This window comes from Ursus arctos, unplaced genomic scaffold, assembly GCF_023065955.2.
Source record: "Ursus arctos isolate Adak ecotype North America unplaced genomic scaffold, UrsArc2.0 scaffold_28, whole genome shotgun sequence".
Classification (NCBI taxonomy): Eukaryota; Metazoa; Chordata; class Mammalia; order Carnivora; family Ursidae; genus Ursus; species Ursus arctos.
Genome location: NW_026622963.1, coordinates 23508734 through 23580822, shown reverse-complemented (window position 1 = coordinate 23580822; position 72089 = coordinate 23508734). Strand labels below are relative to the sequence as shown.

At 40.9% G+C, this 72089-nt stretch overlaps 1 long non-coding RNA gene across 1 annotated transcript; it reads right to left on the bottom strand.

The window, feature by feature from the left end:
* Positions 1-26254: 26254 nt before the first annotated feature.
* Positions 26255-42141, bottom strand: LOC123001669 (uncharacterized). Its single transcript, XR_006410787.2, has 4 exons — positions 42029-42141; positions 36709-36817; positions 32058-32172; positions 26255-28678 (listed from the first exon to the last, which is right to left on the bottom strand). It is a non-coding gene; the product is annotated as an uncharacterized LOC123001669 (long non-coding RNA).
* Positions 42142-72089: the final 29948 nt, after the last annotated feature.

The following is a 72089-nucleotide window of genomic DNA, read 5'->3' as shown; positions in this document are numbered from 1 at the left end:
ATTTATACATTAAATATATAAATATATAAAATTATCTATCTATATCTATCTATATCTATCTATCTATTTATCTATCTATCTATATACTGTATGCAGTTGAAGCAATGGTGAGATGGAGCAAAGAGGCTGGAGTGCTAAGGAAAGTCGAGGTCTGGACAGGCAGTGGGCTCAGAGCCCAGGGGTCAGATTGAGCTTCGAGAGATTCAACCATCCTTTATTCGTTCATCCACTACACATCCGTCATGAGTGAGGCACTGTGCCATGTGTTGAAGAAATGGGACAAATAATTTCAGTTTCTGCTCTGAAGAGATATACACGTTATTAGGCCAATAGATAAATTTAAAAAGAGAGAGAGAGAAAACAAAAGGAAGAAATGGAGAGGGCCATCAGCAGCCCGGAGCTGAGTCAGTGGAAGACCCAGCAGTCACAGACCTTCCAGGGACTGAGCAAGAAAAGTGAACAAGAATTTAGCCAAGAGGGGGTTTGATGAAGCTTAAAACCAAGGCAGGTATAAGCAATCGAAAACCTATCAGCTTCTGGAAGGAAGGGAGCATTTTCATTTCTTTTTATGTTTTTGCCATTTATTTAACAGGAACTCCACACCAGGCAATGTGAAGTTACAAATATAAACTCATTAAATCTTCCAAACAACACTGTGAGAGGTAGGTACTCCTATGTCCCCCCAGGCAGCCTGGTCACCATGTTCACCCCCTTAACTATTCTGCTCCCCTAAAGGAAGACTACCCTTCATGCCTGTGTCCCAGGCCCTCTTTCCAGCCCGATGCAGACCAGGCACCAAGCACCAACCTCAGGGGCCTAAGGACACATGCTAGCTTCGAGAGGGAACACTGCAAAGATTGCTGTGCTTTCTGGTGGAGCTGAAGCCAGCCTCAAGCCTGCTGCTTCAAAGCCTGCACTCTGAATCAAACAGGGGTACCTGGCAAAAATAGGTTCAGGTTCCTATGAGCTCATGGGTTCCTCATTATCCTCAATTTCAACATTCACAGCAACCTACTAAGTACCCTACTTTATTTAATAAATATTTACTCCATGACTCCTTAGTGCCAAGCGCTATTCCTCATGCCCGTCCTACAGCAGAACACAAACAGACGGGGCCTTTCCATGATAACCAAGCGATCAAGTTCATGACAGGTGCTTTCCAAGCTGCTAAGACAAGCTGGGGCATAGAGTAATGGGGGGGGGGGTTCAGTAAGTTGGAGATGCAGGTCTCCTTGAGAAGGTGGCATTTGGATGACGACTTGCAGATTAAGAAGAACCCTGTCATTCAGCGGAGCTGAGAAGGGAATGGCATTCCCAGCAAAGGGAACATCAGGTGGGAAGGCCTGGATGCAGGAAAGCCTCTGGCATGTTCCAGGAACAAGAAGGAGCAGCACACATAGAGCTTCTTGGGCAAGGGACAAGGGCCATGGGGTGCGGGTGGAGATCGGAAAGGGCCAGACCGTGAAGACCTGGTGCCCATGGCAGTGTTTGGAGATTATTCCAAGAAAAATGAGAAACCCAGGAGAGCTCAAAGTAGGGGGCCATTTATGTTAAAGAAAAAATTCTCCACAGATTCTATGAGGAAGATGGGTTGGTTAGGGCAAAAGTGGAGGCAGCAAGGGTATCGCCAGAGAATGTAGGAGAAAGAAGGCAGAAGCAAAGGGGAAGTGGCAAGAAGCTGACAGCTACTGTCAGTGCAGATAAAATTTGGGAATGCATCGTGTTTGGGGGATAAGGGAAAGGGAGGGCTCAGGGATGTCACCTGGAATGCTATTTTGAGCATCAGGGTACAAAGGGCACTCTGTGTTCCCAACCGAAATATCAAGGAAACATGGTGAAGGAGAATAAAGCAAACCCTAAAATTTTTTCAACATGTAAATGTGTTTCCCCAATGGGACCTGTCTTTCAAATCAGGGCTTGTACAAATTTAATATGACGTTAATTCTAGCCATCGATAAATATAATACAAGCGAACCTTGGAGATGTTGCAGGTTCGCTCCCAGACCACGGCAATAAAGTGGTTTATTATAAATAAATATAAATAAATATTATAAATAAAATGTCACAATAAAATAAGGCAAGTAAGTTTTTTGTCTCCCAGTGCATAGAAAAGTTATGGTTGTCCTATACCGTAGTCTCTTAAGCATACAGTAGCATTGTGCTTAAAAAACAACGTGCATGCCTTAATTAAAAATACTTTATTGCTGGAACCCCCGGGTGGCTCAGTCGGTTAAGTGTCTGCCTTCAGCTCAGGTCATGGTCTCCAGGTCCTGGAATCGAGTCTTGTGTTGGGCTGCACGCTCAGTGGGGAGTCTACTTCTCCCTCTGTGCACCCCCCTGCTCACCCACCTCTACTAGCTTTGAACCCCTTCCCCACCTCCCTCAGCCCTCACAGAACTGAAGAGAGTTAGGGCCTGGCTCTGGACTAGGCTTTGGCTTAAGGGAATATCATGGCTGGTGTGGTCTTCTATCCAGACCTCTGAAACGTTCTCCACGTCAGCAATAAGGCTGTTTTGCTTTCTGATCATTCGTGCGGTCACTGGAGAAGCACTTTTAATTTCCACCAAGAACGTTTCCTTTGCACTCACAGCTTGGCTGTCACCAGAGGCCTCGCTCTCAGCTTATCTTAGCTTTCGACTGCCTTCCTCACTAAGCTCAATCATTTCTAGCTTTTAAAGTGATTTAAAGTGAAAGACACATGGCTCTTCCTTTCACTTGAAGATTTAGAGGCCACGGTAGGGTTATTGACTGGCCTAATTTCAATACTGTTGTGTCTCAGGGAGCGGGGAGGCCCGAGGAGAGGGACAGAGACAGGGGGATAGCTGGTGAGTGGAGCAGTGAGAACACACACACATTTATCAGGTAAGTTTGCTGTCTTGTGGAAGCCGTTAGTGGCACCCCAAAACAATTACAAGAATAACATCACCAATCACAGATCATCATAACAAATATAATAATGAAAAATTTTGAAATATTGTGAGAATTAGCAAAATGTGGCACAGAGACATCAAGTGAGTAAATGTTAGTAGCAAAGCGACACTGATAGATTTGCTGCACACATGATTGCCACAAACCTTTAATCGGTAAAAAAAAATCATGCAATGTTGGGGGTGCCTGGGTGGTGCGGTCAGTTAAGCATCTGACACTTGGTTTGGCTCAGGTCACGATCCCAGGTTTGTGAGATCGAGCCCCACATCGGGCTCCACGCTCAGTGCAGAGTCGGCTTGAGATTCTCTCTCCCTCTTCCTCTGCCCCTCTTGCTCGTGCTCTCTCTCCTTCTCAAATAAATAAATAAGTCTTTAAAAAAAAATACAATGTCTGCCAAGTACAATAAAGCAAAGGGCAGTAAAATGAAATATGCCTGTATTGTAAATTAGGTATTGATAAGATGATAATAAAAATAACTCTTTTAATAAAAATGCTCTAAATATTCTGAGGTCAGGCATAGCGACTCGTCTGTACTAGGTGTTCAGGAAAGGTTTACGGAAATAAATCCAAATGAAAGCCAAGAGGTGGAAAGAACCTACGTGCGTCTTCCTAAGGTTCTTTCCACTTCCCAAAAGAGTGACTTTGGGGAATTCAAAACTCTTTGGATTTCAGTATTCTCCTGTGTGGAATAAGGATGGTAACAAGATCATAATGGTTAAATAAAATATCACAGAAAGCCAGCTACACAGAAGAGAGCCTCCAGCCCCTGAATCCCTCCTGTCTCTTCAGCTCTATTGTTCGCTCCCAAGTTTGAGTCTTATAAGCATTTTTGCACAATCTCTACATCTACTTAGATTAAATTTTGTCTTAGCATCTAAGACGGCATTGTACATAGAGAAGAAATTCAATTCCTCTTTGCTGATTAACAGATTCTTTTAATTAAATATAAACCCTTCAAAAGAGCACATTAGTAGCACAATGGACCTTGGTCTACAGGATTCGGTCGCCTATCTTTGTCCTGAAGACCCCCCCGTCTGCCCTTTTCTTATTGACAGACAGCCAAAGACCAAGAATTTGCCTTTCAATCTATTGTGAGCAAAGCAAGATGATTCTCTTCCAGCATAACAAAACCTATAGGCAGCTGTAAAATATAATTTCCTTTCAGCTTCTTGACAGACTTGATATAAATTTCAGTGTACAGGGGGAAAGAAAAGAAACAGGGGCCACTTTAAAAGATAAATTTCATCATGTATGTCTGACAATAGAGTGTATGTTCAGAGGGCCCCCTTTTTAAGAGAGGGGGTAAAAGACCATGCTTTTAAACAATCAAAGGTTAAAGTTAGCTCCGTCATTCATGTGGTTTCATTCTCTTATGCATATTGAAATACCTCAGAGAGATTTATAACCCTCGTTCATACATTCAGAGTTCCAGTAAATGAGTCCCTTTTTTGAAGGTTAAATATTTATGCTCCTATTTTCCTGGCTGATACAGACAAGAAGAGTAAACCTACGTGATCCAAGGAGCCATGGTGACAGGCCAGGTTAGGATGAAAAATGGCAACTGGCCAGACATCCAAAACATTTTCTGCTCTTCCACATTCCTAGTTTTGAGGAAAATGAATGAATGAATGGATGGATGGATTAATTAATGTTGGGTACACCCAACACTTCACCCAAATGGCAGCATCATTTATTCCAGTTGGCATTCTGAAAGCTCAGTTAGAAACATACCGATGATCTGTATAAGTCATAGTTCAACCAGAGAAGCAGAACCAGTAGGAGATATAAAGATAAGAATAAGGATAGATATAGACATAGTTATCCATAGATGCATATATAAAGGGATTCATCCAAGGAACTGGCTTGCACAGTTGGTGGGGTTGGCTAAGTAAGTTCGAAGCTCGTAGGGAAGGGAAGAGCACAAGCAGGTTTGCGGGCACAGGTTGATAGTTTTGTCCGTACGCTTCAGTCAAGAGGGAAGATCAGAAGCCGGGGCAGGTGGTCACAGAGACAGCTACTCCTCACACAGACTTCCAACCATTCCTCTTGTTTCTCATCCACTCATCCATCTCATCCTTTAAAATTTGGGGATCCTTTAGTTCCTGAGACTTTCTAGCCTTCTACAGCTCAAAGGGTTTGCTTTGGTTAAAAACCGTTTGGCTTTCATTTTTCACCAATTTCATGGAGCAGTTTCTGCTCATTGACCCCTTTACCATCTTAAGTTTCTAAGAGAGTAGATTTCAGGTGGTCTTTCCACAAAAAAAGAAAAAAAAAGCAAATTAAAAATTTAAAAAAAGGTGACTATGTGAGGAAATGGATATATTAATTAGCTTGACTACAGTAATTATTTAACTCTATATATGTATATAAAAACATCATGTAGGACACCTAATACATAATTTTGTTAAAAAAATTTTTAATTAAAAGCAACAAAATTTCTTGATGTCCCTGTTGATCTCTTCTCTTCCATTCTCCTGTTTTACTTTTTAGAAAACTTCTTTCTGGACTTTTAACTGGATTTTGGCAGATGAATGTGTGTGTGATCAACAAAAGTCAACTAGACTTCTTTGTTTCCATTTTGCAAATAAGGGAATAGAATTCCATTGAGAAATGAAGTGACATAAAGCCACACGACCAATACCTGAACTGAGCCTCCAACAGATTCCAGTGAATCACTTAATTTGGAAATGTTAAGGGCATTACGGAAGGAAACTAAGCATTTTCTATGCATGTTAAAAATATTCTTACTCTTTTTATGGCCACCAACTAAAATTGAAATGGCATTTACTGGTCACATCATGTACACATACACATCCATAAGCAGTTGATCTATTAAATTCTCAGAATGCCTTGTCGATACTTGGCTATCAATCCAAAACAAATACAAGATGAATGAATGAATGAATGAATGACTACTACAAGATTGTCCTAATCATATAGCACAAGATCCAAGTAAATAACCAATATGTAGGAATGATTCAGTCATAGTCAAAAGAACATGAAAGCAAAGATGCCACCATGCTGAATAGTTGTGCATACCTAAAAGTTCTAAATCTAAGAGTGAGATGCAGCCATCATGATAGCAAATAATAGTTTTTTACTTGATTCTAGACGTTATTTGTAAAATAACATATATATATATATATATAAAGATAAAATTAAAGTGGTCAATGCAACCCACGTGGTAGATGACAATGTCTATTTTCTTTCTTTTATATTTTTTACTGCCTTGGATGACCTCTTCTGCACTTCCTTGAATAGAAATAGAGAGAAATAAAAATACTACATTGAAAAGTCATCTGTACCCCCATGTTTATTGCAGCATTATTTACGATAACCAAGATATAGAAACAACCTAAGTGTTCCTCAGTGGCTGAAGGGATGTGGAACATGTGGCATCTATATACAATGGAATACTCTTCTGCCATAAAAAAGAAACCTTGACATTTGTGAGAACATGAAGGGCATTATGCCAAGTGAAATAAGTCAGACCGAGAAAGACCAATATTGTATGATTGCACTTGCATGTGTAATCTAAAGCAAAACAAAACATGGGCTCCATGCTCAGCAAAGAGTCTGCTTGAGATTCCTTCCCTCCTTCTCCCTGTGTCCCTCCCCTTGTGTGCTGTCTCTCTCTCTCTGTCCCCCCTCCTCTAAAAATAAATAAATAAAGGATTTTTTTTAAATGAGCTCAGAGAACAAATGGGTGGTTATCAGAGGAAGTGTGGGGATAGCCAAAATGGGTGAAGGGTTCCAAAATGTACAAGCTTCTAGTTATTAAATAAGTCATGGGAACTTAATGTGCAGCATGGTGAGTATAGTTAATAATACCGTATTGCATATTTGAAAGTTACTTAAAGAGTAGATCTTAAAAGTTCTCATCACAAGAAAAAGAAATTCTGTAACTATGGATGGGGATGGGTGTTATTAACTAGACTTATTTTGGTCATTCCACAACATATGCAAATATCCAATCTTTGTTATACACCTGAAACTAATATATGTTACATGTCAATTATACCTTAATAAAAAAAATTAGAAAGAAAACAGCATTTTTAAGTGCCAGTTAAGTGCTGAAACTGCCAAATGTTCATGAAAGTCCAATTCATATTAGGAAGAAAACATACAAATATTTAAAACAAATCAATTCTTTGGGGACACCTGGGTGGCTCAGTTGGTTAAATATCTGACTCTTGACCTTGGCTCAGGTCACGATCTTAGGTTTGTGATATTGAGTCCCACCTTGGGATCTGCACTGAGTGTGGAACCTGCTTAAGATTCTCTCTCTCCCTCTCCCTCTGCCACTCCCCCACCCCACTCATGCTCTCTCGCTCTCAAAAAATATATATATATTTTTTTTTTGAAGATAGTTGACAGACAATATTACATTTGTTTCAGGTGTACAACATAGTGATTCAACAAGTTTATGCATTGTTACATTCGTCACAAGTGTAGTTACCATCTGTCCCAATACATCACTACTACAGTATTATTAACTATATTCATTATGCTGTGCCTTTTATTCCCATGACTTATTCATTCCATAACTGGAAGCCTGTATGTCCCATTCCCCTTACCCATTTTGCCCATCCCCCCACCCCACCCCCAACAACCATCAGTTTGTTCTCTGTATTTATAGGTCTGATTCCACTTAAAACGAATCGCATTTTAGATAAAAGGACGAGCTCTTATTCAAAAAAAGGAAAAAATAGAAATAGAAAAAATAACAAAAGAGAAAATCAAAATATGGTGGAGAGGATAAACAAGCCAAAAATTGTTTACTTAAAGAAAGAAAAATAAAAAGAAAGAAAGAGAAAGAAGAAAGAAAGAAAGAAAGAAAGAAAGAAAGAAAGAAAGAAAGAAAGAAAGGAAATTATAATTCTAAGGGACATGTATAAGAATGTTCATGACACTAGTGTCATAACAGCAATAATAATAATAATAATCATTAATATATAACCATTAAAGCAATAATATTAAAATCATAATGGCAACCACTTTAATATATACAAGTAAATAGACTGAAGCATTTTAATATATGCACACAGTAAAATGCTTACGTCTATGGTAGAAAAAGTGATTTATAGCTACTCGCCTCAACAGGAATTAATTTTAGAAATATATGGTCATTATTGATTTACTCTAATCAGGATCTACAACTGATTTGGGGGAAGGGAAGATAGGTGATATCTAACAAAATCTCTGCCACCAAACATATATATATATATATGTGTGTGTGTGTATTTTTATATATAGAAAGATAGAAAAGAACTATAAATATATCTATTTATATTATATATAAATGTTTAAAGAAATATAAAAAAGAAACAGATCTATATCTGTCTATATAGATATAAATAGATATCTGCCACTGAGGAAAGGTGGGCATGGCTGCTGAATGAACAACCCATGAGAAGAGAATCACCAAATATACACATGCTAAATCTCACTTGCACAGCTGGGTGATTTACAGATTCAGAAGCTACAATAAAATAAACATGGCCCCTTGGATTTCCTTCTTCTTTATGCATTTACAAAATTACCTCTACAGATGTATGTGGTCAAGAATATCATTAGATGGTATTAGATGTATTAGATTAGTCATTAGATGTCCAAATGGTCTCCTTATATATTTTGTTCTGTCATTACTGTAAAGTATTAGGTAAGCTTGTATATTACAGTGGAGAATCCTGTTACTGCCAAATACCAACTGTGTAATCATGAAAAAAAAACATTTAAAGTCCTAAGTGTACCAACTTTGGTGTCACAAACTACACCATAGATTACTACAGTGGCAAATGAAATGTTTGACAAAATAAATATCTTGCAAATGGTGAAGCTGAAACTGTATACCAGTCTGTTTCCTTTCACATGGGAATAAAAGGCTTCTGTAATTGTATTTTTATTGAAAGACTCTAAATAATCATTGAACCAATTTGTATTTGTGTAAAGCTTTACACTTGATGAACAATTTAAAAATACGGAGTTTTCTTCAGATTTTCTCACTATCTTCATTCTATAGATAAGAAATCAGAAGCTCAGGTGTTAGTGCATTAGTTTCCTGGGATGTAGAATGTTTAAATTAAAAACTGAGACAGTCCTAAGTAAATTGAATGAGTTGTTTGCCCTGTAAAATTCAAAGATATTAATAGAAATAGAAAAATATCTAGAACTGAATAAGGAAAATTCAAAGAATCTGACATTCACAAAATTAGCAGGTAACAAAGAAGCAGGAAAATATTGCCCATATGAGGAGAAAATTAAGTCAATAAAAATAGAGCTAGAAATGACAGAGACTGTGAAATCAGTAGGCAAGGACAGAGTAAAAGTTATTATAACTGTACTCTATATATTCAAGAAGTTAACGGAAAGATCGATCATGCTGAAAAGAGACATGGAAATACAAAAAGAAACAGAACATTTGGACTTCTAAAGATGAAAAATACTGTATGAAGATGAAAAGTACAATGGATTCAGCTAACAGCAGATTAGATACCAAAAGAGAAAAGATAAGTGAATTTGAAATCATAAAATAATCCAAAATGAAACACAAAAAATAAAAAGGCTGAGTAGAGTAAACAACTTCACTGAGGTACAGGAAAACTTCAAACACTTTTGATTCAGTATACATGTAATTGCAATCCCTAAGAGAATGGAAGATGGGACCGAAAAATTATTTAAAGCAATGATGGCTGAAAATTTTCCAAATTTGATGAAAATCATAAACCCACAGATCTAAGTTCAAAGAAATCCAGGCACAAGAAATAAGACAAAAATGATACCATAATACATTATGGTCAAATATCTTTATGAAACAATAAAAAAAAAATCTTAAGAGAAGCTAGAGGCTAAAAGACATGTTACTTACAGAGAAACAAAGATTCGTCAGAAACACTGCAAGCTGGAACACAGTGAAGAAATTTCTTTCAGTGTTGAAGGGCGAATAAATTCAAACTAGAATTCTATATCCAATAAAAATATTTTTCATAAATGAAAGCAAAATAAATGATGTTTTCAGAGACACAAAAGCTGCAAAATCAGCAACAGCAGATTTGTGCTACAATAAATGTTAAAAGTTATTTGGGAAGAAGAAAAATGGTATCATAGCAAAATATAAGCCTATGCAAACTAATGAAAAGTACCAGAAATAATAACTACATGGGGAAATATTAAATAATTTTTTCTCTTTTATTTAAATACAAGGCTTGATTGTACTATTACATCTTATACGTAGAAGATAATGGTTTAAAAAAGAATGATGTGGGAGGGTGTGACCTATGTAGAAGCAAAATGTACAATAACAGAATGGCAAAGAGTAAGTAAAAGTATAACATACTAAGGTTACTGTGATGCATATTAACTGGTGTGCTATTATTGAAAGGTACACTACGATAAACCCTAAAGCAACCACTAATAAGCAATTCAAAAAGTAATAGCTAATAAACTGATGATGGAGAAAATCATTTTAAAAAATCCACCAAAGAATAAAAATTCAAAATTTAAAAAATAAAAAAATACTCCCAAAGAATGCAGAAAACAGGGAATAAGAACAAAAAAAGATTGTTCAGTATAGTCTAAGGGCCAAAGCAAAACCAGAAATTTTCATTTTGGATAAAATAGCAAGATCCAACAGGAAATAAAATATAAAGACACAAATTAGACTAAGAAAAAGAATCGGGAAAGATACACTCTGTTAAATGTAGTCAAAAGGAAGCTGGAGTGGCTATTTTCTTATTAGATAAAGTAGACTTCATTGGAAAAATATTACTACAGATAGAGGGAGGCATTTCCTGATTATAAATGGGTTAATTTAATTGACACTTACAAAAACTCTACCCAACAACATTTATTTCAAGTACACACATAATGTTTGCCAAGATGTACTATATTCTGGTCCATGAGAAAGGAAAATATATTGATAAAAGTGTGGATGAAATTTTAAAGACCAAATCATATCTATAACATAATAAAAAATTATTATAAAAAATAAAATAAAATAAAGTTCAGGAATGTAGGACTAGAAATATGGATGGGATCTGACCTATGAAATGATAAGCACCTCTAGGGATGATCACCAGTGTTCTCAGAAGGACTATTTACGTAATATATCAGATAACAGAATGTGACCTCCCTAACCTCCACGAACGGTGAGTTGGGCAAATGCTCTTAGGCATGGACACGCACAGAGCAGTCTGCAAATAAACCTTGCATTTATTTCAAAAAATAAAAACAAAATAAAAATAAAGACCAAATCATATAAAGTAAATTCTCTGACCACAAAGGAAATAAATAAAAATCACTACCAAAAAGATATTTGCATAATCCCCAATGATTTATTAACCGAATAACATACATAAAAATAACCCATCAAAAGGAAAAGTAGAAAGTATTTTGAACTGGATTAAAACAAAAACATAATATGTCAAAATCTGTTAGATGCTTCTAAAGTAATAATTACAGGGAAATTAATAGCAATTAACATCTTACAATAAGAAGAAACATATCAGATTAATTATCTCAGTTTCCACCTTTTTTTTTTTTTAAGATTTATTTATTTATTTGACAGAGAGACAGCCAGCGAGAGAGGGAACACAAGCAGGGGGAGTGGGAGAGGAAGAAGCAGGCTCCCAGCATAGGAGCCTGATGTGGGGCTCAATCCCAGAACGCCGGGATCACGCCCTGAGCCAAAGGCAGACGCTTAACGACTGTGCTACCCAGGTGCCCCTCAGTTTCCACCTTTTAAAAAAAGTAGGAAAATAAGAGCAATTGTAGGAAGAAGAAAGAAAATAATAAATCAGAGTGGAAATCAATGAAATAGATAATATAAAACAAAAGAAAATCAATGAAACCAAATTGGGTTATTTGAAAAGATCTATAAAATCAAAAAACTTCTACCTAGCCTTATCAGTAAAGAAAAAAGAGAGAAGACACAAATCATAAATATCAGCAATGTGAGGGGTGACATCATTTCAGATTCTACAGGTATTACAAAGATAATATGGAAATATTACAAACAACATTATGTCAACAAATTCAACAACATAAACGGAATTGGTCAATTATTTGAAAGACAGGACACATGAAAAGATGTTCAACATCATTATCATCAGGGAATGCAAATCACAACCACAATGAGCTATCACCTCACACCTGTCAGAATGACTAAAATCAAAACTCAAGAAGCAACAAGTGTTGACAGGGATGCGGGAAAAAAGGCACCCTAGTGCACTGGTGGGGGGAATGCAAGCTGGTGCAACCACTGTGGAAGACAGTGTGGACATTCCTCAAAAAATTGAAAATAGAATTACCCTACGATCCCGTAATCGTGCTACTGGTTCTTTACCCAGAGGATATGAGAACACTAATTCAAACACTCCTATGTTTAGTGCAGCATTATTTACAATAGTCAAACCATGGAAGGAGCTCAAGTGTCCATCAATAGATGAATGGAAAAGATGTGTGTATACACACACACACACACACAGTGAAATATTATTCAGTCATAAAAGTGAATAAAATCTTGCCATTTGCAACAACATGGATGGAGCTAGAGAGTACAACGCTAAGCAAAACAAGTCAGACAGAGAAAGACAAATACCATACGATTTCATTCATGTGGAATTTAAGAAACAAAACAAAGAAAGGAGGAAAAAGAGAGAGAGAGGGAAAGAGAGTCAGAGAGAGAGAGAGAAACTGAAAAATAAACTCTTAAGTATAGTGAACAAACAGATGGTTACCAGAGGGGAGGTGCATGGGTGAAATAGTTGAAGGAGATTAAAAGTACACTTACCTTGATGAGCACTTTCATAACATATGGACTTGTTGAATCGCTATATTGTACACCTGAAACTAATACAACACGTATGTTAGCTACACTGGAATTAATTTTTTGAAAGAGAGAGAGTAAGCAGAGAGAAGGAGGGGCAGAGGGAGAGGGAAGGGAGAGAGAGAATCTCAAGCAGACTCCATACCCAGTACAGAGCCTGAAGCGGGGCATCATCTCACAGCCCTGAAATCATGACCTGAGCCAAAATCAAGATTTGGATGCCTAACCAACTGAGCCACCCCAGCACCAGCGAAATATGAAATGAAATGAAATGAAATGAAATGAAATGAGAAGAAGGGAAGGGAAGGGAAGGGAAGGGAAGGGAAGGGAAGGGAAGGGAAGGGAAGGGAAGGGAAGGAAAGGAATATTTAAGCTCATTTAAGAAGACATGGGTAATCAGAATGGCCCTGTAAGTGTCAAAAAAATTAAATTCAGGGTTAAAACTTTTCTGCAAAGACCTAGATGACTGTATGAGTCAATATTACCAAACACTTAAGGAAGAGATAATACCAATTATTCACAAGCTCTTCTAGAGCACTGAAGAAGAAATAATATTTCCCAATGTATTTTATGAGGCCGGCATTACCTACAGATCAGATTGTGACAAATAAATTACAAGAAAAGAAAAAGAAAGAAAAATAGACTTCTTGGCTAAAGAAGCAACAATTCTAGACATTTTAGCAGATTAAGCCCAACAATTTATACAAATGGTAACACATTATGCCCAAGTGGGGTTTATTAAACGAAAGCAAGGCCGGTTTTATAATGCAAGATCCATCAGGGCCGTCCACTATATTAACTAACCAAAAATGATCGACTATAGGATCGCTTCAATACACGTAAAAATAAGCATCTAGCAGAATGATTTTCTGATGAAACATTTTTGGCCAACTAGGAATAGAAGCAAACTTCCTCAACGCGGTAATGGGCATCTACAAAAACTTGTAGCTAACACCATACTTAAGTGAAGGACTAAATGTTATTCTCCTAAGGGCAGGAGTAAGACCAGAATGTCTACTCTCAAAATCTGTATTCAACATTATATGGGTGATCTAACCATTTGAATAAGGCAAGAAAAGAATAGCCACTATCAATCAATCAGTGGTCACATGTCAAGTGAAATACCTTTGCATTCCTCCTGCCTTGGAAAAAGAACACATCTGAACTGTTGAGGACCAATGATACTGCCCCTAGATTTAGATCTCCCGTGAAGATTCTCTCCAAGCTTGACATCCCTATTCAAGTTCTCATTCTTACCTATAGACAAGAGGCTGCCTCCAGTTATAAATGGTTAAATCCTCCTGTTGTCTCCCTAAGGCCGTGGCTTTGTGCAGTGTTTCAACCACATTCGTAAGACCTCAGGGTACTCAACTTCAGAGAAGCTTCTAAGAATTTAGGGAAAAGATGACAGTATGAGAATGATCCAAACAAGAGTCTAAAGGGAAAGACCAAGCATACTCTAAAACAAGTATCTGGTTTACCTTCTCTTTCCCTAAAACATATTTTATGTTCAAAATAAACATGGGATGTTCTGTCTTAATATAGTTCTACCTCACTTCACTTAGGAAAGACTCAGATATTATCTTAAGAAAAAACAGCTCTTCATCTACCATGCAATCCATCTTTTTGTCTTACACTTCTCCTCCTTCATGATGGAGAAATCAGTTCTCCCCAGTAGAGATTTTTGGCATTCGTGGACACTAAAACTCAACCATCATCTGTCCTTTTCATGAAGCTCGCAATTGTGTTCTCCCAACCCATTTGAGCTAATGACCTCTGGAAAACCTGCAGCCAGTTAGGACCCAGAGAATCAGCACCTGTGATGGTTTTGCTACCCCAGAGAGGTTTCAAGAAATTCTCTGGAGCTTTCTGTCTATCAATGACCCTAAGTGCATCCTCTTGTATTGCTATAAAACATAATTAAGAGAAAGGAGGCATTTAATCAAATACTACACGTATCTGCTGCATTGCTTGTGAAGAATGACAGTAAGATCTGCTTAATATTTTTATATAGTGCTCAAAACTAGCCACCCTTAATTAACTTATTTTTTTTTTAGTCTGGAAATTAAGGATGAATAACGATCTCCCAATTGCCCTTCACCATCATGATTCAGCCCGAAGAGTTAATAAGCCACCTTCAATACCCCACCCCCTTCCCTGAACAGACATGTTTTCCACATGGATGAACACAAAGAAATAATCAGATAGGAGATTTTTCTTCTAAATTAGGCCTCTTGTTTGTAAACTGAAAGAGGGCTAATGCAGTTCAAACTCAGCTATGCACCACACATGCCCATTCTGCCCAGGCTTATTACAAAGAGCGGGAGAATTGAAGGTTTTGTTCTATTCTTCGGGCTCTTTCTGTGTGAGAGGCCATTCAGGCAATCGGGTACTTCTCTCTCGCTCTCTTTCTCTTTCGGCCCCTCTCTCAAACACTCCGTTTCCCTCTATAATGCCAGCATGAGAGGCAAGCTGCGGGCTGCAAGTGTACTTTGATGTCGACCTCTTGCTGCCTGCCTTGGTGGGTGAGTAGCAGAGCAATGAGGGCATGTGTGGGACGGAGCCGGATGAAAGGAGGGGCAACTGGAGCCCCTAATGTGGCTAGATTCCTGCCTGTTCACTTAGATTCTTCGGGAAGAAAAATGCCAAGCCTTGTGATTATGGAGGTTATGAATCAGCCTGACCTCAGGAATTAAAACAACACTGCCTGACATAAAGAATCAAATTATTGTTCAGGATTTGGGGGAAACAAAGAAAGAAAAGGAGGGAAGGAAGGAAAGAGGGAAGGAAGGGAGGAAGGAAGGAAGGAAGGGAGGAAAGAAAGGGAGGGAAGAAGAAAAGAAAGAAAAGAAAAGAGGAAAGAAAGAAAGAAAGAAAGAAAGAAAGAAAGAAAGAAAGAAAGAAAGAAAGAAAGAAAGAAGGAAGGAAGACACTGACAGAGCCAAAGAAATAAGGACCTTCAGATTACATTCTAAGAAGGCTGGCTAGTCAAGGGTGCGGGAACCAGCCCGCAGACAGCTCCTGAGCAACAGCCTCCGGCACGCTTGCTGCCTTCCAGCCTTGGGCAAGATTTGGATGACTTGTGCCAGATGTCAGGAATAAATCTCCGGCCCTAGTGGTAAGGTTACAGTTGTGACACAGGCAGGCAGCACATGAGAAGGCCACATGGCAGTCCACTCTGCTCTCCGTGGACCAGTATGGTAAGGGACATCCCCAAAGGGTGAGCCCCACAAGGGAACTTAGGTCCAGTTTGAATTCTTGGCATTCAAGGACTACCTGCAATTAGATTATGGCGTTTCCGTGGCTCTGCCTGGACTAACATGCTATTCATTGCTAGGGTGTCAGGACAGATCAGACCTTGTTCTCCTGTAACTGACACTTGTTTCCTCCTCCCTCAACCACCTGTTTTGTTAATCCCACCACATAAAGGAATGTGGGTCTGTCTTCCTCCTTCATTTTCCAACACATAGTCTCAACTCCAGCAGGTTTGGGACAGTGGAATGAGGCAGGGAAATTTAACACTAAATCTTTTCTCTTTTTTTCTTTTCTTATGTTCACTCCCAGAATGTGTTAGAAAACAGCAACAACAACAACAACGTGAAGCAAGAATCTACGGAGGCCCTACTCTGTGCAAGATCTGTATGAAAGAAATTTACAAATCAGAAGTTGAAAGGAAAAATCATTTTACTCTATATTCAGTCTGGAACTGTCCTTCATTACTAAAACGAGTCTCCTGATATTAAAATAATTCCTTAAAAAAAAAAAAACCTCTGATGTTCTTAGAATAAGTAAGACAAGTTCTATATTTTTCCCACCGTATCTATTCCTTGATTTTGGGTTTGCATTAAGTGCAAGTTACCTGAGATGAAATGGTTTGCACACTGGTCAGGGTAGGCATGGGAGCTGTTTGCTAGGGAACAGCACTGAATGTTGTCAGGAGCCAAATAAACAGCCTGCTGCCAATCAGAATGTCTATTTAGACAAGACCCCTTCTCCTCTGAGATGGATTGACACATAGCTTTCTTCTAAGATGCCTTCAAACTAAGCCTGCCTCTCCTTTACCCCACCATTCACAGCTTAGAGAAAAGTCCTGAGACCACTCGGCTCTTTCCTGGGTCCCTAAGGTTAAGGCAAGACGATGTCTTTGTAGGGAAGCCTCCTCTCAAAGCCAAGCCTCCTCAGGAAATGGGGGGAGATGTATTATTGTCCAAGTTACACAACCTGAGAATGAATTGGACTCATGGTTGTAGAAATTCTTTGTTCTCTATGTCTTTCAGTTGACAAGACAGAAAAAGGCCTGGGTTAAATGGAACCATTTGTTTTAAAAGATAAATATATCTCTAGCAATAGAGTTTGTGTTTGGTTTAACAATGCATATTTTGCATACGAGTGCTTTTGTTTTCTTAAACCATACCCTGATATGGAATCTTAGTGTTATGAAAATCACCAAAATAAAATAAGATAAAATAAAATAAAATAAAATAAAATAAAATAAAATAAAATAAAGCAGGAAATTGCACGGGCAATCGAGGAGCCCCCACCCCACAGCCCCAGCGGGTCATCTTTGGTGACTACCCCAGTCTGCACTCCCCCCCCCCAATTATAAAATCAGCAAAACTCTCGAGGGAAGAAGACCCAGAAAGAACAAACGTGGCAGCAAGAGACAGAGGGATCAATACCTTCAGAGTCTGAGAATGTAATGGGCCCTGTAGGTCTGTTAATTATCAAACAAAACTTCTGTTTCAAGAAGGGAAAAATGCATTTTAATAGAAGCTCTATAATTAGCCATTTCTGTTCATGGTTTCTTAGTAGTTTTTATGTTTGTCTGCCTTCACCTTTATTTCCTTTAACAACGTTCACGTAAAATGGCTCAGAATTGTTCTGCCTCTAATTACTTTCTGTAACAACCAACAAGCTGAAAGATGACAAAGTCATAAAGAAAGATCTTTGTACAGCACGTATTGACTCACCACTGTTGTCTTCTTACTCCTTGATTTTTTTTTGTCCTTTTCTAGTGTATAATTTGCAAGTATGCATAAAACAGTTGCCTGAGTTTTATTTTATGATGATGTTAGGCTTTTGGTCTGTGAGTTTGCTTTTAATAGAAATACACACTTTGCTCAGCCTTTGGTAAACAGAGTTCCACTCCATCCCAAACATCACCCTTTGCCAGGGTGAAGCTGGTGTGACTTGCGTGTGTTGGGGGCAGAGGCAGGGCTGTTCGGAAATAAAAAGGCAAATGTAAAACCAAGAGAAGGTAGACAATTGGATGCCAAGACTGAACCGTACGGCAGGGAATGATTCAGAGAAAATGATCAATGTCTGATTCTGGGAAAGCAAATGAGAAATTAAATCCTCATTGGGGAAAAAACAAGAAGCAAAATCCGTAGGATGAATCAGGGTCAAAGCCACTACAGTCTGTTGAAGGCAGGAGATTCACAGCGTTGGAAGTAGTCACCCAGGCGTCTTTTCCTTAAGCCTGAAATTGTTTGCCTCTAATCTTAGAAATGCGAGTTCGGCACCAGAAACGATGAGCCTTGTACTGGAAATAAAAATGGCACTATATTGGACCAATATGTGATATTTGGAAGAAGAACAAGTTCAAGTGTCACAACATGGGCCTGGTGGGGCAGCAGGTTCAAGTCTGATTCATCATTCTACCATGGGTAACATCAAATGACCATTCTCAACAAGCTGCCATTGCTAAGTGATTGGAATACTGTGGGTGAGATGGTACTGTGGGACTTAAAGAAACAAGAAGGGACAAAAAAGGAGTGACCAATGCACCACCTCTAAAGCAATTCATCCAAGAAGCTTCCAGGATGAAGAAAAGGTCACGGAACACCCCAGCACCCCCGAAGCTGCTAAACAATGTGGTAGCCATCTCTCTAGGGGTCCCCTTTAGAACCAATAGTAGCTATGATCCATAGGCCTTTTATATCCCAAGGTCAGTTTCCTTCAGACATGTCACTTCCCACTTTGATGTGGCACACATGGGATGTTCCTGTAAGGGTCCCCTCCTTCAGGAACCCAGGGCTTCCCTGTGGGCAAGTCCGGGATGGCTTCTCTTCAACATGGAGCCAAGTCCAAAGTCGCCTGTGTTAGGCTAGAGATCTCCAGCAAGATTCAGAACACAATAAATTCTGCTCTGTTCCCTGAGTAGTAATGGTTCTTCGTAATAGGCTCTTGCTGTAGTTTATTGGTCCATCTTGTAGTTTATTAGAGCACAGCCTGTGTCAGGGCTTCCATTATAAAGCCATATTTTCTGAGTTGAGAGATCAACAATAAAATCGGGCTAGTATTGAACCTTAATCTTGATATGCTGTCCCTGCCCAAGAACATAAGAGGAGAAATTAAAGAGAAGGATAGAGATGGAGAGAAATGGAACGCAAACCCATGGACAGGCACCATAATTCCTGCATTTATGAATTTATTTTAGCTGTGTTTTGATTATAAGGCGCACTTTTGTTTCATTATGCTTCCATTTATCATGGGGTTTATTTGGTAGTGGGATTATTTCTTGAGAGAGGGAAATTAACAGTAAAGTCAAATCAGTTTTCCCTCTAGCTAGATACCATGCCTACATGTCCACAAAATAACCACGTCTTCCCCCTTTTAATTTGCTCGTCAAGTCAACTACAGAACATGGGGTTTCATGTCAACAAGACTCCAATAAAAAAATAAATAAATTTAAAAGGAACATGAGTTTAGCGTCATATGAAAGCTGTATGAAAGAAAAAAGGTAGTAATGTTCTTGTGAATTTTTTCACGATTTTTTCTTTCCTTTGGGTGACAGTGAGCCTTTGGCAGACTCCTGTTCAGATGAACTTTTATGCTTCTCTTCGATTAAACAAAAACCAAACAGTACTGATGTTTTTGTTTTACTCATACTACCAAAGAAAATTGTTTCAACTTGTTTAAAGCGCTTCCCAGGGCAATGATATCTAACAAAAGATCATTTGGAAGGGATTCATTTCAAAATGCACGGCCTTGCTGTAATGTCCACTATAAAGAAAGATCTTAGCTTAAATTATACCACAGCTATTTTAAATGGATTTTTAAATTATCTACCTTTGCATTTCATCATGAATGTTTCAGGGAAATTATCCTGAGATAATGCCAACAAATGGCTGCAGACTTTAGGTTTATAATTGCTCTTCTTCATTTAAGGTTCCCAGCAGACCATATCAGGAAATTCAATGCCTGGCAAGTCGGGGTTGATAATATACCGTAACTGGCATTTTCTTATTAGACGAGCACCCAAATCAGCTTTCATTTGTAGCCATGACCCTAATTAAGAGAACCATGATTTAAAGCCGAGTCTTTGCATTTTAAGAGTCAGATCTGGATATGGTGATGTTAGCCAAAGGGTTATTTTTTTCCTAGAAAATTGGCATAATCTAACCTTAATTTTAATTTTTCAAAAGTATTTCACATAGTTGGTTTTTTTTTTTTTTTTCCCAATTCCATTTTCAAAATGAGAAGCTTCCTTCTAGCTGCTGGGTATGTATATGAATGAGTAGGTAAAAATGTTCACCTTCGCAACTTTCTTGTATGTAAGCATACTCACCTCTATCTTCATGAAATGATTTGGCTTTAGAGTGACACGAGATGTTAGAAAAAGGGTCACTTAATGTGTTCTCCACCATCCTCGCTCCCTTAAGGGGAAGAACGGAAGGCTTGGAAACGAAGATAGTTTACTTTGGAGCATCAGCTGGCAAGAGGTAGAGCCCAAACTACATAAGCCACCTGATGAGAATTTCACAGCCCCTCCCCCCAAAAGTACCTGTTAAAGATATTACCGTGGTAGATGCTGATGGACCTGATTATTCTTAATTCTTCCAGTCAACAGAAATCATTCATTGCTGTGGCCCACTGAAGTGTTCACCCTGAAATCCTATCATAACATTGCTCTAAGACCATTACCGTTACCATTAAATTATGTTGTAGCATATTGTGAGGATCTTTAAATACTCCATCCGAATGTATATGTCCCTTGGTTACATACATGTAATATACACACGTTTGATAATTCGTGGGGTAGGATCCACAGTAAATCTGCTGTCAGCAATAATGACTGCAGCCAAGAGTAACAACCAACATTTGGAGATCGTTTTACAATTCACAAAGAATCTTTACCTGTATTATTTCTTTGACTAGTTACCTTCACCCCAGCACTGTGAAAATGCAGGACAAGAACGAGAACTTGAGATATTATAGTATTGCCAATTGCTTTTCATTGTTTGGAAAATACAAACATTTCCTTGAGAGAAAAAAAAAAAAAATCCAGGTTTTCACACCATAGACCCATGTCCTCTTCATCACGCTATCTTAACCTTCCTGGTAGCAATTATTATTAGTGGTAAGATATTATAAATAGAAAATGTTTAAGTGATTTATCCATTATGGTTATAATTATAACGCTAATAACAACAGCCATTATTCCTGAGCACTTTGATTCAGGTGTGGCTCTGAGCGCCTGAGCCTTGCATATGCACACAGGTGTGCATCGGCACAGTAGGTATTACGGCACCAAATTCAGTGATGAGCAAACAGAGGCTCGGGAAGTTCAATGATGTACCTAAAGTCATGGCCCCTATAGGTGGCAAAACCAGGTTTTGAACCAGGTTAGTCTGACCCCAAACCAAATGTTCTTAACTATTTGCTGTTCGTCTTTCACAATAACACACATGTTCTACCGTATCCTATCGTATTGGTAATAGAAGTACAAATAGAAATCAATGCAAAGATACAGACGTAGTGAAGAGAAGGGCCATATGCACCCCAATGTTCATAGCAGCGTTGTCCACCATAGCTAAATCGTGGAAGGAACCGAGATGCCCTTCAACAGATGACTGGATAAAGATGTGGTCCATATATACAATGGAATATTACTCAGCCATCAGAAAGAACAGTTACCCAACATTTGCAGCAACATGGACGGGACTGGAGGAGATTAAGCTAGTGAAATAAGTCAAGCAGTGAAAGGCAATTATCATATGGTTTCACTCATTTATGGAACATAAGGAATAGCAGGGAGATCGGTAGGAGAAAGAAGGGAAGAATGAAGGGGAGGGCAAACTGAGGGGGAAATGTACCACAAAAGACTATGGACTCCGGGAAACAAATTGAGGGCTTCAGAGGGGAGGGGCGTGAGGGACTGGGATAGGCCGGTGATGGGTATTAAGGAGGGTATGTATTGCATGGAGCACTGGGTGTTATACACAAACAATGAATCATGGAACTTTACATCAAAAACTAAGGATGTACTGTATGGTCACTAACATATCATAATAAAAAAAAGAAGAAGAAGAAATCAAGGTAAGACCCCCTCAATGTTCAGTTAGTGTAGGAGAAAAATTTGACAGAAAAAAGAAAAGTCTATATGAGGAAAGGCTCTGTGTGTGGGTGTGGGTGTGAAAGAGAGAGGAGCGTGTGTGTGTGTGTGTGTGTGTGCACAATTATAAATGATGCACGTTTATACCCCCATTTTCATTCATGGGTAAGAGTGTAAATACATGGAAAGTGGATATTAAAAAAATAAAACAAAAGGAAATAACACAGATGATGTTATTAAGGTCTTTCACAAAACCCTAAGAAATTCACTTATTAAGTACAATTTATTTTCTAAGTTTGTTGCAGGAGACGGAATCCTTACCAGAGTTATAGGCAACTTTTTATCAGGATTTAATTGTTAGAGTTGCTTCATTTCAAGGAAAATGATTTAGCCCCCAGGATATGCAGATCTCTATTATAATAAGCCACGTTTTTTAACAAGGGGAGGGCCTTCAGCTATTCTTGCAAGAGCGAAAATTTCCAGGAATTATCCTTACTGCTATTATAAATTAATAAATTTTAGTAGTGCTAAACCACAAATCTTTGGCATTGACCTATATAGAAACATTAATATCTTATGATATTGATTTCAAAGACAAAGTCCAAAACCTTATGGTAAATCTAGAGGAAGTTTGTCTCTCATGATAGATGCTGCCATAAGATTCACCTAATATATCCGAGTAAATCATCATCTCCACTGGAGCTCAAAATGGGCTCAGTAAGCACATACATCCTTTGCAGGGCTCTCTGGGCATTCATGCATCCTGGGCACATTTCCTCTAACAGCCACCTAAAACACTGCTGGTTCCCATGCTCTCTGCAACTGTCACTGATGGATTGAGTGATACCCTAGCTCTGGCTTAGAAGATTCGCACTGTCAGGGCCATTTTGACGGCTTTCCGAAGGGCTCCTCCCCAAGGCCAGGGTGTTTGCAATAGGATGAAATTGCATTGGAAGAGACCCAGGGAGGGCCATGGAACGAGTGGGCTTTGGAAGCTCAACAGTCTGGCTGCTGTTCTTTCCAGATATACTGTTCCTGTTTGTACAGGAATGACCAGCCCCCCAAATAAAATAAGACAAAATAAAATAAAAATAAAATAAAATATAAAAATAAAATAAAATAATAACAAAAAAACCTAACTAACCTAACACTAGCAATTCAGAAAAGCAATGCTTCCTTTCTGCCCTCTTCTCCCTTCCCGCCTGACCCCTCACGCTGCCTCCAGTGTGATACCTTGAATTATTACTAGAATTCACAGGCTGCTCAATATGTTTCTTGAGCACGGTCCTTTCTAAGTGTTGAAAGTAGACAGCAGCATATATGAATAGTCAGAACCGTAAAGAGAACAGTCAGTAAACAAGTTAGCCTCGTCGAGTCCCCTTCACATCTGAAGGTAGGGAGGAGAGAGCAGCGGCTTCCCCTCCAGCATCTTAGCTATTCACCCCATAGACCATTATCCCAAAATGGCCAGCCTGGGTAAATATTTGAGAGAGATGTTTTCCAGTTTGTTTATCTTCTTCCTGTCATTTTCACTGATACTCTCTGCTCGTCTTGGCGGCTGACCTTTCACAAATGTTGGTTTTGTTTTAGAAATGTCCTATTGTAAATAAGAGGGCAGAGTTCACAGAGCAAAGGCCAACGTAGCTAGAAGGCTCTGTGGGGGCCCAGGAGCCCTGTTTCATCTGCCAGGGCTTGTGTTAACCTTCCCACAGCCCCAAGAAGAGCAGGGGGTCAGCCCTCCACTTCTCAATGCTTCGTCCTAACTTAGTTTCTTAATGTTCCCCAGGAGAACATAATTAACAGTATGGAACAACATGATTGTTGGCTGATCTGTTTGCTGTGGGGTATTTTGGGAAATAAGGGTCAGTAAATACCTGGGTAACTTTTACAGGGAGATGCTGGGAAACCAATCAATATTTAGTCACTGGTGTTGATAATTAGAAAACGTTCTATTCAAGATTCATGTTTTCCATGTTGGTTAATTCTTCCAGCTCGGAGTCCCTTGTCCTCTAGGACAAGGACTGATTTGGCACGGTATGGAGTCTGTTCGAATGGAAATCATTGTCAGATTTGCCCCAACTCCATTCCTGTTAGATGTGGGATTCTGGTGGTGTGAATCGAATGACTTCTCTGAGCCACTGTTTCTTCAGCAATAAAATACACATAATCTACCCTCCTCTCTTCAAAATGTCTTTGAAAGTACACTGTAAACAACAGAACACTTGCAAAAGTAGTCAGTGATGCAGGGGGCTAGCATCGTTCACCAGTTTCCAATGATCCAAAACATGAGCCATTCCAACTTAGGTGAGCTCCCAATGACCATCCTGAGGCGCAGTGCCGTGGGGAGCAGATCCTAAGTTAGATAAGGCTTGGCAGGTGAGAGATGGACGACTCAGTGTTTGAGGTATGTTGGGTGAAATTGATGTCATTGAACAGAAATGTCTTCTTTCCTATCTCAAAGAGGCCACAGTCCTCAGGGGTAAGGAGTTCAAAGCCCATGGCAACAACCCTGATGACTTCCGGGGTTACTTTATTGTCTTTTGCAATGCTCACTCAAAAACACATTGGGGTGCCGCGCTCCCAGGATAAGAATTCAAATTCAACTGTGCTTCTTGGCAGTGACGCTGGATGACAGGGACAGCCAGCAGACTTCCCCCATGCCATCAGAGACTGAAGCAGTGAGAAAGAATTTTTCACCGCGTTAAGACATCCATCTCAAGCTCTCAGTTGGGGGAAGCTCAGAATGCCTCCTTCAGTGTGGCTGAAGTAGGTCTGACTGGTGCTTCTTGGAAGGGGTCCCCTGGCCCAGAAAGCTTTGTCAAAACTCCATCCCGTAGCCCCTCTGTGCCTCCTGACTACTTTTCTCAATCGCCTCTCTTGCTTTTCTCTCACAGTTGTTAGATTTGAGATCTTTGCCATGAGTCACATTTTAGCATGTGTTGCATTGCAATTTTTGCTTTGTAGTGCTTTTCATTTGTAAAAGAACCTCTTTACAGCACAGAATGGAAACAAATAGCTCTTCAAACTGATTCAAATGAGATATTTTTGAGTGTGTGTGAATGCGACACTGTGGGAAAAGCTGGCATTTCCTGGTGGAGTTTTATTCAGACATTGCACGCATTCAGCTCGCACTTGTAGACCTCTCTACTAGGGGCTGGCAATGACAAAATGAATAAGAAAACCTTGGCTTCCCCCCCTGGAAGGGTGTGGCCTGAGGAAAGTGAGACTCACTTCTCCCTCTTCTCTGCCATCCCCATCAGGGACATAAGCACTATAACCACATATGACATTTTTATTCAGACAGAGCCCATTTAATATGAGTTCTTCAAGACGTAGTCCATTTCCAATCCACCTCTAAATCTTCTCTATTACCTTCAGCTGCCTTGAACACCTAGAACGTGGTAGACACTTATTAAATATTTATGGAAAGAAAGCCTTGAAGAAAAAAGATTAACAGCTAAAATGGGTTGACCTCATTTTAACTAGAAGAGTGAGGGTGGGTGCATTGGTTGCAGGGTACTGAAGATGACTGAATGACGGGATAATTCATTGTACCCGACCCCAGGCCCTTTGCACTCACCAGACATTGGCTTCCTCCTGCTTCCTTAGTCATTAGCCAGATTCAAGTTTAGTTATGCTCCATTGAGCACCTACAATGAACCAGGGGCTGTGTAGGTATCCTTCTATGGAATGGGACACTTAATCTCAAAACGCAACCCCTTCAGTTAAGCCTCCTCATTCCCATATTAGTGGGGTGGCAAATGTGGCTCGAATATTAAATAAGTTATCTACAGTTCCACACTCTGGTTATATATCAGACCTAGCATCCTGGGTCAGATTGGCCTGACCCCAACACAATCTGAATGGGATTTTATTAGTTTTAGGAATAAGAAATAGATCTTGAAACAAGAATAATGAATGAGATCCATCTAGTTAAAATGACTATAATTTTTTAATCCATTTGGATAATTAAAACAAAGGCATTAAAAGCAGCCTTAAAAAGATCAGACCAGCCAGAGTCACCTCCCCTTTGCAAGGACAAGGACAATAAGGCTGACTCATCCTCTTACTAGGGGAACCTCTGTGAGTTTAGTTCATAACTAGTTTATCCTAGCATGGCCCCTCTCTGTGGTCTCAATGCAAAGGACGGCCTGAACCCAGGATGACCTTATAGATTTTTTAATTCAGTAGTTATTTAAAGTAAGTGAACAACTTATTTAGCAGACAAGGTAAAGTTCACAGGATAAAATGTGCAGGCATGCAAATGTGAAATATTTCCACGTGGCCCCCCAAGGTCTGCTATTGTATGTTCCAAAATTCATCAAAGTGCTATGAACATCCTCATTCTTTTTTGTATTCCAAGATGGGACTATGGAGATCTAATTTCCCTCATTAAATTCTCATTGCTGATAAAGCCTGAATTAAATGTGGAATGGTTTGAAATGAAGAGACTCTCTTTCATCGTGTGCTGGTTTATCTGGAAGATGAGCACCATAACTGCCATGGGGGGGAGTTCTGCATATCCTTACCAGAGTTGATGGATGCTTTTGGAGTAGAAGAGGATAATCAATAGGACTTTGATTTCTTGGATTATGATCCAAGGAAAGGTCAGTCGGGAACTCAGGGCCATGGGGTGTTCCACAATTCCGGGGGTGTTGCTGGCATTGTATCCTGTGAAAATAGCCCCTCCCGGACTTGGTAAGCATGGTGGCTCTCTAGACCACTTGTCTTTCCTATTCTCTACACATCTACCCCTGCTTAGGATATGAGATGATAGGGGCAGGCAGGGGAAGGAGAAGCCACCATATTTTGTCTTGACTCCAACTCATGGCAGCATCGCCATAACTCCATAGCTTCCTAGTGCCCACAGGAAAAGAGGACGTGGGAGTGAGAAATACGTTTTCCTTGCTCCCCTCAGTGTCTGTGTTCTATTGCTCTGTCCACAATCCCTCCCCAAAGGGGAGGGGCATTACCCCTTGTCCGCACAGCCAGTGCCGCCTCTGTATGAAAGCCACAGCAACGCAAGTCCTCTCTACCATTCTCAACTCTGTTTTTGTCAATAAGCCCTGAAGACTTAAAAAGGGAAGACGGGCTCTGCTTCTGAATGAGAGCTATTTGATTTTCAATATCAAGACAGTAGCAAATACCTTCAGATGCAGTGTCCCGCTGAGGCTTTTCAGAGGCACCTTTTGTCTGCAGAAGGCTCTTTTCTCCTCACACTAGACCCGGAGAGGCGATCCTCTCTTAATCTGACTTTGTGTATCCTTTTGCCAGGCCAAACTATGCCCTGGTAACTTGGTGGGAATGACTGGCACATGGCGATTTTTCCATGTGATACCATTGGCCATGCCATAGTGAGCGAGAGCCCAGCTGCATACAGCTCTCCTGATCCTTGGGTTGGGCTGCTGCCCTGCCCTCTTCACATAGCCTCAGGACGGCAACATGTTAAGGCAGAGCCTTGATGTGGGCAAGCAACTGCCACATTGAGGCATTATGCTTTTTGCAAACTTTGGGGCACACATAGAGAATTTAAATGCATCCCCAAATCACACTTGGTTTCAAGAATGACACCTTTCTTTGAGGTTTGGAAAGATTGAGGATGGAACAGGACCACAAATACAAAAATTGATGTATACAACTCATGGGCTCCTCCCAAAACAGTATTAAAAGAAGCAAATAAGAACACGTTTTCTCTTGACAATCTTCATTGTAGTAAATGGCACTTTATATTTCTGCATAATGAGCTACTTCTGTGCTTTACAGACCATTTTGCACGTGGTTTGTACCTCATATTAAATTTGATGATGTATTTGAAAGTATTTTATACACAGAAAATTGTCATGCAGATTTTAGCTATTATGAAAATAATGATGAGTAAATAACGTCAGGGAGTGAGGCTGTCATTGGCCCAATTTAAAAGCCTCTCTGCTTCTCTTTCTCAACCTTATCATTGGATGCAGAAAAAAAAAGAAGAAGAAGGGATTTTAGAGATGGGTTGGATTTTTTCTTAAGTTATTAACATTCACTAATAGTCATGGAACTACATTCAACAATAAAATTCTATTTCTAACATAAGAGATTGGAAAAAAAATTAAAAACCTGAAAGCAGTCAGTGCTGACAACACTATGGAGAAGTAGACAGTATGAAATGTTAAAATACTTTTTTAATTTCTTATTTAAAATATTTTGAGAAACTATTCTGATAATAATCATCAAAATTTTAAAGGCCCTACTATTGGGCACAATAATTCTACTTTTGTGAATCCATCCTACAAAATAAAAACATCAGTCATTATATCCATATATCTATAGTTAGGTAGAGAGTCAGGTAGGTAGGCAGATATATAGATAGAGAGACAAGTTAGATAGATGTGAGTTTTTGTTGTAGCATTGTTGCGGGTGCAGAGAACTGAAAACAACGAATAAGTCGGGGTGCCTGGGTGGCGCGGTCGTTAAGCGTCTGCCTTCGGCTCAGGGCGTGATCCCAGAGTTCTGGGATCGAGCCCCGCATCAGGCTCCTCCGCTGGGAGCCTGCTTCTTCCTCTCCCACTCCCCCTGCTGTGTTCCGTCTCTCGCTGGCTGTCTCTCTGTTAAATAAATAAATAAAATCTTTAAAAAAAAAAAAAAAAAACCAACGAATAAGTCAATCACTATTCTTGAACAACACAATTTTAATGTCCTTGTACAAATGCTTTTTCCTCAGGATGTACTATAACTTACTGAGCTTTATACTTACTTTCAAATGTTTGGTTCATTCTAATTTTCTGCTATTGTAAAATAATCCTGAGGTAAGCAACCTTGCACGTAAATCTTTTCTCACACTCTGATTATTCCTATAGTATTTATTCCCAGAAAAAGAAATGAAGAGTATTTCGTAAGAGCGTAATGATCAGAGTCAGATGGTATGGGGAAATATAACAGAGCACAGGGGTGGGGTGAGAACAAGGTTTGACAGTGTGCTTTGGACGGAAAGGTCGGGGAAGGAAGCCTTCTCTGAAAAAGGCATTCCTGACCAGGAAACCTAAATGATGAGAAGGAGCAGGGCATGCAAAATGTTGAGAGAACAGCCTTCTTTTCAGGCAGAAGGGATGCCATGTGCAAAGGCCCTGGGTCAGGAAAATGTTTCCAAGGTTTTCAGCATTGAGGGGAAGAAAGGGAGAGCTCTATCATGGGGTTTGAGGATCATAATAACAAGGTTTGATTTTATTGAAAGAGTTATAGAAAGCTCTGAAGATGTTTCTAACTTGGAGAATGGACCGGTATGGTATATGATATTGAACTGCTTACTCTGGGTGGGCATGGTTTGTAGAAAGATGAGGGGGAATGAAAGCCTGGTTAAGTTAATTCATTCGGGCAACAATGATGCTAGCCTCACCTGGGAGAAGGGAGACAGTGTCAATGGTGAAGTGGACGGATGACAGAAAAAGAAGAACTTGGGACAACGGCTAGGTTTTCCATGTGGGTAAAGGGTAGATGCTGGCTTCTTACTGAGATGGGATGGATTATATAGAAGAAACTTGGGATGAGGGCTGCACTGAGTATAAGGAGGATTACACGCTCCATCTGGTCATGTTGTGGAAGAGACTCTATCAGAATCCTAGTAGTGGTGCCAAGTAGGCAGTTGAATACCTTGGTTTGGAGCTCATGGGACTAGTCAGGGCTGGAGGTGTGGATCGGGGAGTCATTAGCACAGAGCAAGTGCTGTGGGGGAGGAAAAAAGTCTTTTTCCTTTTACCTTTCTAGGTTCTTGGCTGCCTCTCTGTAATCAAAGACTGATTAAAAAGAGAAAAAAAGCATACAAAGTGATTTAATATAAGTTTTATGTGACATAGGAGTTTCATAAAGGAAAGAAGACCAGGAGAAGAGGTTAAACCTAAGTGTTTTTATGCATGGTTTGATGAAGAGTGGAAAATTGTGGGAAATGTGACAGGACAAGCATATGAGCTCACTGCAGTAAACTGGCAGAGACTTAGCAAGGCCTGGTCCTTCCCATTCCTCTCCAAGCCCCTCCTTTCTTGAAGATACAGATGCTCCTTTCTTCTGGGTGCAGGAAGGCCACCTCTCACCTGAGGGTCTTATGACCTGCTTCAGGACTCCTTCCTACACATGCCATTTCTCAAATTCCTCCAGCATAAAATTTTCAATTTGCTAAAGGTGCCATATTTGGGGGTGGTGTGTCCTGAACCCCATCAGTACTTAAAGTCATGGGACTGGCTATGAAGCAAGGAGAAGGTAAAGATAGAACAGAGAACAAAGTCAAAGATTGAACCCTGGCGTAAGAGAGGAGAAGCTGTTACGGCAGAGAAGCTAATTAGGAATGGCCAATGAGATAGAAGAAAAATCAGAATGAAAAGAGAAGAGAACATCCCAAATGATGTTTACATTCTAAAGACAGAGAAATCTGCAGAATTTGGCAGCTTGGGGCTCATTTGGGGCTCTGAAAATCACTTCAATGAGACAGTGAGGACAGGCCCCGCCCTCTTTTTTAGGTGAAGGTGTGGATGGGGGAGAAGAGCAGAGCCAGGGAGTATAGAGCAATCTATAGAGAGTTTGGACTAGAAGTGGTTGTGAAGGAATGAGGTGTTATCTAGAAAGGTATCTGAGGCTAGGGAAACTTAAGTTTTACTTTTTCTTAATGATAGAAACTTCAACATGTTTGCATGCTAACTGATATGATCCTTGAGAAGGCAAGAGGAGATGGAATCCAAAGCACAAGAGGTTGATTTTTCTCCTCTCCAATCAAAGGAAGAGAGAAAGAAGAGGGATGAAGAAGCAACTAGAATTGTGGATGTGATGAGAATCATGAGTCAAGGCCACCAAAGAAGAGTGAGGGTGCAAGAGGGGAAGGTTTGAGGAGGAGGAGGGAAATGGTATGGAAAAGTCCCCTCCAATAAAGGACAAATGAGCTTACCAGCAGGATTTCCAGAAAGTTCTGACTGCTCTTTTGTGGTAATCAATTTAAAAAGAAATCAGCTGGCAATTTTCTTCCTTTCTTTTTTTTTTTTAAGATTTATTTACTTATTTGAGGGAGAGAGAGAAAAAGAGAGAGAGCATGCACAGGGAGGGGCAGAGGAGAGGGAGAGAGAGAATCCTCAAGCAGATTCCCCTCGAGCACGGAGCCCACCCCCACAGGGCTCGATCCCAGGACCCTGAGATCGTGACCTGGGCCAAAATCAAGAGTCAGCTGCTCAACCCACTGAGCCAGCCAGGTGCCCCTCTCTGACAATTTTCCACCATTGGCTGGGTCATGAGATGGCATTCACAGTTCACACAGGGCTGCATTTTTGCCAGAGAAGCACAATAGAGGGGTGTTTGCAATGCAGCCTGTTTGCCGTGTCATGATACAATGGCATATTTTCAAAGCAAATGAATGAAGAGAAGTCATAAGAGGGGCTGAAAGAGAGAGAGAAAATACTTCTCGATATGATCAGGAGTTATAGGAATTGTGGTTCCAAGTTAAGTGAGCTGAGAAGATGAGGTGTGGTCAGAGTATTCCACAAAAAAGATTGAGATTTCAGAAGTGGTGCAGGTCCAGGGGGTGACCCCACGAGTGGGTGGCTGCAGCGGAGCAAACGTAAAATTCACCTGCCCTCCAAAAGGGGATTGAGAAAACAAATGGCCGCTTTATGGAATCATCCATAAAGATGGTGCCACCACCAGAAATGGTAACAGAATCAAAGATGGAAAGTAAAACTATGACCTGAAACTAACATAACACTGTGTGTCAACTATACTTCAATAAAAACAAAACAAAACAAAACAAAAAAAACCAAAATGAACAAAACAATGATGAACCACCTAGTCTGCAGCAAATGAGTTCCTAAAACGAGAATGGTAAGCAGGATGTCACCGCTGTGGTTTTTAAGCAAGAACAAGAGGGAAAGCTAGGGGATGCGTAATGAAAATACTCCATCTCCAGACCCTGAAATATGAGATCATAAGCCAAAAACAGCCTTCATCGAAGACCTCCTGTGTTAGAGGTATCCTCAGGTAATAGCCAGGCTTCCTCTTGGAGATTCATGTCCTAGGGAATGTTCCACAAGAGGATGAAGGTCTTGGGGAGTTCTTGCGAATCACAGATCTGGAAATCAAAAGGACATGATGAGAAAAAAAATTGGAGGGAGAGGAATGATGAATTCCATTTAGGGAAGACACAAAAATGGAGTGGGAGGATGGGAATGCAGAGAGTAACAGTGGCCCAGGAGCCTGGACTTCTGGGAAATCAGAGGCAGTCACCAGGGGGAAGTGTTTGGCCATGAATTTCAAGCATCGTTCTATGTTGCCTTGATGCTTCTTCAGGATGACCCCTCCCTCCCCTGGGGCTGCTGATACTGTATGTTGATGTAATGTTTTTCAGCACCAATCTTCTCAACTCCGGCTTTTGAAACACAAATTTTCTGTCTTAATTTGTGACACCACCTTAAACATTTGCAAAATGAATACATTTGTGTTGAATCCCTGTTAAGGTGCTCCCTTCTTTGCCATGGATCTAGTCTAGTAATTCTCATACCAATGCGCCTTTCTAAACCACTGCCAGTTTAAAAAAACATGATGATATTTGCTATGGCAAGTTCTCCTTAATTATCCTTTTCTCACTGTGTTGGGTTATCCTAGCTCTTCATTCATCCAATGAACTTCCTACTCACATAAAGAAGTGCCAAAACAATACCACTGGGATTTTGATGACTTTGCTAAAACTGTAAATAAATCAGCGTGAAACCACAATAGCCATGTCTCTCTTTTGAAAATGGTTCCTCATTTATCCAGGGCTTGGTATGCCCCTCAATTAATTCTTTCTTATGAATTAGAGGTTTCCATTACATTTCTTATTGTTTACTGCTTATATGTAGGAAATGTATGGGGGTTTCATATTATTTCTTCGGTATTCAGTTACCTACAAGAATTTTCTAGTTAATGTTAGTATTCTGGGCGCCTGGGTGGCTCAGTCAGTGAAGAGGCTGCTTTTGGCTCAGGTCATGATCCCAGGGTCCTGGGATCGAATCCCATGTTGGGCTCCCTGCTCCACAAGGACTCTGCCTCTCCCCCCAACTCATTCTCTCTCAAATAAATAAAATTAAAAAACAAACAAATGAATAAATAATGTTAGTATTCTTTCTAAATAATTACTTCAGCTTCTGTAGTTAAAAAGTATTATCTACGAAAATTAAAACTGTATTTCTGACTCGTGAGTTATTCTTTCCTTTTGATTGTTTCCTTTTTAACGCATTCTGTGTCATATACAGAACACCATTAATATCCATGTGTTGTGTCTGACTCTCCTGTGACTGTGTGGGATGTGTTGCTAACAAGAATATATGCATATTAGTCATTTAAGATGTGTAGTTCCAGTTTTATAAAACAACTGTCTTTGGAATTTATTGTATCTCTTTTGCACTCCTGTGATAAGCCCCATCTTGTATTCTTTTAAATATTATTTGATCCAATTTGTTTATCTTCTAGCTTTTCTACTTAATGTGCAAGTACTCGTTACTGCTCTTTTATGATATTAGCGTGCTCAAATGATGTATTCATGTGGAATCAGTACCAGCATTTTATAGTTTCTGGTAAAGGAGATCATTTGCGATACTGAGCTCTTCAAAATGTTTAGCATACATTTATACAGAGAGACTTTATAATTGCCATCTCCACCTTCGCTGTTAAACCATTACTCAATTCTAATTTTATTCAGACTATTTATTTTATTATCTTGGGGAGAATTCTAGAGATATGTCTGAAATTGCTTTCCTCATGAAAATAGTCTCTCAAATTTTCTCATCCATTTATTTATAGATTCTACTCTTTACCAATATTGCGTCTTTGTAATTATAGATTTATTTACTGGTTTGAGTTAAATGATTAACTCATTTTCCATTTTATCTTATTAATAATGCTATGAATTTGCTATTTACTACAGTTTTGGAAGCATCCAAGGACTTTTATGAGTAGTAGTCTATTTTTTTGCTTTTAAGATAATGGTATTTATCATTTCTTTCTTGACCTGATAGATATTTAGAATAGTGAGTACATTTTCTAAATAGATTGGTTTAATTTTTTTTCACCCATGTAAATTTTTTTGAATTTGGGGAATGGGGTTCTTTTTTTTAAAGCTTAGAATATGATTCCTTTTCTCTTCTTTATTTTCTCAAAGGAAGCCTGAAAAGGAAGGTTTTTTGTTTTGTTGTTTTGTTTTTTTATTAGCAGTAATAGCATTTGTACTTGAGTTGCTGTTCAGAGTTATACCTAACAGTACTGTAGTAAGCCTCACAGGGTTAAATAATTAGCGACTAAGTGGTACGGCTGGGCATTTGGCATACCATGATGGCTTTATTTCTTTTTCTCCCTCTCAAATTGTATTTCTCTTTAGTTTCAGATACAAGTACTGGTAAATAGCAGTTAGCGAGATATTTGTGTTGCAGCTTTCATACACACCTCTATTTTCTAGGAAGCCATATTTATTCACACACGGAAGTCCCCTGATCTCTAAAGGACCCTTAACTATCAAGAGACCTCAACTACCCTCATAAGCACCACTCCCACCTAGTGGCCATTCTTATAATTACAAGCAGTTTTTCATGAAAATCAACGTTTGTAGGTTTCGGGTATTCCAAATGTAACCTTATTCCTAAATGGAAAGAATCACAACAACAAATCAGGAAAATATCTCACTATGATAGGAAGACGGTAGTTACTTAAGCCTGTCACATTACATTAGACTGAAGTACACTCTAACATTTAAATTCCAGAACACGGTTTGTTTTATCATTTCTTGTTTATTGTTCCCTACCGGGCTAAGGGAGGTGAAATCACCTACTTGAGACTAGATATTTTGCATACACAATAAAACACCCAGGAGAAATGCAAATATGCGCATTAGAAATTCTTAAAAATAACCTCTTCTGTTTTTGTTTTTAGATTATCCATCTAATTTTCAGCAAACTTCTCTGTCCAGTTTTTCCTGATCGTCAGGTTATGTTTGATAACATGACACATTCGGCGATGCATATGACAGCTGAAGTGGCTTCATTACGTGGATCTCATGTGGAAAATCATGAAGGGGAATGGCAGCATTTATAACTGTGCCAGAGCTATGACAAAAATAATAATAAATCCCACTTGCAAAACTGTAGTGATACTATGATGACATCAGTCTGAGGACAATTTGAACAATTTTATATATTTTTATTTTCAGAAAGGGCTTTGGATGCAATTGGAACGGAGGTGTAACAGAAGAAGCAGCTCAAGCATTTATTCCTAATCTGTATCATCAGCTCAACAAGGTACGAATCCAGTTTTATCCTTTCCATTGGTCTCCTAACATCTCTCTCCCAACAACTGCTAAGTTTTCAACGAAAAACGTAATTCCTGATGCCGTAATGCTTATAGGAATAAAATCATACAATATTTCAGTCTCTCCTATGATTCCAAAATAACCAGGTTTGCACTGCAAGGCCCTCCGATATAAGAAAGTGGTGGTGGGGGGCGGAGGGGGTGCTGCCAAGTTAAAGCTTTACTTATTCACCAAAAGAGCACATTCTCATCTGAACTGTGGCCTGCCTCCAGTATTTTCCTCAAAAGAAGGGGAATAACCTGCCCCAATTATATATTTAATATCCAAATAAAAGTGAGAATTTGAGGTATCAGCCTTGGCAGAGTTCCGGTCTTGAAATGGAAAGATTGAAACACAAACAATTTTTTAAATTGTTTTGAATGTTATGCAAAAAAGGGTAGTGGGCTTTAAATAGTCTTTGTCATCCTTGTTTGCTTCTGTTGTGTTTTTTTAGGTTTTTTTCTTTTGCTTTGTTTTTGTTTCGTTTTTTCCTGTAGCAGGGGAGATTTAGTGTGGCGCTAAGCAAAGACAAAAATGAAATTAGGCACATGCCCGAAGGATCAGGTTTTCAATGGGAAGCAACAGAGAGCAACAGAAATAAGGGGGAAAGTACTGAAATGGTGCATCAAGGAAGGACATGGACGGAGTGGGTCCTATGGTGCAGGCGACCCTCGCCCAGCCACCCGCAACCCCAAATTCCAAGTTGTTCTCAAAACTACCCAGATCCCAGCTATAACACGTTGTTCTAAGTAAAGATACTCACTTAGCTATATAACTACAGAAAATGAGAGCCATCATAGTAACTGTTTTATGGGAGCATTTCATGGCATCAAACGGTGATAAAATTGTTGATGGATGCAGGCTACGCACCCATGTACAAATTAATAAAGCATTAACTCAAACTGAGAAGCTGCTGCTGGTATTTTCTAGCTCATAGCATTCTTCCTTAGAAACCTGGGGGGGAGGTCAATTCCAGGCTGCCAATCCGGGAATTACACAGAAGGCGGGCCCTCTTCCCACAAGGCAGCCCCCAGGCCACCTCACTGGGATGTGACTGGGCCTCTGATTCATGCGCCAAGGGCAGCTTGGCCAGGCCAAGTGTGGGCAGTGGAAAGCATGCCGCACACCCAAATGTAAATGCATTAAAAGGCTGCTGAGGAAGGAACGCAGACCTCCCTGATGTATTATGGCTTTTTGCTTGGGAAGGCGGGGTGGGGGGGAAGGGGTGTAGGGCGGGTAGCATCGTCAAGGGCCGAGCCAGACCCAGGAGGCTGCCCACACCCTCTGCACCTAAACTCCCGATGAGAAGTTGTTCCAAATTGTCCCGCGTCATCACCATCACCGTCATCATCATCATCATCCGTTCTCTCCAAGTTCTCACATTTCGGAAGTCTGAAAACTATAAATAAAACAGCATATAAAAAAAATAGATGAAGGAGCACATAGCAACGATTTCTCAAGGAGCTTTCTCTCTCCTCTCTTCCAATGGAAGTACTGAAGCCTTTCCAATCATTTGGTACGAGCATTAGGTAATACGGCTGGAGACCAGGACGACAAATCAGCCACAATTTTCCTTTAAAATATGAAAGGTTCAAGGGGGGAAAAGGCACTACAGACGTGAGTCAGGAGCACCCAGGAAAAGCAGGAGGAGGCGCGCACCCCTCCGCCCCCGCCGCTCCGTTCCCTTAAACACAGCGCTGTCCTGAAGAGCCCTCTCCTCTCGGTGTCCCTCGCTGCTGCCCTCCGCCTGGTCCCATGAATGAAAACAAATTGTTTTCGGCTACAATACCACGGGGCTCCGCTTTGACCTGCGTGGTACAGTGACTCTGTGCGCCTTGAATTTTTACATACAGCTGCATAAAGCAATTTTCATGTAAATTTCTAGGTAAATCAGCCTGCCGTTGGTCTATTACATGGACACATACACAGAAACCATTAAGTTTGACAGAAGATTAGAAGTTGCCCTTGTTTCTTGGGATGCCTTCCCCCGCCCCCGCGCCCCACGCCTTCGACAGCCTCTGAATTAGAAAAGCAGGAGTGGGAAACGTGCCTCAGCCACACACAGGAGCCCCACAGGAGCGGGGCACTCATCTTTGCCCCGCACATCCCCGGGGCTTGGATGCAACGTGATCAGAAAGAGCCTCTCTGGGAAAGAAAGAAAACTTGATATGAAAATCAGCCTTCAAATGAGCAGAAGGAGTCAGGTAATTCTCTCGCCCTGCCGGGGAACGACTAGGCCACCTCCGGTACCCTGACTTCCTCCCGAAGATAAACCAGATGCAAGCAAACAGGCCCTGTGGCCTTCGGAGGCCCCACCACTCCCATCGGTAAGGCCATCCTGGCTCAATTAGCTCACAGCAGGTGGAGGAGTTTCCAGGGTCAGAGGAGCACACTGGTTCTTCAGAGATGCCTTGGCCTGGGAGCTGGGAGCCAGGGCCCTCCCGACTCAGCCAGCAACAGGAGGGAGGCCGACGACCCAGCCATCTGGCGGCAGGCTATCCAGGCCCTTCCTCTAAATATGTCCCTACCCAAAGGAGGCACATTTCTTGAAATGTTCTGAGGCGGGAGCATCCACAGAGCACAAAGGGAAAGATGTCACCCAAACCTGGCCCAGGATGTTTGTTTATGCAATCTTTAAATAATTCCTCTTTATCTCTATTGAGCCCATCACAGCATGTCACAAATAAATGTGTCGCCTTGGCCTATTGTTTGCAGCTCAGGATTGTCAAGCGAGAAGAAAATATTACAGAGACCGAGGGAGATACACGCAGGAGTGTGACCTTTAACTGCACTACCTATAACCAATCTCATCAAATTAAAGCACTGTATATTTTCCTTAATAATCTCTGATTAGGCTGGGGCTATGAGTGGACACGAACACCCGCCATTGCTATGCAGCGGGATGTCTGCTTAGCACCAGCAAAGCGTTTGGGAATAAGTGAGCAAAATGCTTTAATTTGATAGGGTTAGAATCCTGCAGGCTCTGGGGTGAAAGGTCCCCAACAGCTCCGCTCACACTGAATATGCAGAAATAAAAAAGTAAATTGCTTACATCTGCTGCAAGCGGCAGGGAAAATGATCTGATTGGATGGTCCGAGGGCTCTCCATCTCTTTTGGGTTAGAGAGAGGGTTTCAGAGCATCAAAAGCTTGTAATTGGAGTAATTCTGAATTAATGGACACACACACACACGCACACACACACACACACACACAACATTTTGAGGCAGCTGTTTGCAGAAGCCTGCCTGTTTAGGAATGCTTACAGATTGCAAAGAAGCAACTTTAAAAATAATCTTTTACCCCACCCCCTCCCGCATGAATCCTAACTACGGGTTTGAATTTGACAACAGGTAGCAAGTATAACGTCCTTATCTGGCTCGTCCTTCTGCCACGGAGCCTGGGAGCTATCAGACCTACATACCTACTTGCCCACTTTGTACATCTTCCTGAAATATGTGTGCACTTCGATTCTCCTTCATGCATGAAAAGATGACTGGGAAAGGAGCTTCACCGAGATTCCTCGAAGTTGACATAGAAAGCGCAGGTTTTGCCTTTTGCTGTGTGATGTGGGATTTAATCTGAGTATTTGATCAATAAGAATCACAGGCCGGACTCAAGGTCTTTGGGGCACAAGCCGGTTCAGTTTCACGCAGGATGTCAGGAGGCGGCCTGCCGTGTCACCCTGATGCATTCACAGGACCCCGTTCGGGAACCTGCCTCACTGATCGCATCAGGCCTGCTTTGTCTAGTGTTGTATGCCGACTAGGCCGAGGTTGCGTTTGAACTTTGTTTTCATTTCATTTCACTCCATTTCATTAACTTACACCAGCTTGCAAATCTAAGTAAGATCGTCTGGTCCCATTGTCTGCAGGCTCCCATCTTGCCCTGCCTCCCGTGGTTGAGAGTAAGCCCCCCAAGGAGGGTGAGTTACTGAAACTGAACGGGCCGAGGGAATGCAGTCTGAGAGGCCAACTTTCAAGAGCTATTTCTCAGCCAGGCATTGATCTGGGAAGGCAGCTTTGGCCAGACAAGCACTAAGGCTGAGAAGGAGAATCCCAAATGCTCTCAGATGCGTTCGCCTTAGAGGGACAGCTCCAAGCTCCTTGGAAATCTTAGTAGTGAGCGGGGCTGATGTCCAAACGCAAAATTTGTTTCCATGTTCTCATTACTACCCAAAGCTATTTGAAATCATCCGAAGAGCCTATTGTTTCCTGCAAGCATCAGGTTGCTAGGTTTTGTAATGCCATAAACAAGCTGAAGCATAGTCTAGATCTCTTCTTAGATACATACGTCTGCATGTGTATGTATATAATATGCCCATCCTCGCACACATACACACATACGCCCTTATTTTTTAATGGGAGCAGATCAGTGGATTTGACACTAAGCCACACAGAGAGAAGTCTGGGTCCGTTCCTCCCAGCAACTTCCATGATACACGGAGACAATGAAGTCTTTTTAATGTCTCGATTTAGGCAGCATTGCTCGGGGTGGGTGATGAAGATGCCGTGACCTGGTTTCTCTTAGAAGAATTCTCTACGAGGGAGAGTCCCTTCCTCGGGAAGGCTCTGCCTCTACCAAATGGTTCTGCTTTGGTCTCTATCACCCTGAAATCTCCTTTGTCTGCCGGGCGCTTCCACAGTCTATTGGAAGGTATTTGTCAACAATTATATGTCTATTAAGGAGTAGTCAATCAGTGTGGGCCCAAACAGCCAGGCCTCCAGGGTCCAGCTATTGATAGGAAACTGTCAATATCCCATCCAGTGCTTTTCTCAACAAAACACACAGCCGCCTCGCCCGGATCAGTGTCTGCGAACCCTCTCAGGACTGCTTCACTTGCCAGGTTCTCATTCCTCCACTTTCTAAACTAGTATTTCGTTTGAATGAATCAAAGCCCTTAAAAAAAATCTGAATAAAAGATACTTATTAAAATGCTGTTTCAACCGGGTTGGGGGGGGGGCTGATTTAGAATATAATTAAGAACAGTACGGAAGGACTGTGCATGTAGGTGGCTGCAATTACTCTTGAAAATTGTAAAACCGGAAGAAAATTAATAAGGGATCCTTTAAATTAGCTTGACAGTAATTAATATCTATAAATACTTTCCATTCCACCAACACAAAGTTTAGAGTTATTTACCTAATTTAGGACAAAGGTCGCGGTACTAGCCAATATATTTTTATGCATATTCAATTTACAAATCCTACTGCGGATTTTGTAATTATTATCAGAAAGGGCTTGTCTTTTCTTGAAAGAAGAAAGACTGGGAGTTCCCTGTGAATGTTTTAAACTGAAGAACCCCCCCCACACACCGCCCCACCACCAGCAAAAACCAAAACGTGGGGGTGGGGGAGGGGAGAAGAAAGGACAGAAAGAAAAGAAACACTAAGGAAGGCTGTATCCTTTGAACTGGCAACCTTCCTGCATCACAGAATACACTAGTTGTCCTACAACAAAAGACTGCAAGAAACCCTCTCCACAAAGGCCCCAGACACCCCCACAATATTTAAAGCAGATGTAATATTTAGAGTCTCTGCACCACGTTAAGATGCACTTTTAAGATATCTTACAGCCAAGGTTGGTTAAACTTATAAAAGCCAATATTTTCTCCCTTCCTTCAAATGTTCCCTTGCGATTCTCCGACTCCTCGATCTGATGGAGAAATTAACGTCAGGCGGGCCTGATGATGGCTCAGGGTTCAGGTAACAGGCAAATGAATTCAGAGCTAATGCATGATTAGACTTGCCCCTCTAAATCCAGCCTTCTTTCATTCTATCCCATCTATTGTCACTGAAACCAAATAATTCAGATATTGGGATAGAGTACAGAAAGGTCAAAAAGGAATCCAGATGTCCAGTGAAAGTTTTTTTGGGTTAGTGGAAAATATAGAATAAAATTTGTAAAGTGTGGAAATGAGCCAAGATCTCTCAGGTCTCAGGTGGAAGGAGTTTCTGTCCATTCTATTTCTTCTTCTTGGAGTCAAAACAGAGTAGCTCAGAGGTACGCTGATCAAATTACCTATCTCCAGGCTAACGAGTGCTCCCCATAACCCAAGAACCCTGGGATCTTTTTTGCATTTTATGACCACAAACTAATGGCTTTTAATGCATATTTAGTTTTACAGGTGCTGTTGATGTTCAAATCCACTTATAGATATTCAAATTTCATCCGCTGTATAGATTTAAAGGAGCCCTGTGGTTCATTTTAGATGCGCACTCAGGAAAATTATAGATGGCCTTAAAATGTTCCAAGAGCATGAATAGTGAAATGGACCAGGTCAGGAACCCACGTACTAAGAGGTCCCTGAGTCTTTACTTCCACAGCAGACAGTCATCTTTGCAAGGGGCAGCTGATCTCCTCTTTTGAAAGCTCCATTATGTGTATTTACCAAATAAACAATGCAGGCAAGTTAATGATTGTCATCATTAATAATATGCATTATAGCAAGCCGTTAAATAAATATACGTGCCATAGATGTCTGCCAGACCATCACGCCTTTTTCCCTACATCAGATCCAAGGCATTGTCTTTGTTGTATTAAAAAGAAAAAAAATCACTCTTCATAAGGCAGCAGCAACAACAAAAGAAATCATTATTTAAAATAACTCACCAATGTTCAGATGCTCCGATTTTAAATCGGAGAAGTCAGCAAGTGCACAGTTGGGGCAAGAACTCGGTCCCCATAGACTCGGGTTTGCAAGGCACAACCACTAAGCAGGATACAAAATGTTCTCAATGCTTCAATAATTAACTATCTCTCATAGGAAAAGACAAATAAACAAATAACATGATCTCTTATGAGTTCAAACTGAACAAGTTGTTTGGTGTGAAAGGCTTCTATGCTGATTCCCTCTTAAAAAATTTATTGTGTGAGCATGAGAATAGTTGCTCGCTGACAAATTCTTTCAAATCAAGATATGTTTACAGAACGCTAGGATTGAACCTTGAAGAATTTCAACTGGACAACCGAGAGACCTGTGTGTAACTGCACACAGATCTTAGCAAGATTCTTTGGTGGAAACAAGCCTCTAAGATTTTTTAAATTACATGTTTCCTTAAAGTATGTATTACTCCAGCCTCTCATTAACTAATACTCAATTCAAGAAACAGAAAGGGGGGGAAAAAAGCACTACCTTAAAGCAATAGGCTAACTAGTGAAGAATTACATATTAAAAAACTAATCCTTGGAAGAAAGAGCTTCCGTTTTACTTAGTTACAATTTTTAATGCATGCAGACACATGGAAGCAGGAAAAATAGGCAACACGTTATTTAAACATTGTATCTATACATAGAGGAGAAATGTATATTTCATGGGAAAAGAATATTAGCATTATTGGCTAAGATGAAGGAGAACATTTAGTCTCCTCTGATTTTCTCCTTTAAAAGGGCAACATAAACGCTTTATAGGGAGACCATTAATTATGATCATTTTATTGACCAAAAAGAAACGCTTTGACAATGTTATGTGTAAGTGCATGCTACTTTCTTTTTACACAGAGACTTTTGTTGAGAGAGTTTTAAGAAAACTTTTTAGACATTTATTTCCTAAGTCTCCTTCAAGTTCCTATCAGCAGGAGAGCAAACACGTTGATAGCAAGGCTCATTCGGAAAGGCGGAAAGGCGAGGGATCTGGCAAAGGTCACACAGCCTTCCTGTGACCGGGTGCTCGTCCTCCCAGCTTCCATTTACTTCTCAGAGAAATACATTTTTTGCTGGTGTTTCCCATCAATTAAAAGAAAACCGAGAAAGAGGAAGGAGACAGGAGAGAGAATGAATCAGAAAGATCATAAATGAGCAGATCGGATGGGAAGCCTGGGCTGAAATTAATTTCTTGTTTGGTTTTTGTCTAGAAGAGTAATCTTAGAAAATGTCTGGCTAAGACTCTATCAGGGGGCTCTCTCTACTTTGGAATTAGCTCTCACAGTCCTGGAGAGTCCCAAAATGTTAGCAAATTAAAACAATTTGTCTCTCTGGAAGCCCCAGTACATCTCACTGCTTCGAATTGAAGAGGGATAAGGGAGCCCACGTGTGCTTTTGTGAGTAACTGCTCTCCACTTGCAACTTTTTTTTTTTTTTTTTTTTTTTTTTGGTATAGAACCAGCCTAGAATATGTAAAACTGACACATAGTGGAAATTCATTTCTCGGAGGTAGATGGTTATAAGGTGTTATAAGGTGTTGCTGTGTTAGATACATATGAACCTGACAGGCATGAATGTCATGCTGTGCTTTTTGAAAAACCAAAACCAAAAAAAAGGGGGGGGAGGTTAACCAAATTAAACACCAATATGCTTTATTTTCCACGTTTTGGACATATATCTATTTCTGAAGGGTATTTTTCTAGCCTTGCATGTCTAAATATACAGGCTCTTCTCTCTCTTACAAATCTCCTGACGGTATCCAGAGGGGGAGGAATTGCTTATAAATGAAAATCTCCCAGGCTGAGCATTCCCTGACAAAACGTATTTTTTCAAAGTACTGGGAAAACAGCTTCATTTTAGGGCATTTGAAAAGAACACATAGTTTTATTTCAAAATGCAGAGATCTCTACAAAAAATATGCTTGTATAAGGAAGAAATTAAGATTTTTCAATAAATTGCTTTGTTGAAACATTTTTATTCAATTCAATAAGCTAAGGTATTTTTTAAGTTTTACATAAATTTAGGATATCATTAGATTTTGGAGTTATTTAAAAACAAACCAGACCTCTCATTCTTTTATTTACACACACACACACACACACACACACACACACACACACTTCCTACCATGAATTATTAGAGAGGCCGATAAAGAAACATTGTGGTGTTGTTAGCGTAAAATACAAGTATTTGCTAATTATTCTTGTCTATTTAATTAGAAAGTATTATTTCCTGTTTTTCAAATCAGCGATTTCTCTCCGAACAATGGATTAGGACACACCTTCAAATAATAATTAGAAAAAAAAAAAAAAATCGACTTCCAGAATATTTAAGGGTGAAATTCCAGATGCTACTGGCAAAATCTATGGTATCCTACTGCCATCTACTGACCATTGTTCAAATGTAACGATTTAAAGGTACATTTTATTATACTTTAAATTTATAGGTTTAAATTTATAGAATAAAATAATTTTCGGACCAAAACACTTTGAAAGCTCTACTGGAATGACTCATTACTTTGAAGGTTACTGCAGATGCTTGAAAATACATCACTACTGTGAGCTGAACTCTGTATATGGGTAACTATCCCTTTCTGGGCTTGGCTTTGCCTTCTGTGGCTCTCAGGAGAACGTAGATTCCCTCTCTAACCCTTTAGCATTCTGAGGGCAGGATTCGAGTCCTCTCTATTCCTCACCACCCACCCAAGATACACATGCACTCTCGGTCTCTCTTCCAAACTAAGCAGTCTTCTTTCCTTTTGTCGGCTCCACATCTGACATGATTTCAATGCCTCTTGCAAGCCAGATGACTGTCCCCTGACCACAGTTCCCTTCACTTACTCTTCCCTTTGAATGTTGAATCTGGAAGAAAGCACTTTGCAGAATAGGTTGGTCACCTCCTTTACTCTGCCTGTTCTACCTTTGTCAATATAGCCAAAGGTCATGGTAGGTATTTTGGCAGTCACAAAATACCCCATATGATTTGCACTCAAGAAATCTCCTAGCTTTTTTCTACCCGTGTCATTTGTTGTTAAGCTATGCCCTCCTAATAGACTTATAAAGATTCCTGGGTGTTTTTTGTTCTTTGGGTTTTTCTGAAACTAACAAAATATTCTTATATTTAGTCCTTTGAGATATATTCTACTTAGAGACGGCCCATTGTTCCAGCCTGCCAAAGCATATTTGTATCCTACTTTTATCTTTTCCAATTTTGTGGCGATCATGTATTTGTTACCTAGCAGTATTATTATTTAATTATGACACTTCCTATGGCTCCTCTCCAAACTACTTTTCTCTATCGCTGTAGACATCTTCCACTTCGATCACAGACCTTAAGGAAAAGTTTCAAGGGTGACGTTTATGTGCTGAGCACATTGCCTAGCAAATCATAAAATCTCAAACAAATGATAGCTCTTCTTGTAATTATCATTAATAAAAATAATTAGTACAGATGCGTGGTATACCGTAATCCATGACATCACTGGCCATGATGCAAATATCTGTTATAATAAAGTCACTCTACCAATTACAGTTTCTAACTCGAAGCCCCTGGTTTTTTCCTTTTCTGCTCTTCACAGTTCCTCACCAATAAGCAAGCGACCTAATCCTCTCCTCCAGCGGGGTAGTCAGCTCATAGAGGATGATTCGTCAGAGCCAGGAGCCTCTGTGCTTCGGGACAATTGCGAATTCACTTGCAGAACACTTCCCATTTGCACACATCCTGGCTTCCAATTCTCTCCCAATACGTATTCTTCCTATTGAGGGGAACACAAGGTTCTGAATCAAAGAAAAAATGAAAGCCAACGAGAAGGGGACCGGCCTCCAGCTTCTCCTTTTGCTCAGAGTTAATTGCTGCCTCCCCTTGGATGCTATTCTTGCTCTAGGAGTAACCAGAGCATGACACGCAGCTCCCTGAGCCGTGCTGGTTTCAGGTCATTCCGGGACTGGCATAGACTGACACAGTTCTAGAATTCATCCCTGGCTTTCTGCTCTTTGGAATGGCCCAGAATTAATATATTTAGGCCAGGGTTATTCCATTTTAATAGAGCTTCAATAGTATTGGGGTCTAATAACCCACTTTTTAGCTCCTGGAAATTGGACTAAAATAGATAGCACTCACTTAATCCACAGCATCTCTAAAAGGAGATGAGGAGAAGGTTCATGTCTCTCCCACCAGTAAAAAGAAAAATCAGACCATCAAAATCTCAATCTAAAAAAAAAAAAAAAAATACACAGGTTTGTGTTTTTTTTAATATTGAAAATGATTCCATTTTTAAAAATCCAGTGTTAGGTGAAAACCTGAAAAATGACCCAAGGAGTGAAACAACACCTTTTCTCCCGATAAATGTCATAGGAACTATATAAAACTTTCAACTTCTTGCTAAAAACATCAGGTTCTAGAATACCAGATTTTTATGGCAAAGTTATAAAATATGGGAAGAACATAAACAGAGTTACACGGGTACCAACAAAGGCTGATACAAAGACTTTCCTTGAGCATTTGTGATTTGGGGCTTATAAGGAGCCTCCAGAGACCAGAGCTCTCTTAGAACCATTCCTCCCCCCTCCCGATTTCTAGAAGGTTTTTAAACCACTGGAGTCTCTACCTAACCTCTGACTTCAACCAATCCAGAAAGTATGATCCCTGCAGACAGGGGAACCTGCCCCCAGCCGTGCCAAAGTGTGAATGGACAAGCAGCTAGAGGGTTCTCGGCATCCTGCTGTCGGCCCCACCTGCTCCAGTCTCCCAGCACTCACACAGACACATTTAAATGTAATCACTAGTTTTTGTTCCCCTTTGATCTCACTACTACTTCTCCCGTCCTCCTCATCGAACCTTCTCAAAGTAGAGCTTCACCCTGTCTCCAGTTTCCGTCTCTGTCTCTCTGACATTCTTTCATTGATGTTTTGACTTTTTAGGGGCGCCTGGGTGACTCAGTTGTTTTTTCATCTCTCTTGGGCTCAGGCCATGATCCTGGGGTCCTGGGATCAAGTCCTGCGTTGTGTTCCCCCTTGGTGGGGAGTCTGCTTCTCCCTCTCCTCCTCCCCCCAAACCATGCCCTCTCTCCCAAAAAAAAAAAAAAAAAAAAAAAAAGTTTCGTTTTTTTAAATAAGTGTTTCATGTTATCAAATTATAAATTAAAATACATTTTATGAAAGTAAATAGGATAAAGGGCTCCTACTATGACAAAGAACTGTCCATCCTACCTCACCCCAGTTCGCTTCCCCAGATCTCTTTAATGCCTTTCATTTTTTTTCTTTTTGAGGGGTAACTCTAAAAATGTTGCTTATACTGCCTTACCCTGATTTTATCTACCTAAGACATTTTCTATTGAGGGGCGCCTGGGTGGCTCAGTCGGTTACACTTTTGCCTTTGGCTCAGGTCATGATCTCAGGATCCTGGGACCAAGCCCCCCGTGGGGCTCCCTGCTCAGCGGAGAGACTGCTTCTCCCTCTGCCTCTGCCTCTCACCTTGCTCTCTCCCTCTTTCTCTGTCTCTCTCTCAAATAAATAAACAAAATCTTTAAAAAAAAAAAATCACACACACACATTATCTATTGAACTCTGTATTGTTTCAATCTCCCCTCTTCCTTAAAACATACTCTTCGTGAGAGCAGGGCCTTTGTCTAGAGTGTTCTTTGCTCTATCTGTGGATACATTTGTAACAACTGGAAGTTTCCTTGTATTTCTTTTCCACTTTTTTTTTTCCTAAAGAAGTAGCAGGACGAAAGGATAGCTGTTGGCACTGCCTTATGTGGACATCTAATAAAGAACTAATTTTTTGCCTGAAATGTTTACTAAACTAACCCTTTCCATGCAATCCGCCCTCGGGATCACCACACTGGTTCTGGGGGGAAAAGGTGAGTAAGTGCCATTTCGTCGACAGTAATTACATCTATTGTAGCTGAGATTGCGGACGTTTTCTGGCTTTACAATTCATCTTTCTATAGCTTAATTTGTAGGAGAAAAAAATGATTATGACACCATATTTAAAGTTTCAAAAACACTAACTTGAGTTGATAGGCATGCCAGTGGCACAGAAAATAATTTTTAACAGCACTGCTTGAAATTAAAAGGAGATTCCAATGAACTCTGAAAACTGTGGGTGATTCTATTATGCATAGGAGGCTCCCGCTTGCTCTTGGGTCTTCTTCTTGGCGGTAGGCTCTCTCTTGCACATCCCAAGGATGAAGGACTCAGGAAAGGGCTAAGTATGCTGTCCACCCATCAGGTCTCCCTAATCTTCCTACGGGACACACACAAAACACAGCTGCACACACCTGTGCCCCACGCACACACCCAGCTACACCCAGGGTCCCAAACATATACACGTACACCAGACATAATGTCTCTTTAAAAACCAGATTTATTTCATTTGATTTTAGCCAGAGCAAAGAGAACTAATAAGCCACAAAACAAGAATCCACACACCTAGACACAGGCACACACATCTATATACAGATTATGACTCAGCCCAAATCGTGGCTTTAATGCAAAAACCACAATGCGAGGGATATATTTGAAAAAAGGAAGAGTTGAATTGTAATGGGATTATTTTCCTTCTGGAAGTATCCAGCCCTGTGACCAGCACATGACTGACCTTCCATGTGTGATTTCCTTCCTTATCCCTCTTTCTCAAAAGCCAGTCTCTTTAGTTGACATATGCAAGTATCATACTTCACATGTAGAATGAGAGATGATCTATTGAGGGCCCAACATATTAAAATAAATAATAAATTTCAGAAAAACAATCTGAAGTCGAGAACTTTCCAAAATAAAGTCTCCCTGACAGAGATCTTGCTGTTTAACATTCAGTCCCAGGCCCAAGAGAAAGGAAGCGCTCCGAGCAGATGAAGTTACCCCAGGCACAAGGCAATGCGCTGCTGGCCGGGCTAGGAGCACAGGTGGGACCTATTAAAACTTGCGGTCAAGTTCTCCCTTTTCACACTGTCTGTGCGTCCTTGGGTAACCTCTCTCTGAGCTTCACTTTTTGTGGCAAACACAAAGCCTGGCACATCGTAAGTGCACAAACAATATTAACCATTACAACGTGTTAAAGTCAACACCTTAGTTTTGAATCCTGTCACGGATTGATGTCCTTACTTGTGAGGTCAAGGTGAAGCTGGATGTACGTGAGTCCAGGGAAAGGGCAAGGGGGGGGCAAACGTTAAATGCCACAAGGTGTGTAGAGATGTTACTTAGTCCGGTAGAAATATGCGAAGGTAAGATCGAGCTATTTGGAATTGAAGGTAGATATTTTAAAGCTGGTGCTGTGGGGTATCTAGTATTTTCATAACTGGTCTGAGACTGGGTATAAGGCCTGATCTTTCAGTTTAAAGAAGAGAAAACTAGGGGAGAGCTCGTAACTGACTCACTAGGACTCGGCTGCTAAGTCAGAAGTCAGGAATAAAGAAAAATGGAGACCATCTTCTTCAAGACCCTGAGTTTCAGTAACAAGTAAATGAAACCCAAAGATCTAAAAAGCCATCCATTTTGCTAATCTGTTTTTGAAAGTTTGAAAAATTTCACATGCTAAAGAAAGTTTGCTGTTTTTCTTCTCAAAAAAACAATTAAACTCGATGTTAATGAAGGTTCAGGACATTTTCTAGAAAAATATTCAGTCTCATAGGATGTTAGTGGAAAGGTCATGTCACAGCTTTTCCTAAAAGCAGTTTGGCAACATATTTCAAAAGCCTCGCTTTAGTGTGATTCGTCTAGAATCATGTAATTTTGTGACTGTAACTTTATACTAAAAAACAATCGAATGTACACAAGACTTTGTATTCAAAGATCTTCACTATGGAATTAGTTACAATAATTTAAAAAAATGGGAGAGACCACATACGTATCCAACAGGGGGGTATTTATAAGACATCCTTATGAAATTCTCCACAGGCAACAATAATATTATATACTTTTAAAATAAGACAACTCTATGGTATATCATTGAGAGAGAAAGAGAAATTACAAAATAGTATATTCCGCATGATTTGTTTCATTGAAAAATAATATGTATGATATTTTGATAACTGTGGTAGCTTCCAAGAGGCTGTTTCCCCCCCTTTTTTTGTATATGTTCCAGATCTCTGGTGAATTTATATAATTTTTAATCTGAAAAATATTACAAATATATATATGCATGATAAAGGCTAAGAAGTCAATTAGAGCCAGTGTAAGTGCTACATGGGGAAATGTCAGTGATCACGAAAAGCTGGGTGGAAACCTCTCTTTAGATTTTTGGAAGAAAGCCAACAGAATCCTCTAGTTAAAATCATGGCCAAATTTTAAGAACACCCTAGGCTTTTCAATCTCTCTTCCTTCCTAGACTACAGCTGTCTTCAAGCAACCTATGAGTCATTAAAACGTGGCCCATGGACAAGCTTCCACATTTTGATAAATACATGTTGATCAAAGGCAGACAGTGAAATGAATACGTTTCTTATGAAACTAATCCTCTCCAAATATGCTATTGCGTTTCCCTGTAACTCGGCATTTATGGTGGCTTGCTAATATACTTTTGATTAAGAACAATATTTGTATCATATATCATCCCCTTAAAAGGAAAAAACAAGATCTGGCCCCAGAAGGCAAACCTACGTCGATATCCGGGCCTCGGCTCACCGTGAGTTAGACACGCTGTTTCCCAGCACTGGGCAGGACCCAGCAGGACCCAAAGAACCGAGCACAGTGCTTTCTAAGACGTAAGGAATCCCAACACCTCCAAATGAGTTACTGTGTTAGCCTAAGCAATCCCTGTGAAATCTCTCTCCAAATTATGAAGGTAAAGAAGTCTTTGATGTAAGAACGAAGTCAAACGTAACCAAACATGTCTTAAATGTATGGATTTCTCGGGGCCCTTCGGAGGGACTAAGAAGAGGAAGCAAAGAGATTTCTTTCTTTCTTTCTTTCTTTCTTTCTTTCTTTCTTTCTTTCTTTCTTTAACGTAGCAGGATATTTACATGAAATTTCAGCTAAAGCACTAAGATAATAGGTACCACTTTCCAAAGTGATTCTCAGACTTGAGTACGTTTTCAAAAAGTAGCTGGTTACAAGACTATTTAACACCTTGCCTACAGGGTGTATATAAAACGAACTGGGATATTTCTGAATCTGACCAATGTGGGGTTGGTGGATACAACACGGGATGTCCAATTAACTTTGAACTCCAGATAAAAAAAAAAAATTCAGTATAAGTATGTCCCAAATACTACATGGGACATACTTATACTCTATATTTTCCCCATTTATCTGAAATTCAGTGTTCGAGGGCATCTTCATTCCCCCCCCCCCCCAATTTGGCAACCCTTTGTCAACAGGGGTTTCAATAGCCCAACTCAGGTAGCTTAAATGCGTGTGCCTTGTTGTGATAGGGCCACAGTACATAGGCTGCTTTTCTGATGACAGAACAGAGTAGATGACGCTACATTGACACAGGTTTGCACCCCCAGAGTTTGTCTGGAGAATGAACGCTTGAGGGTTTCCTGTGGTTTCGATGTGAGCCACACAAGACAAAGAACTAGATACGTCCCAGACGATGGTCTGGGGAAAGGGAACTTCAGCAGAAGGTAACTGGAGGCTATGAAGGGGTCACAAGGGACCAGTTGGAACAGGGAAGCATGTCCCCCTTCAACAGCAGTGCAGGGTGTCAGATGCTCAGAGATCCCTGTGTATGAGAGAACAGACACGGGCACAAGAGAGAAGGAGAAGGGATGGGGGGAGCAATACCAGAATAGAAAAAGTTAGTTTCAGGAGCGCCTGGGTGGCTCGGTTGGTTGAGCGTCTGCCTTTGGCTCGGATCATGATCCCTGGACCTTGGAATCGAGTTCCACATCGGGCTCCCTGCTCGGCGGGGAGCCTGCTTCTCCCTTTCCTTCTGCTGATTCCCCCGCTGCTCGTGCTCTGTCAAATAACTAAATAAAATCTTAAAAAAAAAAAAAAAAAAAGGTTAGTTTTAAATAAATGCCAAGATAGAGAGTACAGAGCTTGATCTCCAGGACAACTCTCATCAAGTAAGAAGTTCCCTGCTCTGCTGTTCCCCTTAACTCTTTTCCTTGCTGGGGCTTCATAAACCATTCTGCGCATGGGAAGGAAGTATAGAAGCAGCAGATAGAACGGACGACAGCCAGCCCTGCTGTTCTTCTGACCAGCGGCCAGTCTGAAGGGAGACAGAGGAAGAAGAGGGGAACAACTCAAAGAGCAAATATTTTCTTCTTTAAAAAAAAAAAAAAGATTTTACCTAGTATTTGACAGAGAGAGAGAGAGAAATCACAAACAGGGAGAGTGGTAGGCAGAGGCAGAGGGAGAAAGAAACAGACGGGTCTCGATCCCAGGACCCTGGGATCACGACCTGAGCCAAAAGCAGATGCTTCACCGACTGAGCCACCCAGGCGCCCTCAAATGTCTTCTTCTTATGAATAAGAATAAACATTGAAGCAATTAAAGTGAGGCAGTGTTTTGTGGCTCCGGTGACTGGAGAATCTAACAGGGATGAGAAAGATCACAGATGGACCTTATTTATTCAGAGTGGATTTAAAGGTAAATGGAAGACAAAACTAAAGCTGCCTTTACAGCTGCGCATAATGTAGAGGGGGAAACGGCTGCATAAATCTCAGATCGGGCACAACGAGCTCTTCCCTATTTGTAAAACCCTTTGTTTGCAGAATAAATTGCATTTTACTTCGGGGAGCGTTCCCACTTTAATCTACACCCAGGAATTTGAGAGGAAAGGAACCAAATGGTCTTTGGCCCCACACTGTGTAGGCTTTACCTCAAATAACACCCCCCCAACCACCTGTTGATTTAGCTGTGATTCCTAATTTATAGATGCAGAAACGGAGGTTCAGAGAAGCTGACCCAGCTGGTAAGAAGTGAAGCCAGGATTTAAGGCCAAGGGTGACCTTTTCTGTCCACCAGTCTTGCCAATGTCATTTTCATCCACAAGAACAGACCACTGCAACCTGAGCACTGTGGTCCTCGTTCCCGTGGACCAGCCGGAAGGGTTCCTTCCACCTGCCCGCCTTTCAGTAGTCATTGTTCAAGGACACTGAGCCTCAGAAGTGCTGCTGTCTGGATCAACTCTCCAGATCACCCAGTCCATGAATTTGCTACACTCTTCCCCACCCATTCCCACAAAGATGCCACAGATCATGGCGGAGTTGGGTACAGGACCTGCCCTGAGCTGTGGCCCCTGAACTTTTAGGCCGGCAGAACAGAAGTGGAACAAGGACAGACTCTCCCACTCACCTACTCACCAAAGGGTGTATAGATGTGGCCAAGGCTCAAATGCTGTGGGGGCTGCAGTTTCTTTACCCAAGAAGGAAGCAGTCAGGCTCTGTGCTGTCAAAGTCTCTTCCTGCCAGACAAACTGTGGCTGTTCTCTCTTCAGAGCATTAGAAAGATCCACTTACATATCAATGGAAATAATCAAACCCAAGACCCAACATGTAAGTCTTCTGATCTATCTGGTAGGAGAAGGGCCAAGAACAGATTTTTTGGATCATTTCCTCAGGATTTCTCAGAAGTCAAGAGAGACATTTTTTTTCCTTCTCTCTCCCCCACCTTTTTTTTGTTGTTGTTTGTTTCCAGACAAATTTTTTTTTAAGATTTTATTTATTTATTTGACAGAGAGAGAGAGACAGCCATCGAGAGAGGGAACACAAGCAGGGAGAGTGGGAGAGGAAGAAGCAGGCTCCCAGCGGAGGAGCCCAATGTGGGGCTCGATCCCAGGACCCCGGGATCACGCCCTGAGCCAAAGACAGACGCTTAACGACTGAGCCACCCAGGCATCCCTCAGGCAATTTTTTAAATTTGAGAAATGCCAAATAGGGTTACAAAAATCATGACAAATCTTAATTGTGAACATTTTAAAATTAAGTAAAATGATGAATGCTTGTCTCTGAACCTTCTCAGTATATCTGTGGCTGCAGGTACCACCTTACTTGGAAATGGCCCCACGAGTGTGAAGTTGAAGCCCTGTCTTAACAGGGGGCCATCCTGCACTTACCCCCTGATGGGTTTTGCCCCCAAGGTCGTCTATAACACACACTAAAATATTTCATTATTTTACCCCTTTTCGAGATGAAAATGCCATCTGTCATTCAATGATTCTTCAATGTCCCAGCTGATATATTCTAAAGTTAAACCATCTGGATCATTGATGGACTCCTTCTCTTTCATCAATGGCCCTGATTCCTCCAAGGGAGTCATGGAAGGCATAGCATTTGGTTTTCAGGCCCTAATAAGACCTGACTTTCCCTGGATTTGGGGGTCATCCACTAATATACCAGGATGAACTCACAGTAATGGGTCAGAAGAAATCTATCTGTGTAACTCTGAGGCCTGCATGGAGGTCAAAGGAGTGGTAGGAATGATGGCAACAGCAACTCTAATTGAACATCTACGATGGGTCGGAAAGTATATGGTGGTTCAACACATGGACTTCGGAGTTAGACAGACCTGAGCTCAATTCTTACCCGCCAGGTATGTGTAAATATTCCCATTTTACTAATAGCTTTTTGTCAGCCGTAAAGAGCTACTATCAAGGTTAAAGGTAACGTGGCATGGTGCCTAGTGTCCTGAAAGTACTCAACAAGTATTTGTCACATTGTCTTGTCACTGAGAGTCCTGGGTGGACACAGAAGTGCTAGACAGAATAATGGTGATTTGAAAATACAAGAAAATCAATGACAAGAAAAATGATGCATTTGTTTTCCATCAGTTTACATCTAAGGAGGCAGACAAGACTCACACACAAAATAATTAGGGATAAAAGGGAGTCCCCAGAAGGACTCACAGGGGCAGAGAACATTTTGAAGAGGTGACAGCCAGAAGGTTGAGCAGAAATTGGATGAGCACAGAAGAGCCGGGAAGTACGGTAAACACAGGACACAGCTGCGTACGCAGAGTCTAGACTGCTGGAAGGGGCGCAGGATGCCTGGCTGAGGCAGCACTGTGGGAAAAAAATTCATGAGCCAGGACCATCCTGCTCCCCAGTGCCAGTTTCAGAACCAGGGACTTGGTGGCCCAGTCAGTGAGGGATCCTATTTGGCTACCAGCGATGGCTACTATTTACTCATTTATTTGTTCATGAAACAGACGTGGGTCTCTGGAATGTGTCAGACCCTGTACTGATAGGGTCTTTACAGAGATGATCAAATAAAAATGAGGTCACGAGGATGGGCCCGAATCCAATAAGACTGGAATCCTTATAGAAAGGAGACATTAGGACCCAGAAACATGCAGAGATGGAAGACAAAGTGAAAATACACAAGAAGAAGATGGCCATCTACAAGCCAAGGAGGGAGACCTGGAACAGACCCCTCACTACCCTCAAAAGGAGCCAAACCTGGGTGACACATTGATCTTGGACTTCCAGCCTCCAGAGCCATAAGCCGCCCAATTTGCATTACTTTATAACAACAGCCCTGGAAAACGAATACAAATAGGAAGCTCTATCCAAAAGACTTCCTGAAACGTACATATTTTATTTTACTTTTTAAAAAGTTTTTTAAAAAATATACGTATATATTTTATTTATTTGACAGAGAGAGAGAAAGCACAAGCAGGGGGAGCGGCAGGCAGAGGAAGAGGGAGAGGGAAAAGCAGGCTCCCCACTGAGCAGGGAGTCCGATGCGGGGCTCAATCCCAGGACCCTGGGATCATAACCCAAGCCAAAGGCAGACACTGAACTGACTGAGACACCCAGGTGCCCCTAAAATATACCTATTTCAAATTTTATTTAAGAACGCCATCATAGCTATGACACGGGCACAATGACACTTGGATCTAACTTGTCTTTTGCAACCCCCTGCCCCCAATGTCCTCCTACTTCCTGTCTTCTCAGTGATCTCTTCTTCTTCAAAATCCAATTAGATATCACATGCCCTAGGAGACTTTCCCTGATGCCCCCACATCTCATAAGAAAAACTCTTTTTCTGTTCTCCTGTTATACTCATCTTCTATATTATATTTTTTGTTTACAAGTTTTCCTTCACAACCAGATTAAAAAATTCCTGAGGTTAGAGTCTCTTTGTCAACTGTGTATCCCCAACACCAGATACATACTAGGCACTTAACTAAGGATGAGTTATAGGGGTATATCTATGAATGGATTGTTAGAGGCCGCCATTACTGTAAGCCAACCACTACATCTAGATCTACAGAAATTATAAAACAATAATCAGAGCAGGATAAATAAGCAGAGACTCTCTCAACAAGCCCCTGGACAATAGAACTATAAAGACACCATCTAAACCTTGACAGAAGTAGATAAAGAACACATGAAAAGATGTGCATTCTCCAGGATAGACTATATGTTATGTAACAAATATGTCTCCATAGATGTAAAGGAATTGAAATTGGACAAAGTATGTTCTCCAACCACAATGGATGATTAGAGATTGATACCAGAAGGAAATTTCAGAAGTTCTTAAATATGTAGGAATGAAGCAGCACATCGTTAAATAACCAACCGAGCAAAGAGAAAACCTCTGGGGGAATTAAAAAATAATTTGAGACAAACGGCAATGTAAACACAACATATAAAAAAGTATAGGACACTGTGAAAGCAGTGCTTACGAAGATATTTGTAGTTGTAAACACTTACATTTAAAAAGAAGAAAGACTGCAAATGGGTGACCTAAGTTTCCACCTTAAGAAACTAGAAAAAGAAGAGCAAACTAAACCAAACCAAACACAAGGAAGGAAATATTATGACAGAGTGGATGTAAATGAAGTAGCCAGTAGCAAAGCAGCAGAGAAAAATCAATGATATCAAAAGATGGTTCTTTGGAAAGATAAACAGTATTGACATACCTTTAGCTAGATTGGCCAAGAAAAAGGGAGAAGACTCAAATTAACCAAAATTATAAGAGAGGAGATAACCACCAACCTTACAGAAATAAAAAGGATTAGAAAGAAATACTATGAACAACCGTATGCTAACACATTAGATAATTGAGATGAAGTGGACAAATTCTTAAAAAGACACAGACTACCAAAACTGACTCAACAAAACCCAAAAATATCTAAATAGACCAAAGCAAGTTAAAGATTAAGTTAGCAATTTGACAAGTTTCCAGAAGGAAAAGCTTATGCCATACATTTTATTTATTTATTTATTTATTTATTTATTTACTTACTTACTTACTTATTTAGAGTGTGTGTGAGTTGGGAGAGGGTGCAGAGGGAGAGGGAGAGAGAGAGAGAATCTTAAGCAGCATGGAGCCCAACAAATGCTTGATTTGATCTTACAACCCTGAGATCATGACCTGAGTTAAAATCAAGAGTCGGACGTTTAACTGACTGAGCTACCCAGACGCCACTCAGCCATACGTTTTCTTAAAAGAATTAGGGGCACCTGGGTGGCTCAGTCGTTAAGCGTCTGCCTTCAGCTCAGGTCATGATCCCAGGGTCCTGGGATTGAGCCCCGCATTGGGATCCCTGCTCTGCTGGGAGCCTGCTTCTTCCTCTCCCACTCCCCTGCTTGTGTTCCCTCTCTCACTGGCTGTCTCTATCTCTCTGTCTGTCAGATAAATGAATAAAATCTTTAAAAAAAAAAAAAAGAATTAATACCAATCCTTCACCTCCCAGTTCATTCTGTGAGGCTATTCTTGCCTTGATTCTAAAACCAGGCAAAGACATCACGAGACCAACATTCCTTATGCATGTAGACGCAAAAATCCTCACCGAAATCCCAGCAAAGACTATGACCACCAGTGGGATTACCCAAGGAATGCAAAATAGATTTAACATTTAAAAAATAAATCAACATAATACAACCTATTAATAAATAAAGGCAAACGCACACGATCATCTCAATAAAGTATTCGATAAAATCCACAGTGTTTATAATAAAAACAAACAGCAAACTAGAAATAGAAGAACAGCTACTAAACCGTGTTGGAAGCATATGCGAAAACCTACAGATAACATCACAGGTGTATTGTCCGAATCCTTTTCCTCTATGATCAAGGGGCGATATAACAAGATAAAATGTCTGCTTCCCTTTTGCAGTCAGCATTGTTCTGGAGGTTCTAGCCACAGCAAGTAGGAAGGAAAAGGAAAGAAAAGGCATCCAGATTAGAAAGGGAGACCTAAAAATATCTCTATCCTTAGATGGCACATCCTTACATATAGAAAATGCTAAGGAGTCCAAATGTACACACATGCACAGACACACACACAATCAGAAGCAATAAGTAAGTTCAGCAAAGGTGCAAGACACAAGATCAATATACAAAAAAATCCATTGTATCCCTACATGCAATCAATGAACAATTAAAAATAAAGAAAACAACCTCTTATACTATCATCAAAAATAATAAAATAGTTAAGAATAAATGGAACCAAATAAGTTTGACTTACATGCTGGAAGCCATAAAACACAGCTAAATGTGCAAATAAATAAATACTTTGATTGACATCTTGCACAAAAATTAACTCAGAATGGATCATAAGACTAAATTTAACTGTAACGTTTCTAGGGGAGGAAAAAAGGAAAAACATTTTGTGACTTTAGATTAAGCTAAGATTTATTTGCTATGATGTCAAAAGAATGACCCATGAAAGAATCTAGGAAAGAAAAATTTATAACCCATAAATTTATAACCCATAAAAGAAAAATTTGATAATTTTTACTTCATCAAAATTAATAACTCATGCTCTTTCAAAGAGAAGAATGAAAAGACAAGTCACAGATTGGAAGAAAATATTTGCAAATCACAAACTGACAAAGGACTTAGGCCCAGATTATATAAAGATCTTTCAAAACTTAATGATAAGGAAACAGCCACCTTTTAAAAATGGGTATAATATTTTATTTTTTAAAGATCTATTTATTTAATTGAGAGAGAGAGAGTGTACAGGCGAAGAGGAGGGGCAGAGGGAGAGGGAGAGAGAGAAGATCAAGCAGACTCCCTGCTGAGAGAGGAGGGTGACATAGGGCTCAATCTCACAACTTTGGGATCATGACGTGAGTCCAAATCAGGAGTTGGACGTTTAACCAACTGAGCCACCGAAGCACCCAAAAAATGGCCATAATACTTTTAAAAGAGGCTTCACCAAAGAAGAGATGCAGATGACAAGACAAAAAAAGTTCCCGAACATCAGTAGTCATCAGGGAAGTGGAAATTAAAACTACAGTTTAAAAAAAAAACAAACACTTGCGTACCTATTACACTGGTCAAAATTAAGATGATGGACCATTCCAAGGTTGGACAATGATGTGGGGAATTGGAATTCTCCTACAACACTGGAGAGAATGCAAAATGATAGGATCACTCTGAAAAACGGTTTGGCGAATTCCTTAAAATGTTAAACATTGACTTACCATCTGATTCAACAATTCCATTTCCTTGATATTTTCCCGAGATAAATTAAGCATGTGTCCAGACAAAGGCTAGTAGCAATAGCCCAAAGCTGGAAACAACTCAAATGTCCAACCCATACATAGATATACAAATGCGGCATAGCCATAAAATGGAACACTACTGAGTTACAAAAAGAAATGAATGTCACACAATGTGCCCTCGCTGGGTGTTATACGCAACTAATGAATCATTGAACGTTAATGGGAGAGGCCGGTGATGGGTAGTAAGGAGGGCACGTATTGCATGGTGCACTGGGTGTTATACACAACTAATGAATCATGGAACTTTACATCAAAAACTAGGGATGTACTCTATGGTGACTAACATAATATAATAAAAAAATATTATTATAAAAAAAAGGAAAAATGTTTAAAAAAAGAATCATTGAACGTTACATCAAAAACTAATGATGTACCATATGTTGGCTAATTGAATTTAAATAATAAATAAATAAATAAATAAATAAATAAATAAATAAAAAATAAAAAAATTAGATACTTAGGATAAAAAAAAGACATGAACAATTGCTATACATAACATTAACGAATCAAAAAATAATTATGCTGAGTGAATGAAGTGAGACAAAAATAAGTAGTGTCTGCCTACTATTGGATTCCATTTATACAAAATTCTAGAAAATATGAATGAATCTACAGTAACAGAAAAATAAATCAGGGTTCGCATAGGGGACGCAGGTGTGGGGAGGGGCAAGAAGAGAGAGATTGCAAAGAAGAGGCGTGAGCATTCTTTTGGGAATGATGGACATGTTCATTATGTTCATTATTGTCAAAAATGAACAAATCATACACATTAACAGGCACAATTTATTAATTAAGCTGCTTAAGTATCTCCAGATTTAGAAATTAGTATATAAAAAACTTATCCCCTTTTAGACATGATTGTTATTATATGGTATTTTTTAACATGACATAATATAAAAAAAATTATGAATAGGATATAAATATCAAATAAAGATTCAAAGTAAATAAGGGCACCTGGGTGGCACAATCAGCTAAGTGCCTGACTCTTGGTTTCTGCTCAGCTTGTGGTCTCAGGGTTGTGAGATCGAGCCCCACGTGGAGCTCTGTGCCCTGCGTTGGGTTCCACGCTCAGCACGGAGTCTACTTAGGGCTTCTCTCTCCCTCTGCCCCTCCTCCCCATGCTCGCTCTCCCCCTCCCTCTCTTTCTCTCTCTCTTTCTAAAACAAATTTAAGAACTTTTAAAAAGAAAGATTAAAAGTAAATAATCTACAATATTAACTTGGGATTGCAGGTGCATTATTCACTTGATTTTATTTCTAGAAAATACAAATCATCAACAATAAAAATCTATTACTCTCCTAATACAAAAAATTATAAAAAGAAAGTATGATACTGTTCACACTATGCATCATAAACGCAAGCATCTTTTGCTTTTAATCATGGGAACTTCTCACTGCTAAAAGGCCATGAGCAGTGAAGATACCATTTTAAGAATATGCATGATCTATTTAGCCCATAATTGGGAGACATTTTGGTATCATGTGTCTGACTCTCTGAGCTGTAAGCATTGAACTCAATCCTGACCCTATCAAACGTAGCATACTTGCATATTGCAGAGAGGAAGCATAACTTGACCCAGGGGGTCAGTTGGAACTATCTTATAAATCCTAATTTCCTAAAACTGGATATAATGGAAGATGCTACAAAAGCCAGAAAATCCAACTCTTCTTCCCCTTTCTTCTGTAGTTCAGAGAAACTTGGTATCTTTAAAAGAATTCAGGATTGGGGCAAAAGCTTTGGCTTCCATGGGAATGGCCACAGTCCCTTTGCATGACTGGTAGGCACATCGCTTTGCCTGTCAGGGCAAATTCTCCTTTGAGATGCAGATACCAACACACTGTGGTGAAGATCACGTGTGCCAGCAACCATGAAAGCAGTGTGTCATCTATAAGACATAGTACAAGTCGGTTTACCACATTCCCACTGTTCACTAGCAGGCTAGATGTGAGCCTTTCACCATGATGGGGGCAATAGACGGACAGACAGAGAATGCAAGTGCAGACACAGTGCACCTACTTTAACCCAAGGGTCAGCATTCCTGGCATATGTTCCTCCCCATGTGACCATCCTTCCTGCCTCTTGCCCACGAGTTGGGCAATCGTGTGTTCCAAAGATGTGTTCCAATGATGTGTTCCAATGGTGTGTTCCAGTTGTCTTTTTTTCTTTTTTAAGATTTTATTTATTTGGGAGACAGAGCAAGAGCAGGGGGCAGAGGGAAAAGCAGACTCCCTGCTGAGCAAGGAGCCCAATGCAGGGCTCGATCCCAGGACCCTGGGATCATGACCTGAGCTGAAGGCAGATGCTTAACACACTGAACCACCCAGGCGCCCTCCAGTTGTCTTAAAATGACACTTCAACATTGCAGTGTTTTTGCCAACAGAAGCACTGGTTCTTAACCATGAAGCAAGCTAGATGTTATATAAATATTATACAAAGAGAGAACAGTGTGATGAGTGGTGTCTGCCAGGGGAAAAAAAATATCTTCTTCCAATGTTTATTAATCCTATTTCTCTCCACTTTGATCTTGGGGTGATATGGGAGACACATGTGAATTAACAAACGACCCAAGCACTATAAATCCTTCTATTGCCAATAATAAGCAAACTGGGGTTTTATGTAGCCATCAGATGTTGTCTGTGGGGCTTAATCCACCAGTGACAGAGAAAGCTCCATTAATTTGTATACCCTTTTTGTTGGCGATGAAAGCCTTGACGCTGAAAATAATATCAATTGCTTGTAGTTATAGAATCTTCTCTCTACTCTTCCAGAGTGTGGGTCACTCTGCTTCTCCATTACCGAAGCCCCCTGCCTCTCCGAGTCTCTAACGCCACGTCTGTAAGTTGCCCATAAAAATTAATGTGCAGCTGAAGCCTGACCTGCACATGGGATCGAAGCTGGGAGGCATGAGCGTGTTTCTCGAATCTCACCCGTTCCAAGGAAAGCAAAGCTGCTTCTGCTGTGAATACCTCCTTCGGCTTTTTCTTGGACAAATGCTTTTCACGAAAACTTCACATTGAGCTTTTTTATGAGGGGGGGCGTTCTTTATAAACATCCCAACAGCTTCTCCAACAACAAAAAAATCAGACTTTCAGAAGTGCGCTGGGCTTTTTCCTCCATGAATATAAAAACACTGCCACATGTAGCTCTTAAGAGTGCATATATATTTCGAGTATATTCTAGACGCAGAGGAAGATGTTCTAAATCCCCTGTTTTTTCCTCCCGAGCTTCCAGCCACATTTCTAATTGCAGTCCGTGTTAAGGATCTGCAAGAGGAGAACGCATTGCGTGAGTGCGTCTCGAGTCCTAAGGAGAGGTAAGGGGCTGTTTCTTGCGGACCTGTACGAAAAGCATCCTCGGAAGGAAGACCTCCGCCTTAGCGCGCAATTAGGAAGGTCCTTGGCAAGCCTTGTTTCCGCTGGCTAAGGTGTGACAACTGCACATTCAGGCTACACACGTGATACGGTTTATCCTCTCTCAGTGTTCGTCTCTATGGGTGAAGCCTTATGACCAAAGAAGGGAGGGAAAATTATTTCTAACAGAAATGCAGATAAAGCAATGCAGTTTTTCATTGGCACACTCCTGACAGACTTAGATCTGAGGAAGCATCCGGCATCCTAGGAGGTTGCTGTGTTTGCAGCCCATTTTCATGATGGGTAGACTGACACTCTTAAGTGTTCAAATGCCCACGTATAAGCTCAGTGGTTCCTAATCGAGAGACCTATGATTGAAAGTCTAGTGTATAACTCAGACTCAAGCTCAGACTCCACTATAAGAATTATTTCATTTCTAATTCACTCTTTATTGGTCAAAATGATTGAAAACGAAAGCAAATATAGACAATTCTAGATAGCGCTCAATGTATGCTGGGGAAACGCAGAGAGTTGCCTCCAGAAAGTCCCAAACAGCAAACGCCAGGCTCAAGTTAGCATTCCAATAGCTTTTCTAATGATTTTACCACCAGTTGATTTGTTCTGAGACAAATAGACCCTTTTCTATTCTACCTTCAAATGCCTGAGAGAACACAAGACTGAGGATTCATTGCTGAAAACCCCCAGTGGGTTAAGCATCTGCATTGGGCTCACATCATGATCCCAGGGGCCTGGGATCAAGTTCCACATCAGGCTCCCTCCTCTGCGAGGAGCCTGCTTCTCCCTCTGCCTGTTGCTCCCCTTGCTTGTGCTCTCTCTCTCTCCTCTCTCTGACAAATAAATAAATAAAGTCTTAAAAAAAAAAAGAATACACCCCTAGTTTTTTTCATTTGATATACAAAATGGTGCCATTTATGAATAAATGATAAATTCCTAAGACAGACAATTTAAGATGAAATTTATGGTAGGGTGACGCTTCTGTGACAGCGACAGCAGAATCATTGTGGAAAAGGGGGAGCCCCACAAACAGAATTCTCAGGGGAATGAGCAGAAGTAAAAATTCTATGAAAAATGCCACTCTTTTTGGAGTCCTAAGTGAAATGGCTTTTTCCATAAGATTGGTCAGATACACCTGATGAAAGGAAAAGCTAAGAAATATTGAAGTGAGGGAGAAAATTTATATTTTTCTAAAGGATATAGAGTCTGTAGTGTGACAGGAAGAAAATATGAAAATCTGATTCTGGGTAACATCGCTATAAAGGATTTTACTGGAATTTTCCAAGTTCCTGGAGTTACAGGATGTTTTCTTATTTTTTTCTTGGGAAAAAGGACTCTGAGAAAATTTTTTATCATTCTGGATGCATTGAAAATAGGGTAAGTGGCATATTTCTTCTTTAGGAGTGGAGCAAAATGTCATACCTTTTCAGATATGAGCACAGATGAGGCATCTTAGGACCCTATGCGTCTGTTGGGATGCCTTCAAAGAAGAGACAGCCATGAAGGGCTGAGGCTCTCATGTTGCCACTTATAACTGAATAAAGCTAGGAAAAGTAGAAAATATCTCTGTGCTCTATCTCTTCTATCCACTAAGAACATAAGGAAACCAATCCTGGGAATGGCGATACGAAGTATAATTTATTATCAACATTATCAGGTCATAGGTTTGCCTAAATTCAACAAACTTCAAAGATGCTAATGAAAGCTTCTCAGTGAACACGCTGGCCCACAAAGTGAGAAAAAGCCATTTTGGGGGTGGCTTCCTCAATTATTAGTAACCAATATCTTCTCTATAATAGTCAGCCAATTCCATTCATGAGTATATGTATAGGGAGGACCTCGAAACCAGGGAGTTCTTCATCAAAACTTAAAAGACCTTGCCATAGTCGACACTCTCAGAATGAGACCCATTATTTGTTCAGAACAGATGCCCTTAATCACTCTAACAACTAGGTTAATATCATAAATTCCAACTATTTCCAGCTAACGGCAATCCGTCATCGAGCTTTGGAGACCAGAATGGAAAAAAAGCAGGCTTACAATTTGCCAGGATGATTTAAGGCCTGGCATTTAGAACTTTATGTTTCCATTGTTTTTTTGATGTGCCTCTTGGCTCTTCCTTTTCTTGAAGAAAGCTCTCCTCTAGTCACTCCCAAAGAGTCTAAATGCATGTGAGGATATACAAAACCCAAACAGAAACATGTCCTGTTCAATATGGCGATGGTCCGTCTCTTAAGGATCATCCAATATGGTCCTTTAAAGGACGGTGATGTGCACAGATAGGCAAAGGATCTCAGTTCATCCAAATGGTGAATGGCAGCTCTGTCTTCATGATGGTAAATACCTGAACAAAAACTGGAAAGTCAGTGAAATATCTAGATATTTGGACTTCCCTAATGACTAAACAGTCCAGAAGATTGATCCTGGGTTTCAGTTATATATTACAACATACAGACCGAAGCTGAATCTAAATTTGATCTACAGAAGCTGATAAACCAAAAATGTAGTAGATATTTTGATTGACATGGAATGGCTTCCATGCTTTACCTCAGAGAATGTCCAGAATGATGAAGCCTTAGAGATTACATATGTAACTCCTTCCATTACTGAAAAAAGTACCAGAGGCAGAGAAATCCTTCCCCCTGTGACAGAGCTGGTCAGTAGCTGCACCAGGACTAGACCCCAGACTTTTGGACAGGCCCAGGCTTCCCGTGTTCCAACTCCAAGGTGAATATGGCCCATCACTTACTAACTGTCAAAGCAACTACGGCCATGCTCCGGTGTTGCCTTGATAACCCTCAGGCAGTGTGCATTCAGAGGCCACATCTGTGTCATCCAACACTGAATGCACAGTGCTTAGCATAGTCCAGGGAAGCCCACCCACAAGGTAGCTACTGGATTTAGTTAAATGGAATTGAATCGAACTGGACAAAAATAGCAACAACAAAACAGCAATGGTAACAGCACACACTTCTACATGCCTACTATGAGCAAGACATTATTCTAATGTAATACTATTATGTTATAGTCATGAGCTAATGCTAACACTAACCCCTGACACTGGGGCTAGATAGAGTCCAAACCATTACGGACACTGGAAGTTGTCTACAGTCATTATTACGATTATGGCAAGTGCACTGCATGCTCTCAGAGCTCAGTCATGAAAAAGAACACTCTTCACCTGAGCCTGACCATTGCCACCCCACAGCAAGGCCGAGCAACCTGGGCCAGGCTGGCTCGGTGGAAGACCAACCGTGGTGGAAAACTAACCATGCACCATGTTTGGAAAGTTGCTTGGAATAGAAGCCAGACTTTTATTAATATAAATTTTACAAATATATACATCTGGGTCAACGTGGAAGATTCCTAACTTGGCAAAGCCCAACAGGTTAGTAAGAGGCCTTGGGAAGCCCTGCTGGGCCTATTGTAGGTTGGCATTTACAGTTCAATGGCTGTGACGGGTAGAATGTTTGTGTCCTCCCCAAAAATCATATGTTGAAGCCCTAACATGCCCAGTGTAGGTAGCTGTGTTTGGCTCTGAGGCCTCTAAGAAAACACTTCAGTTTCAGTGAGATAATAACGGTAGGGCCCCTTATCAGGTAGGTTTAGTGTCCTTGTAAGAAAAGACACCAGAGAGCTCACCCTGCCCGCTGTCCCTTGACCACACCCAGAGGAAAGGCCAGGAGGTAACACCATGAGCTGCCAGCTGTCTGCAAACCGGGAAGAGACTCTCACAGGAATCACATTGACCAGCACCTTGATCATGGACTTCTAGCCTCCAGAACTGAGAAAATAAACGTCTACTGCTTAAGACACCCAGTCTGAGACATCTTGTTCTGGCAGCCTGAGCAGACTGATACAAGGATTTTGGGTGTTGTTTGTCATTCTGAGAAGGAGAGCCGAGAAAGGAGGTCTCTCCCCAGAAAGCTACCCAGCCTGCCTCATCATGCCATATTTGGTCCAAAGTCACACAGAGGTCAGTGGGATGAAGATACCAAACGTCAGAATGGCTCCCAGCCAGAAAGGCCAGATCTGGCTCGTATCCCTCTCTTGGCCCCACACTCCCTTACCGCTGACCACTGCACCAATCTCCACTTCCAGGTGTGGCTGTGTGGTTCAAACCATAGAAGACCGGAAGAGCCCTCAGCACAAAGCCTGGCCATTGCTGTTAGCATTTATGAGTGGAGACTATGAACGTTTGGGTAAAGAAAGAAGATCTTTGACCCAAACTTGAGATTGAATACAGGCCCCCCTCCCGACCACCCTCTCCTTAAGCAAGTAATTCTTTGCCCTGAGCCTCAGTTCTTCAGCTGTGAAATAATCATATCATCTATCTCCTGGGGGCTCTGGGGACATTGCACCACTTCTTGGCTTCTGGAGATGAATGTGATCACCCAGAAGAGAGGAGTCTTTATATGTAAGATGCCCACTCTGGGGCCTATGTCCTATGTTTGGGGCTTTGGAAGGAGTTGTGAGGGAAGGTGCTAGATCTCCTGGGCCCCAGGAGAGCCTTGACTCTGAGGCCTATCCTGGGCAAAGCACGAATTGGCTGTGAAGCTCAGCACATCTCCTGGACTTGTACAGCGCTCTGGGTGGAGACTCTGAGGACTCAGCCCTCGGTGATACGTGTGACCTTGGGCGAGTCGCTACCCACTCTGAGCCTCAGCAACTTCACCTTTAAAGGAGGGAGAAAGCAGGATTATTTCCCAGGGCTCTGCTACCCCATGATTATAAAGAGTTCCGTCTCTTTTATCGGAGTCTATATTCGCAAACTATGAACATAGGGCAATTTTATTCTGTACACTTGGTCAGAATGATTTGTATTCCACAGCCTAAGTCCCTCACAGCAATGCTGATGTGTGTTTGGACTGCAATAACCAAGTGTTTTATATTTTATAAAAGCCAAATTAATGATGAAAACTCACTAACGGTATTTTTCCTCTTCTCAATTCAAAGAAAATTGGATCCTTCATGTGTGTCAGAGTTGGTAGCTCACTGCTGTTAGGAAGGAGGGGTTATTTGAGATCCAGGGAAGTGTTATGATCTGGGGAAATTTCTAGTACAAGGAACCAGAAGACCACATTGCTGAAGCTTGCAGGTAATGCACCTCGGCTAGCTTCCTAGGGCTGCAACCTTCCTCAAAGGGGGTCTACCAAATCCAGAAAATACCACTAAGGTCCCACAGTGAGGAACTGGGCCCCTGGAGAAAACAGGCTCCTGGCAGGGCACACGGTGGTGTCCACACAGGCATCCCACATGTGGACAAATGACCCTACTGCTGAGTCACTTTTATAGCACAAGGCCACCCTCCTTCTCAACAAAGCCCCTGAAACTTTGGTAGGAATATGGTAGGAATAAACTCTCTGAGCTTCGACAGAATCTCTCCAAGCTGTGAGAGGTGGAGGGAGAGGCATATAGAGTGGACATCTCAAGTCCACTCCCTTATCCATGGAGAAATAATCCTTCACTGGAGGCAGTAAGATCACATCTTTCCCAGCAGGAAAACATTCGCAGTGTACCAGGAAAGGAAAAAGGTGGGTCATGACATAAACTCAACCACTGAATCCTGGACTGTGTGTTTTCTCTGTCCTTCTCTTATTTATCTTTCTATCATCTATCTATCTATCTATCTATCTATCTATCTATCTATCTATATCTATCATCTATCTACCTATCATCTATTGAAGCTATGCAACCCCTCCAGCCAACCTAGCAGTCTTAAACCTTTAGCAAGTACTCTTAGCCTACGTAGTTGATTAACGAAACTTTTCTTTGTGTATCTATAAATCATGCATTCTTTCCTAAAAAAGAACAGTCCTGCACATCACCAGGTTCTCTTGCAAAACCTCTGCCAGGCACCAAAGACCAGACTTTCTCGCCCACTTTCCAAGCACGGAGATAACTCTGCAGCTAGCATCATCCAGTCTGCATGTAATCAAGAAATGTCATAGACCACTATACTCCCTTAACTAATTAAACCCCTTTAAAAATCTCTGGGCCAGGCAGAAACCTTGGAGTTGGCTTTTGGACAAGAGTTTGCCTTCTCCCCCAGGTGGCCAGCCTCCTGAATAAAACTCAAATTCCTTTCCAATGAAAACCTGTCTCTTGAGTATTGGCCTTTGGAACGATGGGCAACCGAACTTGGGTTTTGGTAACTCTATTATGTATGTATGTATGTATGTATGTATGTATGTATCTATCTATCTATCTATCTATCTATCTATCTATCTATCTATCTACCTATCTAATTCCAAAATAATAGGCACCAAGATGTTAATGCACCTATCTCTAGCAGGTGAAAGTACGGGTCATTTTTCATTCATTCAATGTGACTCAGTCTTCCAGTTGCTGGGACCTCAGCAGCAACAAAAGAGATGAAATCCTGACCTTCAAGAGGTTTACAAACTGGTGAGAAATTTCATTTAGCTAATTTATTTATTTGCTTTTTTGCTTTTTTAAATTTTTTAGAGTGAACCTGTGTTGTTTTATGGCCAGCAAAAAGCATTAGTTAAGAAAAATAAGAGTGAAATGTCCTTGCTTACCATTCTTGGGTTTTTGTGTTATTGGTGGACAAGCACTTTCTTTCTCTCCAGGCTTCGTTTACAAAATCAGAGCTTTAAAAGTTAAACAGATATAAATTCAAATTCCTGCCCTGCCACGGGGCAGACCACTTAATCTCTGAACCTTGATGTTGTCATCTCAAATGGGGCGTCCCTCATCCTCCATCGGGTTGTGGTGTGGATGCAACAATCCCCACAAAGGACACACGGAAACGTGAGCATGAAGAAAAGACTCAGCAATGGCTCGGGTTGTGCCTCCAAGAAGCCCTGATTTTCTAGGGAATGGGTGTAGCTTTTCAATCAGTGATGATAGTGTCATGTGTGGGGCAAGTTGAACAATTGAAACAAGGAAAACTTGGTTCTGATCCCAGCCCCACTAATTTCAAGCTGTATGGCCCCCTAACCAACCCCTTCCCTCAGCCGATTTTCTCACCTCTCAAGGGAAAAAAATGAAAATATCTTCCTACACTAATGTTAGGGTGATCAAACAAGGTGATGAGCCTGCTTTGAGAACTGCACTGTCAACCGCAGTGAGTTGCATCAACTGCATGGTCAACCATGTCAACTGCATGTTCAAGTACACTGCCAACCACCCTCTTGGCCAAACCAAAATTCCCACCTTCTGATAAGATTCTGGGAGGAGAAGACAGAAAAGGACTTGAGTTAACAGCATACTCTTGCCTTGTCCCTGTTCTGGAAGCAATTGAACTTTTCCCTATGTTTTATCCTTCTAATAGTTATCTGTTCTTCTCCAAGGGATGAGGTTGGGTTCCAGGTCATCATGGGAAGACCACCAAACATCCTTCTTATGAGAAGACATTTCCAGGTCAGACGTATCTTCCAAGCTCATGTCAACCCATCCAAATGAATATTCATATCCCAGAGGAAACACCTTCTTCATGTCACCAGACTTACACCTGTATCCTCTCTCACTTAATGGCACCATCCACCATCCAACAATTGCCTTGGGCAGAAATGGAGTCCTCTTAGACACTGTCCTCTCACACACTCAACAATTAGTCCCAACCCCTTTGCTTCAGTCTCCAAAATACCTTCCACCTTCCCTTACCCCCTCTACCCCCACAACCATGTAGGCTTTCCTTTCTTCTCCCCTGGAGGAATGAATCTGCACCCTAACTGCTCTCTGCCTCCCTGCTGCCTGCTACATAAATCTGGTCATGCCATCTGCCATCAAGAGGAGACATCAGGGCCCCTGTTGCCCCTACCACATCATTCAGACCCCTCTATACGACTCTGCATTTCCCACTGGCCTCATCTTTCTCCCTTCTTTGCCGTTCCTCCAATGCTCTTTCATTTCCCTGGGCTTTTGCCAATGTTACCGCTGCCTGAGCACACTTTTCCCGTCCCCAGCTGAACTCCCGAGCTCAAATTTTAACTGAGCTAATTCTGGAGAGTGTCTCCCATCTGGGAAACGCTTATGAGCCCCGGGCTGTAATTTGATTTTGAAATGTGCCTGGCCCCTATGCTCATCACTGTCACAGTAACGACCATGCCACATTCTCATCTCAATACCTCCTCCGGGATGGGAGCCACGTCCTATTGTACTTCATAATTGTGACACTCAGCACCATGCTTGCCCCCATTAAGACACCAGTGCTTCAGGACACCTGGGTGGCTCAGCTGGTTAGGTGTCTCCCTTTGGCTCAGGTCATGATCCCAGGGTTCTGGGATCGAGCCCCTCATCGGGCTCCTTGCTCAGCAGGGAGCCTGTTTCTCCCTCTGCCTGCTGCTCCCCCTGCTTGTGCTCTCTCTCTCTCTCTCTCTGACAAATAAATAAAATCTTAAAAAAAAAAAAAAGGAAGCCAATGCTTCATGAACGTCTGTTCAACACGTAAGTGAGTAACTGTGAACACGCACCATGGGATTTGGCTTCTTTTTGTTCCTCTACAATTTTATGGCTCAGAGAGGTTGTCTCTTCTCCAACTGGAGTAAAGTCTTCCTTCTGTGGTCAATGCTTTGCCTGCCTCTTCTGGGCTGTTCCAGGAGTAGCATTTAGCCTCAGATGGAAGAAGGTAAAAAAAAAAAAAAAAAAAATTGCCGTTTTGATCCTGGAAAACATCAGCGACAACTCGTGGTAGAAGTTTATAACCACGTTGAGGTGCTACCTGGTTGCCAGGATTTGGAAAAGAAATGATTCAACAAAGACACCAAACAAGGTGCAGTGTGAGGAGAGGCATGTCATGCCTGGAATGCTGCCGGGCAGGAGAAGGCCCAGAGCAGCGGCGGCTTCCAGAGGACGCCCCTCCTGACCTGGGAGAGAAGGCTTGGCTTTAAATCAAAAGGATGTCCTGATGAGGTGGGGTAAGCCAAACAGATGCGGGAGGGCTGGTTAGAGAAAAACAAAAAACCAACTCAAATCAGTTCATCTAGGACAAGGGAGCTGGAGAGGGGCCATGAGCCAGAACACGGAGGGGCAGGAGAGGCCCAGGGACTTGTCTGTGTCCGAAGGACCAGTGGGAAGCAATGCGTTTAGGACAGCACTTCTGAAGGGGTCCAAGGGATCCATTCTATGGAAAGCCAGCATAGGACTCCTTAATTTGACTGACAGTCTAATCCATTCTACAAAACCAAGGGATATAGTGAGACAGGGTCATCGTTACTCCTGAGAAGGCAACGTGGAAGACATGATGGGTGAGATCACTCATCGTTTCCTTCCTAATACAACGAGGAAGAGCA